General features: G+C 39.0%; 1 protein-coding gene across 1 annotated transcript; it reads right to left on the bottom strand.

The window, feature by feature from the left end:
* Window positions 1–18,732: 18,732 nt before the first annotated feature.
* On the bottom strand, window positions 18,733–57,727 carry LOC124277633 (T-box transcription factor TBX1-like). The gene is made up of 7 exons (XM_046713354.1): window positions 57,463–57,727; window positions 48,661–48,949; window positions 30,817–31,090; window positions 23,698–23,850; window positions 21,445–21,512; window positions 20,436–20,554; window positions 18,733–19,723 (listed from the first exon to the last, which is right to left on the bottom strand). The coding sequence occupies exons 1-7, from the start codon at window positions 57,650–57,652 to the stop codon at window positions 19,449–19,451; spliced, it is 1,368 nt and encodes a 455-aa protein (XP_046569310.1). The 5' UTR covers window positions 57,653–57,727; the 3' UTR covers window positions 18,733–19,448.
* Between the last annotated feature and the right edge of the window lie 14,362 nt (window positions 57,728–72,089).

The following is a 72,089-nucleotide window of genomic DNA, read 5'->3' on the forward strand; positions in this document are numbered from 1 at the left end:
AGTGACAACAAACGTGTCAACCAAGCCAACCAAAGGTGCCTGACCAACCAATCCTGTCAGTCGTCTCTTACAAGCACGGGGGCGGGTAGCCTAGTGGTCAAAGCCTTCGCTCGTCACGCCGAAGACCCGGGCTCGATTCCCCACATGGGCACATTGTGTGAAGCCCATTTCTTGTGTCCCCACCGTGATATTGTTGGAATATTGCTAAAGCGGCTTAAAACCATACTCACTCACTACAAGCTCTGGTCGTTGAAGACCAACTCTAACCGCGATCTTCACGGGTCTAGTGTTTTGTAGTCCAATCTAATTTATGAATAAATACACAAATAGGGAATAAAGAATGCAAAAAGCAATCATGAGTTACGTGAACATGTCAGAATTTTTACATTTTACGAACCTGACATTTGCCTTTTCATCGACCAACACTATCTTCCTATGTTTTCTTTGCTGTAAGTAGTATGGTATAAACACATATATGACAGCATGGGCAACTGTACAATTCAGTGTAACAAACAAATCAATAAGAACAATATCAACAGATAAATACAGAAGTATGAAGACATTTTATAGATATTTTGATATGTTGCCTTCATCAAGTTAAAGCAATCACACGGTCGAGAATGCAAGAATGGATAAGTGTGCGGGTGTATGTGCGTGTGTGTGTATGTGCGTGTGTGTGCGTGTGCGTGTGCGTGTGTTTGTATATGTGTAATCATGATAATCGACCCAAGCAGTTGGGGACAATGGCATGCGTTAACCAAACTCTCCAAGACTGAGCGTCAGATCCTTTCACAACAAATATATGTTACTTCGGATCTATGTTCCCTGAACAGCATTATTTCCTCTTCTGTCCAGTCCTTTCAGCAATGCTAATGTTCTTAATGAAGAAAGCCTATATTCCCTCAGGTTCAGGTTCTGAATCAGTATGTCTCACAGTCCCTGAACCACATTATTTTCCCTACTGCCTAGCCCTCTCTGCAATGCTTAAGCCCTAAATGAACCAAGTCTAGATTCCCTCAGGTTCAGGTTCTGAAGTTTCCATCTGGACTCCTTTTCAAATTAAAGGGTTTATTTGTCACTATCAAAATTATATAGAGACTGAGAGTTAGTCTATTACCCTGCTGGTGAAGGGGTGCGTAGACCTGCTTACACGTAGTGGCTCAGAAAGGTTTCAATGTATTTGTCTGTAAAATTAAAGAAATGCAATAACAAATGACTGAATGAATCAATGATTCTTCGTATTGTATATTCATCACTATGAAAGAACAGGATACGGCATGGGTACCCATAGGACTGATTGACTGACTGAGTTTGGTTTTACGCCGCTTTTAGCAATATTCCAGCAACATCACGGCGGGGGACACAAGAAATGGGCTTCACACATTGTACCAATGTGGGGATTCGAACCCGGGTCTTCGGCGTGACGAGCCAACGGTACCCATAGGAACCAAAAGTGACTAAATATTGTTTTACGCCTCTATTAAAAATGTATCAGTTTCACTTTGTATTTCAGAATGTATTGACCAACTACCGTATTACGTTGCACCAGTGGTACTCGAAACCGGCTTACGGTGGGATGAGCGGACCCTTTAACCACTAGGCCAACCAACCATCCCATATAAATGATGAATGCCTTGAACATATGTTTATCACTTGAGCATCACGATAGTCCGTGATAAACTACTTAATGGTGATGCACCAGGATATAGGATCAATAAAAAAATCGTTCACTGAGTTTGGTTTTATGCCGCCTTAAGCAATATTACAATACTAGGACCGTGCGGATACTGGCAATGAGCTTCACTTCTTGTACCCATGTGGGGGATGGAATCTCGGCTTCCGACGTGCCATGCTGAAGCTATAACCACGGGTCTACCCCACCGCTTATATTCTGTAACTATTCCATATCTACATATATCCACTCGGTGACGTCATCTCATCACTTGTGGTTGGTATTAGATTTCATCACTCACACTGAGTACAGTTGTAAAGTCACAATAGGTGTCCATACTAAACCACGACGGATGACAGATAGGGTCAAGGTTACTGCGAACGCCGTGAGGTCAAGGCCGCTTTGTCGGCATGCCGTTGCATGAAGCCAAGATAAAACCGAGTGAAGCTTAGTGTACAGTATGACAGTTCGTCCAAATGATGGTGAATGAGTGAGTTTAGTTCCACACTCAGGACTATTCCAGCTATATGGCGGTGGTCTGTAAATAATCGAGTCTGGACCAGACAATCTCGTGATCAACAGCATGCGCATCGATCTACGCAGTTGGGATACGATGTACGATGACACGTGTGAACCAAGTCAGCGAACCTTCGACATGATGGATACATTTATGTTTTCATATATTATTTGTGTAGACGCCGTCGTCCTGTCGCGGTGACGTTGTTGCGCCGACGCTGCCAGCTCGACACAATTTCTGATCAGCATTAAATCCCAACTATGCATACCATTGTGTAAACATAAACACATTAATATGTTTTTGTCATCGAGCGGTTATTTTTAGCGGTGATGTAAGTCATTTAACAATGTCTAAAGCGCAGGCCAACAGCAAAAATACTGTTTACATAACAAAATATTTCGTCGGTCCATTTCCATGTCCTCGGTCGCTACCACTTGGTCGCTAATGCAAAAAGAGACTTATTTTTGTGAAAGGAGGCGAACATTGTAGATTCGAAAAACCTAAGACAAAGTTATTTGAGGGAATTTCTGGAACAATGTCTCTGGTTTTCCAAGATATATTCAAGGCTTTGCCAGTTTATTATTTTTAGACTTCAATAATACCTAATGTATGAAATTATATAATTATATTATTGTAAAAGTAGTCGCTGAAAATGTACATATCTAGTACCAGAAATATAGAATTGAGGTTTCTTTAAAAATGAATATAAAATAATATATTTATCATTCCAGATTGATGTAATAAACAAAATATAAATTAGGGGTAAGTGGATACCAATTTAAATAACTCATTTTCACCAAAATATCTTCTTGAAACATCGTTTAGATTTGTTAGGGAAACAGTATTAAATGGAAATGATCCACTGCGGTGTGGGAAGGCGACCATTTCCCACGTTGATAAAAAGTATCCCTTTCCCCGTATCAGCTTCGTAATGCATGAGTGGAGTTTTTAAATGTTACTCGTCATTTATTTTTTCTGACCGCACCATAATTCAACGTTTTTCCTCTTTTCATATTACTTAGTATCCACAACCCGAGTGATAAAATGGACCTTGCAACAGAATTTATCCTTGGGAATATCGCTACAGGATATAAACAGAATTTAGCACAACTGTCATTTATTGTGCTGCGATACGGATGAGCAGTTATAACAGTAAGACAAGGATATGGTTTACAAGCACGTGTATTTTAAGCGAAGAACACACAAACGGTCTTCGAGCAATCATAGCCGTATCGTTTTATACGAGTGGTTTTAGATATGGTTGGTGGGATACCGACTCGGCTGTTTGTTATTCAGCCTGTTTGAAGTCAACTAACGCTGATAGAGAAGAGATTGCAGTTTCATGGTCGAACGAAAATTCACTTTCTTCAGCAAGGGTGGCCATCTCAAACAGGTGCCTTGTCTGAAACCGCCCCCCTTCTGTTGATATGATGTTTTGAAAAGTCATTTCAATCGTTTGATTTCAACGTATGAGCCAAAATGATCTGATTATTAATCAGCTGCACAGATGTCAGAAACGTGTAGTCACAAAATGTTCATATACTTTCCTTATGGTTCAGACTTATATATGGAAAATGATTGATGATGACGGAAGCCATAGATGACTTAAAATGTGATTGTTATTGCAAAGTACATCCCACATTTAATGCATATTGCCTGACTTATTACTCTACACAGCCACAAGCAATAATAAACAAGAACAAATGAAACTAATATTGAAAGGTGGTGTACGGTTGATATGGTCCCATTTCTAATGTGATGGGCCCGTGAAGATCCGGGTTAGAATTGATCTTCAGTAACCCATGCTTGTCGTAAGAGGCGACTAACGGGATTGGGTATTGTCAGGCTCGCTGACTTAGTTGACACACGTCATCGTATCCCAATTGCGTAGATCGATGCTTTTCATGTAGATCACTGGATTGTCTGGTCCAGTCTAGATTATTTACAGGCCGTCTCCATATAGCTGAAATATTGCTGAGTGCGGCGTTAAACAACAAACAAAACATGTGATGGATTACACATTACATAATGCAATATTAAATACACAGGAATAGATAACTTGGATAACGCTGCTTGGAATTATATTCGATAAAAAGAAAAGTAAATTTACATCATTTACTTATTTTTGTCAGCGTCTTGAATCCTTGTTCTGGAAAAGCTATGTCATAAGAGGCGACTAACGGGATCGGGTGGTCAGACTCGCTGACTGGTTTGACGACATGTCATTGTATCCCAATTGCGTAGATCGATGCTCATGCTGTTGATCCCTGGATTGTCTGGTCCAGACTCGATTATTTACAGACCGCCGCCATATAGCTGGAATATTGCTGACAGCGGCATAAAACTCAACTCACTCACTCACTCACTCAATTGTTCTGGAAAAGCAAAATGTCTTGCAAAAAACCTCTGACCAATCTTTTGGACAACGCGTTGACGACGCGTTATTCTTCATGTTTGTGCGACTTTTCACATTGCATTTCATCAAAGTCCGTATGCCATCACTCAGCTTATCGTCATGATGTATCTTTGATAATAATATGTAATATCCCCATGCATTATGTTCATAAATATTTACCGTTACCAAAGGTAGCTGCTTGCCCTGTGAGGGGGCTCTGTAGGATAAAAATACTTTATTCTTAATCCTTGAGAATTGGGCATGTTTTTGAAAGGATCGTAATCAGTATTGTTAGTTTTGTAAATAATTAATTTCTTGCAATGTAAATATAATTTATTGTTTTTATCATCAATAGTCAATAGGTCCACGTCTATAGTGAAACTATACATATATATTATATTTGAAACGGGCATGACGTTAATGTTAAAATTTCGGAAGTCCTTGAATGCAGCGAGGAATGGTAAATAAAGTTTGCTTGGTATCATGTGTATGAAGAAGACCGCTGTGAACTGATTCAGGGGAAAATGTCACGTTACTCGTGTGTATGCCATGGCTTTGCTAAACGTATCAAAATCTTTCGGAGTGTTTTTAGCGAAATGGTTATGTGATGAAATATAAGGTAAAAAGCTTTCATCCATCCAAAGCGATTTTCCAAAATATCATACATGAAACTAAGAATTACTGACCCCATTTGAAATTTATTTAAAAAGTGAAATATTTAGGTTAGAATCCAATGCACCTGCTAAGCACTCGTGCCAGTTTTAGAAACGTGTGAAATTCGCCAGTAAATTCACCCAGCATTCTGTGCGAGACATAGCTTGTGGACATAGGTGGATATTTATGATATCAATATATCACAGAAATCCGGGAAGAATGAAGAGCGAACATCGTGAACATACTTGAAGATTCCCAGCAATGTTAAAATCCCTCCAGGGATGCACTTGTCGGGCTGGGAGCGCCCATTAAGCTCTAAAACATATTGAAGTAACGAGGCGAAACAATAAACTTGTGGCAAGGCTATTAGGAAGAGCTAAACCGTGAAATATGTGATTTTACATGCCCTGCGTGGTCCGCAAGGGTTCGAGACACGGCTACCAAGGCATTTACAGTCGGGTTCTGTCAGAAGGCGGCGCGCGCAGGTATCACGTGTCCGATTTACGGGATTCGTCACTCAGCGTCAGGTCTGTTGGAACAGTCTCCTCCTTCCCCACCCCCTCCCCGCCCCCCAAACGCCATCATCACGTGCTGGGGATAGGGTGCATGCTCATTTACCTCGTAGGAAGAAATAGACATCATTTCTGTTAAATCTATTTGGCTCTCTTTACACAGAGAGTCAAACCAATGCGATGGCGTAGAAGGAAGGTTTTACTGCTGAAGTAGATAATAATTTGCAAGTTTTATCATCATATGAAGTTGTAACGGGAATACTGTATGAGAACTCACGGGATATCGTGTTTGTAAAAGAGTTGTCAAAGAAGTAGTAAAAGGGACTTAGACGATTCAGTCGGCGAGGATATGTCCGATAACGATTTATTGCAGCTATCGCAAATTTTATGGATATAAAGATGTTTTTGTAAAAGACTCCAGAAATGAACATATGTTTGCTATTCCGATAAAACAGCGTCGCCGTTGACCTTTACCGCAAGCCATGTTACACCTTCAAATATGTGATAAAGGGAAGCTAATATTCGGTTCACTGGATGAATCCGTGTCTATGATACTCGAGGGAACGCAAATTGGTAAAGTGCCTACAATTTGTAGACCTCTGCAAAAATCCGTACAGCAGACTTTTAAAAAAATAGATCCGTTTCAGAGAAAATACGTTTGTAAAAACACGGTTTTTGATATATAATGTGGTAATTTGTCAGGTAAATATTCCCATAAAAGCAAAATAGAAAACTATATTTACTTTCAGGAATAACACATCTTCACTTGCTAAGCGCAGGTCCTACAAATCATTGATATAGGGAAATACTTTTATCTGCTAATTTATCCCTACGGATGCGTTGATATGTTGAAAAACAAATTTTAGGATGAGTTAAGTAGAAGGTGACCACATAAAGTTACTTCTTGCTTTTTTAAAATGTTTTTTATTTCTGCCTCAACAACACACGAACAGTATAGCACTAACGCTTTCATGTACTGTTATTTACATCTTCACAAAGGAGCCGCTCTCACTATTGTACGTTTTAAACGTTAGTTATGTCACCAGATCACTCTACAAAAGTGTTTTATATATATATAAATACATATATAAAAATGTAAACAGAATGATTTCGCTTGCAGTAACGTTTAATAAATATATTCTCAATTAGTAAGAATGTTGTTTCTTTCGAATAATTTCGTTTAATTATATTTTTGAATAAAGGAACATTTTTAATTTATTAAATTCAGATTTTAAATGTTTTCAGATTAAATTCTTTCACAGTAATAAATATATTTGGCCCCAGTATTTATTCCCATTTGGTGAATATTTTCTAACAAGAAAAAAATGATGCACTAACTGATTTAAAATTACTGTTCTTTTTTAGTTATATTTAAAAGGGTATGTTTCATTACCAAGCATAGGTTGAAGGATCAGATTTTCGAATTATAAATTTTAACGTATTTTGTTTTGTAAATATATCATGAATCTGTTAATACAATTACGACGCTACTCGAATATTTAAGTATGTGTTCATACATAATTTACAGTGTTCATATAATATAATAGATGTTATATAACTTTGTATGGTAAATCACAACAAAGTAAAATAATTAATGTTCAAGTATGGCATGACACTGGAATCTATTCATGAAACAAAACCAATCTATGTTATTAAATAAAACGAGTAAGTTCTCATCAACATCGGTTAAATTAATTTCCAGAAAAGAAAAACTATTGCAAAATGGAATATTTCATAGGCTACGTTAATTCATGTTGGACACAATTACGGTGAAAATCGCCAGAAACGGTCTTCACAAATTGCGTCAATGTATATTATATTTTGTAGATCTTCTAACCGGGATCTCTCCTTCGGCCCTGCTGTAAAGAGTACTTGTTTCTCGCGTTATTTGTAAAGTTGACGAGTGAATGAATTTCCGTCACATCGTCAATATTACAAGTATGTAATGAGCAATATTTTTTATTCGTCCTAAAATTGTTATATTTTTAAAAAAAATAATAAGTGTATTTTTTAAAAGTAAAAACCACGCTTTCATAATTGATAGCGTGGTGGTTATACACAATCCAATGGGGGCACTTACATTGTTTGTCCAACACATAGTGTATGTAATATATACATGGGCACGTTTCACCACTGACACTCCATTCAACGTTTTACATTATGGTGAATAAAAACAAATGATTGTTATTTTAGTCGTACGTTTGTCAATCCGGTTTACAAGAGATGATGGTTTACCAAGAATTTAATGAGGGTGGTACCTTTTACATAGATTTTGCCAAACTGAAACGTAGGATATTCAAAGATTTGAATGACGTCTTCGACTTGCAATGACTGAAAGACTACTGTAGGTAGTCAAGCAGCTTAAGGCGAAAGAGCTCCTTCCATAACAAGACATCTTTGGTAAAACACTGCCAGTGTTATGTGACATTCACAAAATGCTTTCCACCTGATTGGTAGTTGATTGCAGTGTATATTTATTTCATATGGAATTTTAGTGGTATTTAGTAGTAGCTGATCATGAAAGTGCGGACACATATTGTTAAAATGAGAATATATCCTGTAATTCATATAAAAACGTTGAATTCTGTATTCCTCTGCAAAATGGTAGCTGGTTTAAAACACGTGAATGTTTAGGTACAGACGTATATAATATGTGATATACTGTTGCCATCAACTGAGCCAACGAAACTGAATGATTGACTCCACATTCAACATCACGTATGCTGGATGTAAAATATTTTTGAGAATATATATTTTTTGCCTTTTAGGCCGTATCTTATTTATTGAATAGTGGCATGCTTAGATACTCCAGTGCTAATATTTGATTAAAATGTCTATAAAAAGTTATGTCGTCAAATTAATCGTTAAAAGTTACAATCTTCGGGTTGAAAACTTTCCAGGAAGAAAATGAAAACACTGACAGAAACGTTATATTTGTTTTATTCAAAGATACAAGATATTTATTACGCAAACGTTTCATGTAGAAAGTGACGCTATTCCTACATAAACGAGATATATTATAAGTCTGAGTAACAATACATATACTAATACAAATGTTTATAATGACCAAGGACAATCTAGAGATCTAGATTTATTTGAAGTTGTATATATGGTAGCTGTAAACCGTCATCTTTCACACCTTTCGCTCAAGGATATAATTTTGATCAGTCTGCACGTGTATATGAGAACTGAATTCAGAAAGTGAACATCGTTGAAATTGTTTTCAGGGTACCGTTGATGACAGATTCCTACAAAATTGCTGGTGTAAATATTCTGAGCATTGTTTTCGTCTCATCTGGTATTTTGCAAGTCTGGCCAGTTGGTCAGTGCTGGCAACTGTCCGCTAGTTTGACATCCAGTTAATTCAATAAACATGTGCCACTGCAGTATCTCCCAAGCCTGTCTTGGTGGGTATGGATTGCTTGCCATTCGTGAGGAAGCTTGACACTACATGAATTGCTAGACATTCCAGATGTGATGGTGGAACCCTGCGCTACAGCACAAATAGTGATGTGTTCTCATTGATGTTTGGACTACGTACTTCTTTCATAATAACACCACAGAAGAAAACGTCCTGAATACTATCGTCTTTTGGACGATCATCACGTTTCACATAACGGCACAATAAATTAGTTGTGAAAAGTTCATTAGTTTGCTAAAATGTCAAACGATAGGCATTTTGTTTGTTGTGTCGTAAATGGATTAAACAAACTGTCGTGGACACAGTTTGTTGGTGGATGTGATTTAAACATGTATTTCTCATGCAAACACGCATAAGTACGGAATCCTATAGAAGGGACATTGTCGCCTTGTCGCACTTTGGTAGAAAACAAAATAATTTTCAAAGCGAGACAATGCAAGAAATGACCAACATATCGCGCATTGTCGCACTTTGGTCAATTTTGACACTATTTGCTTGTTTGCGTAAATTAAAAAAAGTCTTTTCAGGCAGGATTTTGTCAAACTTGTGCATTTGCGGTTAAGAACTTTGGCACACGTCGAACAATTCCAAACATTTCTGGATATGGTTCAAGCTGAGCAGTGCCCCAGAGCCATTCAAGATGGCTCAGTATGTAAATATTCCAAGTTTGGTGTTTTTAATCCAAAGTGCCTTAATCCAATTTTTGCCTTAACCGCTCCACTAAAGGGCGGGGGCGGTGGGGTAGCCTAGTGGTTAAAGCGTTCGCTCATCACGCCGAAGGCTCGGGTTCGACTCCCCACGTGGGTACAATGTGTGAAGCTCATCTCAGGTGTCCGACGCCGTGATATTGCTGGAATATTGCTAAAAGCGGCGTAAAACCATACTCCCTCACTCACTCGCCCACTGAAGGGCAACAATGCGACAAAGCGGTAATGTCTCTTCATGGATTCCATATATTATATATAATAATTAGATATAATTATCTGTTTGTATTGTGTGTTTTGTTGTGTACCGATCGGGAACAACATTTTAACAAAATCCCAATCATTGACAATCTTTAAAAGCTGCATAAAGATTCATCTCTTCCAAAAGTTCTATACAGATTGATATACCAATGAAAATATAGCACCTCTACTGCAGTGTATTTTAAAATACATGTAACGAACTACGCTCAAAAATGAAAAGTAAACCTAGCGGTCACTTTGAGTTCGCTAGAACCAAAGTGTACTGTGTTAATACTTATAATAATACAGTAGATTTGCTATGCGCCAAAACTCAAGGCACTTGGTGTCTGCTCATGGCGCTTCACAAAATTCACTTAAACCTACAGCAAGTGACCCATACCAAAACAATGTTGGTTACATTCGTCAGTTTGTTGTAAACGTGTGTGTGTCATAATGAAAGTTTACTGTATACGGTAAGGTAACAACAATTCCGATTTAACTTGTCGACTATTTGCTGTGACTGAGTGAGAGGTATTCGATTTCAGGCTAACATAGTTTTAACATAAATACAAACAGCAGTTGTGTGTTGCATTATACCCTATAATAGGTAGATATCTAAGCAGGAAAACAAAGAACGGATAAAACCGATATCTATCGGGGTGAATTACTGATAATAATTACTGATAAGTAAATGCAATACTGAAAGCTGAGTTACATTCTAGTTTTACTGTGCACAAACAAGTATGTCATCGTCCGAGAATCGAGTTAGAACTCATTAACGACTCGGTGACATTATGGAAATTATAGTCTATCATACCGAATATCTGTGTCTAAAAGGGATGTCGGTATCTTTACATCAAGAAAATGTAGCGAGGCCGATCTGGGTATCCTTTTCCTGTGTTGCTGTCGTTTCCAAATAAAAAACTGCTGGATTTGGTCGAAAATGTTTACATTCGTTCATTTTGTCAACTGTCATTTGTATTCCCGTCAGGAAACGTCATGGCGGGTGTACAATCCCAATATGTAAAATCAAGACAAAATGTAAAAGCTAACGTAATATGTAAAACCTTAACGCAAAACGTAAAAAAACCGCAATATGTAAAAATTAACGCAATATGTAAAAGATGTCTTTAACGCAAAAAGTACAACACCTAACGCAAAATGTAAAAAAATTTTGTCTTAATATGTAAAAAAAATAACGCAATATGTAAAATCCAGTTTTAGGTTTGAATATTAGTGGTGGCAATCGAAATCTATTTTTTTCACAAATTTGGCAATATTTGATTTTATTTGAAAAAACTAAGATATCACTTTCTGTCTCGCTGTCCCTCTGCTCTGGACAGCTTTCTCTCTGCCCTGTACAAATTTCTGTCTCACTTTCCCTCTGCTCTCGACAACTTTCTCTCTCACTGTCCCTCTGCTCTTGACAACTTTCTGTCTCACTTTCCCTCTGCTCTGGACAACTGCTCTCTCTCTCACTGTCCCTCTGCTCTGGACAACTTTCTGTCTCACTTTCCCTCTGCTCTGGACAACTTTCTGTCTCACCGTCCCTCTGCTCTGGACAACTTTCTGTCTCACTGTCCCATTGTTCGGGACCACTTTCTGTCTCACTGTCCCATTGTTCGGGACCACTTTCTCTCTCACTGTCCCATTGTTCGGGACCACTTCTTTGTCACTGTCCAATTGTTCGGGACCACTTTCTCTCTCACTGTCCCATTGTTCGGGACCACTTTCTGTCTCACTGTCCCATTGTTCGGGACCACTTTCTCTGTCACTGTCCCATTGTTCGGGACCACTTTCTCTGTCACTGTCCCATTGTTCGGGACCACTTTCTCTCTCACTGTCCCATTGTTCGGGACCACTTTCTCTGTCACTGTCCCATTGTTCGGGACCACTTCTCTCTCACTGTCCCATTGCTCTGGACCACTTTCTGTCTAACAATCGACCTGAACTGTGCTACCTCTCTCTTTGCCCATTCTACCTGTTCTACTCTTAATTTGATCAGGTGGATTTGGACTCATGTAGTGTTTCCCTTCATTTTCAGGAAAGTAGCCACGATATATCACTGGACTCTGTACGGGTAGAATCTCTTTGGGGAGAACTTGTGTCACTGTTCCGTTTACATCAAAGATTCTGACCTCTAATCATAAGATTCTTGATGTAACCGCGAGAATCAGGTGATCATCATGTGCCCAGTGAGTGAGTGAGTGAGTACGTGAGTGAGTGAGTGAATGAGTTAATAAGGTTAAACACCATTCAGCAATTTTTCAGATATTGAAGACGTTAATTGTATTTAGATAAACAATAGAATAACTGGTTCCACTTGTACTAATGTTTGATACAGTGTCATTTTTGATGGATTCAGTTTTTTGAAACCTTGAACAACAAGTTCTGCTACCCATTTACATCAATATTCCATATTACTTAAATTGTATCACTGACTGACTGGCTGCGTTTGCTTTTACGCCGCTTTTAGCAATATTCCAGCAACATCACGGCGGGGGACACCAGAAATGGGCTTCACACATTGTGCCCATGTGGGGATTCGAACCCGGGTCTTCGGCGTGACGAGCCATATATTGTATCAAATACAATAACTTTATTACATTAAATTTGACCGATCAACATCGGGATCCAATCTCAAATGTCTCTGGTATTACTCGATTTCATTGGCAGCAATATCAGCTGTGATTTGATTGAAGGAAATCAGATATGATCGGAATGGAAATACCCGAATCACTGCTATGCATCTTGCATGTCCATTATACCTAAAACTGCAAGATGGATTTTCCATTTGTAAATCAAAGACATTTGTGTCCAGCGACACATTTATACTTAAACAGTAATTTTCACGTTTTGGAGTAATATATTATATGTAAATACATCATGATAAATATGATATTTTCTCTACAATTCATTCAAAGTGTTTCTGAAACACCTTTGCGCTACATGCGCGTTGTGGGCTAAAAAAGGCCAAAAGGTAAAACCTCCTTGAATAGGACATAATGAATACAACCCATATGACCATTTATGTAAAAATACTATGAAGAATAAAATGATTTCCTTGGATACTGTCTAATATAGATTATGATATCAAGCATCGCTATACATGTAGATTACACAATTATCGGCTTTCCTTTGAATTTTTTAAATGACCCAAAATATCAGATATTAATTAAGTTAGAAATGAGGTTAATTTTGACAGAAATATTGCAATAACTTAGTTATTTTGAAAAACAATAAAGTAAAGTTTCGAAAAAAAATGAATTTCAGTCGTCAAGACTTATAAACAACAATAAAGCTGCATTTTACACATCCGTTAATCCTTTAGAAATTGCGTTAAAAGTGTTTTTACATTTTGCGTTAGGTGTTTACATATTGCGTTAAAGACATGTTTTACATTTGGCGTTAATTTTTTACATATTGCGTTATTATTTACGTTTTGCGTTAAGTTCTTACATGTTGCGTTAGTTTTTACATATTGTCTGGATTTTACATATTGGGGTTGTACATGGCCAGAGGTTCTAGAGGCTCTAGGTTCTACTACACCAACTCAGAACGAGCCTTCAGTGCAGATGGAATCTAGCAGCTGTGATTGAATGATTTTGTGTAAGAGTTTCGTGTGTTTCTCATGCACATCAATCCAGTAATTAAACCTGTTTTACAATATTCAGTGCTGTCTTTCTTAACCTGATGACTTACGCTGAATGTCACCAAAGGTATAATCAAGCAGATGATCTTTAGTGAACTAGGGTTGGTCTGTTTAGGTTCCTGTACACTGACACCCGTGAAGGTCCGGGTTAAAATTGGTCTTCAGTAACCCATGCTTGTCGTAAGAGGCGACTAACGGGATCGGATGGTCAGGCTCGCTGACCTGGTTGATGTTAATCACTGGATTGTCTGGTCCAGACTCGATTATTTACAGACCGCCGCCATATAGCTGGAATATTGCTGAATGCGGTGTAAAACTAAACTCACTCACTCACTCCTGTACACTGAATAGGAACTGATTGATTGATTGTTGTTTAACGCCGCATGCAGCAATATTCCAGCTATAAGGCGGCGGTCTATAAATAATCCAGTCTGGACCAGACAATCAACAGTATGAGCATCGTTCTACGCAATTGAGATACGATGACATGTGTCAACCAAGTCAGCGAACCTGACCACCTGATCCCGTTAGTAGCCTCTCACGACAAGCATGGGTTACCGGAAGACCAACTCTAACCCGGATCATCACGGGTCCGAATAGGAACTGGTTATGCCAGTAGTTAGTTATGCTAGGCAAGTGGTTTTGTTTCTATTGCTGCTTCAGGTCCACACTGCGCCACATGTATATATAACTGTTGAGGTTATAGTTAATTTGTATTAAATATAGCGTTTATTACAAAAGTCAATCGGAAATTGTCTTGGTATTTGGTAGGTAGGTAGGTAGATAAGGTTGCAGGGCGACCTTGGGCCGTAAAAGGTCTATATGCGCCCAACACTTCACAAACTGTTTCTTGGTATTTGTTCATTTACTAGAGTTGCTTCCTTGAAAGAGCAATAACTCGACCGACAGATTTCTGCGAAAAGCATTCACTTACAAAGCTGAATTGTATCTGAAGGTAGTTGTCGTCTTGCCTAATTCATAGTTGCGCCACTGGCTGACAAACGTTTTGGCGCACAAACTAATATATCTATTTTAACATGTTGGAGACGTTTTCAATGGGTTTATTGATCAGGTTGGTATATATGGCCATAAATGGTCGAAACCGTGTTTAAGGTTGTAAGTGTTGGATCGGCAACATCACTTGTATACTATGGGATTGTGATACCAAGTTTTATCAGATTGGTTTATCGCATCGATAACATTATCCCTTTTATGATATTATTACTTTGTTTTAGACTTATACCTGTCATAATGAGGAATCAGTAGAATTGACAATTTCCTGATAACAAAATGTTCAAAGCAGCGGTCAACTCACTCAATGACCCTCTCAGACATGTGCTCCCGTGCACTAGGTCAAAATACGTCAGTCGACAAAGGCGCTGTGCAGAATTGCGTCCCTCAGTTCGTTATTTTGTTCGCATCCTGAGTGATCGCCTGAGTGACCTGCTTAATAATATTTCGAGCCTAGTTATCGAATACAATATGAAATGATTGACTAGAATGTTTCAAAAATCCAGGATTAGAATTGGCCTTCAATAACCCATGCTTGTAAGAGGCAACTAATGGGATCGGGTGGTCAGGCTCGCTAACTTGGTTGACACATGTCAATCCCAATTGCGCAGAACGATGCTCATGTTGTTGATCACTGGATTATCTGGTCCAGACTCGATTATTTACAGACCGCCGCCTTATAACTGGAATATGTCTGAGTGCGGCGTTAAATAACAAACAGAAAACTGGTTTTAAAAGTAGAATTAAGGAAATGGTATTGAAAATAACCAATTGCATTTATCGCACCTTTATAAATAACGATGGCGATCAAACTGCTTATATTTGAGTAAACGCTGCAAGTTTGTATGCAGAGCGAGATACCTTAAGTTAGCGTTATAATGTGCTTTGATATATAGCTTTTGATGGACTAGCTCACATAAAATAAATGATCATGGATATTACCTCACCAGCAGTTTCCCATTGCCCCCAAGTAACATTTTACTTTGAAAACAGGTGCTCGTGTAAATGATAGCCTATTAAAATAATTTAAAATATTTTTTTTACTGATGTACTTTTCATCGAGCAAAAACATCAAAAGAATCGACTTGAGATTAACCTTCTCTGTATCACAAGATCTTTAGTGTATTGACATTAAGATACATAATGGCAATGACCAAGAGCATTAGGGAAGCAGCCTGAGCTATTGATATATTTGAATTCTACACGCGATGAACGATTATGAAAGTGTGACGAAGCCTTCTAAAGGAGGCGGTTTGTAGCTGAGTGGTTAAAGCGTTCGCTGTCACGTCGGGTTCGCTTCTTCACATTGATATACTGTGTGAAGACCAATTCCGGGTTCTCCCATCGTGATATTACTGCAATAAACACTCGATCGACTGCAGGAATTTAACTGACACTAAAAGAACAACTGAATTATTTTAGCATAAAATTGAAACATATAGAATATTTCTTTCCCAACAGGTGGACCGTGGTCTCGCAGAAACGTAATGCTATTTTATCATCTTGGGTGTGGGTAGCATGGTAAATAAAAGTGACAAAATCTTTATAAAGAAATCACTTCAGATTCTGGAAGCTCAGACGACTGAGAGAAACAAATAAACTCATTTAAATTGAAAAAGAGCCCCAGTGAGTTGGGAGATTCAGAACCTGAGGAAATCGGGACTTGCTTCATTTAGAGCTTTAGCATTGCAGGGGGGAGATAACAGGGACTGGGAGACAGACTACACCCTTGAGTACAGCGTTGGTTCAGATCAGAATAGGATTACTGACATAGGCACATTCTTGATGGCCTACGTCTGAAGCTCATTGCTCTGTTAAACGCCGAAAACCTGATCATCACTAATTTCCAATTATCCATTCACATAATTTTCACAGCTATGATTCCCTCTACACCAAACGGAATTAGTTCCTAAGTGTAGTCAAAACTGGACACTATTTGCCCAACGTTCTATATTTAATACAACTTGGTCGATTTTCTGCTGTTGGACTGAAGTAACGGGAGATCCATCATAAGCTCCGTACAATCTAAGTATGCCGAGTCAACTGTTCGGTCCGAGACATTAAAACTGACACCCAGTGTGTAGTTATACAAAACTATTTCCCAAACGTGTTTCTTTACATATAGTACCTCTGTACTTCTACACAGTTGTCGTAATTCCAAATTTATCTAACTGGATTTTCCGGCTCATCCTCACTGTGGTTGTGTGGTTCGTTTTTAGGCAGCGACGCTGTCCGGAGTACTTCAATGCAACGTAGGCAAACAATTCATCTATTTGTATGCATATTTTGTGAATGGCGGGTGCTACCGGTAGGGCATGGCATGCTTACCCTTTTCGCGAACACCTGGTGTCAATACTGAGTTTCATTCTTAGTTTCACAGTTATTTTGTGCATTTACACCAAATGGGACTTGTTTCTGAGGATAGTCGAGAATGGGTTTTCTTTTGAGTGAGTGAGTGAGTGAGTGAGTATGGTTTTACGCCGCTTTTAGCAATATTCCAGCAATATCACGGCGGGGGACACCAGAAATGGGCTTCACAATCGAACCCGGGTCTTCAGCAGGTCGAGCGGACGCTTTAACCATTAGGCTACCCCACCGCCCCTCATCTTATTTGAACTCGAGATAACCGGTGAACAATAGGGAATCCCAAGACTTACACCATGGATGATGTGCAGGTGTTATTGAGTAATCGAAACAAAGAATCTTTTTAATCGATGATGTAAACCTGTGATTTCAAAATTTTAAATTTCCGGGTATCGAATCTGCAAAACTAATTATTATGAGCATTCGGTGAGATTTTTCTATTTCTGGGACATTGAATACTCCTTAGCAGCCTCAAATCTCAAAACCATAACGTTTATCTAAATTGTAACTGCGGAAGGTTTTCGATAATTTTCCCTTGCACTCTTTTGACTTTGGAGTAAACATTTGTGTCTCCTCCCCGGTGCAGAGAGAACTTGACATTGCACTATTTCGACACGGTTATTGTATACCACGTGATCGGACGTTTCTCTTGTTTGTAAATATTCGTGTTTATCCTGAAATCAGAGCTGACGGGCCCATGGAGGCTTTCGAGGAGTATTGCAGATTGTTTAGTCGAGTTAATACAGATATGCGGCAGCGAGGAACATCACTATATATCTTTACATATAAATTGGTCCTACATATGCTCTCAATTGGGCGTCGAAGTTTCCACACGGGGCGGCGACAACACTGTTGACCAAAGGATAATTATGCCAGTGGAAGTTGTATATTATCTCAATGAAAGTTAATAATTTCACGTTAAATGTTTATCTGGGATTACTTTTAAAAGGACGAACTGATGATTTTTTAACCATACATGTTGGAATAGGTGTTCATCTAACGCAATAAAAGGATACAGTATTTCTGATCGACGCTGTTGCATTGAGTGAGTTGTGTTTTATGCCGCTTTAAATAAGACTATTCCAGGCATGTCACGGTAGGGTTTCATATACTGTTCCTAAGTGTGTATCGAAGCCAGATCTTTAGCAACCCTGCTAGTGGTAAGAGGCGACTAACGGGATTGGGCTGACATATGCCATCGTATCCCAATTGCGGAGATCGATGCTCAGGATTTGATCACTGGATTGTCTGGTCCAGACTCGAATTTTCACAGGCCGCCGCAATATGGCTGGAGTATTGCCGAGTGTGGCGTTAAACAAACAAACAAACAAACAAACAAATCAAACCCAGACCTTCGAAGTGACAATCAAATGCTTTAACCTCTGGCCAACTCATTGCCACAATTGTAAAGAAGGAGAACTTAAGAGACACAAGAACGTAAATTGTATTCATCCACTTTCTCTGATGACGTGATTTAATAACGTCGCAAATATTATTGAATCTAACACTTATTTTCGACTTGATGATCTGGAAAGTTTCACGCACTCACTTACTTTTACACCGGAAAAGACAAAACATTACAGAGAGATGTCAGAAGCAATATTTTTATTGTAAAATGCATAATAAATATGACATAATAACCTTTCATCATAAACACGTTTACTATAATCACACAAGCAAACCTCTTCAACTGTTGTATGTTCAGTGTCTATACATATGGGCGATATGACAGACTAACAGTTGCTGGAGGAGGTAGAGGCCTTTCACCATCTATAGCTGTCCATGAGATATATATAACAGTTTGATGCAGTACGCTTGTAACCACCGCACCAGGCATATGTCTGGTCGAGATCCACTTCGTGTAATCACAGGGCAAGATAGCAGCACTTCTTCATTTCATTATGACGTAATGTTCTGTTCAGGAACAAGAAATAAGAAATAAATCACAGATTTGTGTCTAGTTGTGTAACAAAAGTGATGTAATTTCAAACATCATCCTTGGGACATATTTTTCAGAAGCAACAAATATCAGTATACACTGGATGTTCGTGAAGAAGCTGAGGTGCGCCATTGGTCTTGGATTGCAATCAATCATTTCACCGATCCTTCAATCAACTGTATCAACTGTTCTTAATATGTGATGATGCAGGGACAGCTCTGTGATATTCTGTCAGCTATATCACACAACTTACATGTACACCTGAATGTGATCCCCAAGATTTCTCCAGGTAGAACAGATTTGACAAGAAGCTATCAGCTTCAGTCCCTCACTTTTCACAGACAAGTCAAGAAACACATTAACGTCATCACCGGTTCTCAAAGCCATAGCTCAAGTTGTTCGGGCCTGTGTAGATACCCTTGACCCTGGGGGCATATGCTGGTGATGAATAGTCCATGTTTCGTGAATAGGGGCTTGAACGGGCCTTGTTTGAGGCCATGTATGGGTCTGTGCTATAAGGGGCATAAGCAAAACAGTCTGTGTACATTTGTGTCGGTCTGCCGTACTGAAGGCCTGTGTGGAGGCTGGGGTTGATTCCTGGAGGGGCAACCAATGAACCTATGTCTTCTCCAGCACAGTCTCCTGAAATCATAAGAACATATGTCAATTAGTGGACGATTCTACCATCTGGTTACAGGTATGTTTACGGACAATGTACCATTTTGTTATACGCTGGTATCTTTACGCCAGACCTTGGCACTTTTTTGCTAAACCTTAGTACCTTTTTCCTATACCTTGGTACCTTTTCGTTATACCTTGCTACCAATTCGCTTTACATTGGTACATTTTCGCCATACCTTGGCACCTTTTCTCTCTATATTTGTACCCTTACGCTACACCTTGGTACCTTACGCTAAGGTATCATCACTATTTGAAAGTTGTCTAAAACTCATATTCGTGATTTAGTCAGAATTGTGTAATGGTCTTTATTAAATGAAATATATAAGATATTGTAAATAAAATCAGTTTAGTTGATTTTGAGAATAAAATCTAAATTAAAATTTAAAATTTAAGCGACAAAACAAATTGAAGGCAGCCCTAGTCGGTTGGGGAAAATGTAGACTCAGTTTATCGACAGTGAGACAGACAAGTATGATGTGCTCAAGGCAACATTCCGACATGAAAATCCTGCAATTTATTTTCCATTTATATCAACTGCAAGTGCATCATAATTCGCATAAACAATTTAACCACCTCCCAGTAGGAATTCCTGGATCGCTTCCCAATAACAGACTTTTAAAAATTTGGAATGTGAGCTAACGCAGAAAGCTTTCATTTTTTTCCTTCAAAATACCTTTGTCATCTGGCCCTCTCTTTCTGCCGACTCCCCCGAGGACAGTCAGAGGGTTCTGTCTGTGGGTAGTCCTTGTCCTGGAGGAGCAAGGGTTCAGATGAGACAGGACTTCAACCATACTGCAACAGAACAGGGTGATTAGCTTATCTGTGATTTACACCCTCACTCACTGATATGGCTGGACCGGACAAGTCAATGGTTGATATAATGAACACATAATCAAATATCTGAATATTATCATATGATGTGTATGATGTTCACAGATCCCGAAAGACGAAAACATGATACTTGTGTATAATGATAATAATCAAGATCATGAGCATCGATTTACGCAACTGGGATACGATGTCATGTGTCAACCAATTCAGCGAGCCTGACCACTCGATCCGTGAGTCGTTTCGTATGACAAGCATGGGTTATTGCGACCTATTCAGATCAGAAAACGTGATGAACCACATGGGTGGCATTGTCACACTGTTTGTTTGTTGTTTAACGCCGCACTCAGCACTGTTGCCACAATCCAGTGATTGATATAGTGAATGACGTTCGATGGCCTGGCACACAATCAACGGACCCTTCCAGTTGATATCATAGTTTGCCCTGACCATTTCTAATCAATTGTCCGTACACACTTAACTGGAAGCATCGCAGTATTCATGTATTGTCATTTGACCCTAAATACATGTTACCTACATTAAATTAATGTTGAGGGGTGGTGGGGGGTTCGCTTGTCACGCCGAAGTCACGGTTTCGATTCCCCAAATGCTAAAAAGGTAGAGGCTAAAATATTGTACTATTTTTCAACCCAGGCCATATACGCAAAGGTGATATCAACTACCCCATATACAGAAAGGTGATATCAACTCTACGTATGGATGACAATGACCCTATATGCATACCGGAGGAGTGTAACGCCTTGGTATCATAGTACGGATAAAAAATGTCAAATACTTTTTTATATTTTCCTCACAAACAGACGTAGGTTAATGCACACTTCTGGCAAACTCACCAGTCATTAGGATCACAGTCTCTGAACCCTTTGGCAAATGGATTACTGGCAATCTTCAGCTGCGTGATCTGCAGAACAAATAACACATATAAGTGACAATACAAACAGAGGGGAACAAAAATAGTAGCTGGCTATATAGAGAACCAACACAGAAACTGAATACGTTGACATCAGCACATGCCGAATGCAGTGAGTGAAATAAGACTCGGCAGTTGACTTACGTTCCCAACACTCATGCAACGAATCTGCCAGTGTCCCTTTCAGATGATTTCACAAATTTGATGATAGATTCTTTGTCGTACGATCTCCTATTTTTGTTTATAATTATGTTGATGTTTCTTCGCCCTATGGGAATTCCGGGGTAGAAACGACCCCTAGAAATGGTAGCCTAGTGGTAAAAGCGTTCGTCGTCACGCCAAAGACTCGGGTTCGATTCCCACATGGGTACGATGTGTGAAACCCATTTCTGGTGTCCCCCGCCCTGATATTGCTTGAATCTTGCTAAAAGCGGCGTAAACCTAAACTCAGTTACTCATCCCAGAAACGAAAATCTGTTTCTGCTGACGCCATCGAGGACTGTCAGAGGGTTTTGCCTGTGGGCCGCCCCCAGAAAGGAACTTATCAGTTGCGAATAATTGGATCTCTGACCTGGCTCAGTGACTTGATTAAATACGTGTCATCCCCGACGCCCGGTGTTCATTATATCAACCATTAGTCTGTTTTCGATTGTTACAGGTCGCCTGTATACAGTCTGAATATCACTGAGCATACAGACATGCACTGTTATTTAGGTCAAGCAATGTCCTCAGGAAGGGTTATCATGAAGCTGGTCTAGAAGTCTTGTGTAACGTTTCACCACTCTTGTAAAACCGTAGCTATTCAGGAATCCATTATCAATACTGATAATTTCTCGTGTTGTACAAACGCCCTTCAGAGTTTACATTATTGATAACAGAAATCTGCAGCGATTCAGGGCCTATATACAAATCCTACAACAAACTAGCATGGTGTCGAGGAGGTTCTGAATGCTGGGTACAATATACAAGTATTTCTGCTGAAGCAGGTGTTAGTTTTCATTGTGTATTGTGACACGGCCGCCAGACATCACCCAGGCACATACAGGTCTCGTATCCATGACTGACAGAGAGAGGCTGTACACTGTTACAAAATATACAAAAGTCTACATGTGATGAAATCTTCCATTAGACCTCTCTTTCAGACTTAGACCCTACTTGATTGATTCGGGAGTGCTTGCATTGATGGAAAGGTAATAATGTGTTCGGCACACTTAGATGTATTAATTATCTATTATATGAAAGTGAGGGAGTGAGTATTGTTTTACACCGCTTCAGCTATATTCCAGTAATATCACGGCGGGGGACACCAGAAATAGGCTTCAGAACATTGTACCCATGTTTGGAAACCACTAGGCTACCCCACCGCCCCTATTACATGAAAACGTGAACACATATACTCATGCCAATAATGGTTGTCAGCCCCTTCAATTGTTTTAATTGGAGAGGGAGGTGGGGTGGGGGTGAGGTGTGTGTGTGGGGGTTGGGGTGGGGAGGGAGTGACAACCATTATTGGCATGAGTATATATTATGTATATACATACATACATTGTATACTCTGAACATCGAGTCTGTACCAGACTATCCATGATTGACCAGACTATCCATGATTTAGAGACATTACTTCTCCATTATAATAATAACAATAATAATAGTGAATTTATATAGTGCATTAATCCATGCGCAATGCATGCTCTAAGCGCACATATATGTGGGTATTAAGAGTCATTCTAGAAAGGCACTATTAAATAAGTAGGTCTTTAGCTCAGATTGAAAGGAGGCAAGAGATGAAGACTGTCTGAGATTGACTGGGAGGTCGTTCCATTCCTTTGCTGCATCCAGACTGTGAAGATCCGATAACCCGATCCCATTAGTCGCCTCTTATGACAAACACGGGTTGTTGAAGACCGATTCTAACCCGGATATCGTCCATTAAGGTAATACTATGTAGTGTAACATTCCATAATGCTTCAAAAGGATCTCAGAATATTTGGTTTGACTTGAATTTCTTAGACGAGTAACATATTTTAGTTTACATAAACTCATATTTGATATACAATTTGTCTGATTTCAAATTCTAACATGAATAAAATAATGCACATTCCCTGCTTGAGCTACCACTAAGACACAGTGTGAGAATCTAGATGACTAAAGGCAAGCAAAACGTTAAACCGCATACCCTGTGGTTTTGATAAGCAGTGACGGCCATGAACTTGGTTTCCTGGAAGATGAACGTCTTGAAGTTCTCCGTGGCTGAAGACTCCTCTGTCTTCGGACTGACGTACACCACGTGGAAGCGAGGCTGGTATTTGTGCATCGAGTTCAGAATTATCTGAAATAAATAACATGTCTGGTAAAGTTCACGAATACCTCAAGTTTAAGACGTCGTATGTAAGTTTTAGAAGCTGGGGTGAAGTGTTGTTATGTTGTGTTAAATCTGGTAGCGTTCAAGAATACCTCAAATATATGAAGTCGTATGGGATGTTTTAGAAGCTAGGGTGATGTGATGGTGTGGTGTTTTGAATCTAGTAATTCGGGGATGGAGTACATCAACAACGTTTGAAAGTGTCCAGTACGATGCTCACTGGCATATAATGGCGAGGTAAGCCGTCAGCCTGGTATTGTATGGTATCTCAAGTCCACAAGTTTTCCAAGAAGATTTTCTTGCAGAATAACACAAAATGCAGAATGAGTTGGAGAGACGATTGACATACAATATATAGTTGGTAAGAGGTTGAGTTAGGTTAACCTTCCTTAAACAGTATTTCAGCTACATCACAGCGTGTCATTATAATGTTATTGAGTGAGTGAGTATAGTTTTACGTTGCTTGTATCAATATTCCAGCAATATCGCAGCAGGGGACGCCAGAAATGGGCTTCACACGTTGCACGCATGTGGGGAATCGAACCCGGGTCTTCAGCGTGTCCGGGTCTTTAACCACTGGACTACCCCCTCATAATGTTACACGAAAATCTGATGTGATGTAGGTCTCACACGTTTACCCATATGACGCTGGCAAACCTAGAAAAATATTCGAGCAAACTAGGATTCGAACCAAGGACTCTGCACCATTGGCGAGCACATTACATCACCATATATGCACTTGCGCAAAGTGATCTAAGCATTTACATAATCGTAATATCCAGATTATAGCATAGACCAAAGACAGTATTAGCGTAGTCTGTCATGCAGACCCTGAAACAAATATACCCAACACAGTCCATGCAAGTCAAGAACATGTGACAAGTCTGGATTACAGTCTCTGAAACTGAGTGAGTGAGTGAGTTTAGTTTTACGCCGCGCTCAGCAATGTTCCAGCTATATGGCGGCGGTCTGTAAATAATCGAGTCTGGACCAGACAATTCAATGATCAACAGCATGAGCATCGATCTGCGCAATTGGGAACCGACTCTGAAAATGAAAAAATTCTCTGGGCTCCATTTCATTATGTATTATCATTATAGTTTATGGTTTTTTTCAGTACAATATGTTCATTTTAGAGACTTGATGTCAGTCTAGTATTAGCAATAAGATCACTTCGTGCAAGTGGGCCCAGACCTTAATTATTTACAGGCGCCATTGCTCGGCCGATATATTGTAAAACAACAATCAGTGACGGTAACGTTGATGGTTTCCGTCGCCTTGGACACAGGCCGCATCAGGCTGAGATGTTGATACTACTAAATCAGGAGCGGTCCTACATATAACATGGAGACGATCCACATCCAGATGTGTAAACAGGCTGTGTGTGAGTGGTCTACATAGTGATGTCGACAAGGAGATTACACTTTAGTCGGTGTACGCTCTCCGTCAAGTAGCCCGATGCGGAAATAACACCACGGTGTGTTGATACTACATTAATTAACACTTCTTGAAGTTTGTAATTAGATGTAGCAATTCGTACACTGGCTGTAGTGAGGTCATGTGGGTGGTTGTCATGGAGATTGATTTTGACTGAACACACATTCCTTGCTGGGAAATAGATCAGATTGAATGATGTCCATTTTCCTTGATCGCTACTGATTCTTTGACGATGATTCTGGTCTATACCAGATCCTATAATATCATCAGGATTAATTTACTTGGTTGTTGTGTCCAGCTTTATCAACCGCAATGCCAGTAGTTTGGAGTGCTTCGTTTTTGTTTAACGCCTCTGTACAGCTGTATGACGTCAACCCGTAAAGATCCGGGTTGGAATTGGTCTTCCGCATCTCGGGCTTGTCGTCAAAGGCGACTAACGGGATCGGATGGTCATGCTCGATGACGCATGTCATTGTATCCTAACAGGCCCCGTAAGTAGGTCACAGAACTTCGCGAGACTTTAGTACTTCCGGTGACAAACTTTTCGAATGGTCTAGATCTCATGGTTGTCAGCCAATCATGGTTGTACACTTGCATAGTAAAGTCATATTTGGCGGTCAAGAACCAGAACGGGTTCTTGAAAATACGCTTGTCACCTGGAAATCTGGTACCGGAAGTATGCTGGACCCCGTCTCGCATATCGCAAGTTGGCGCGCGCAAAGGGAGCCGGGAACCAGCTTAGTACTGGAAGTAGCCCCTCGCGCGACTTACAGACCCTATTGCGTAGAACAGTACTCATGCTGTTGATCACTGGTTAGCTGGAATAATAAACAACACACAAAACAAACTGTATGACTGTATTCTGTAAATATCGAGTGTGGACCAAACAATCCAGAATTGGCATCAAGAGCAGCTGAGATACAATGGTATTCTTTAGCTATGTCAGCAAGCATGGCCTACCGACCCTGTGAGTCGCCTCATACGACAAGCCTGGGCTGCCGAGGAGTGAGTAGATGAGTGGATTTGACATTCAGTATCACGAGTAAATAATGGATGCAGAACCACATCAACCGTCATGGCCATCTGGGTCCGGTTTCAACAAACGATCTTAGTGTTAAGCCTATGTTTAAGAATCAGCTTTGCCCTAAGATAGCTTTGCGCAACAGGTGCCAGTTATATCACAGCTCACAAGGATATGTTCACAAGGATATGTTCCAGGGAATCTACTCAAGCGGCAGCTGGGACCACCTTGGATACCTTATAACTAATTTATCTATCTCTTTTTACTTATTCTACTATCTTGTCCACTATCTGTCATCTTTAATTGCGGAAATCTAAATTACCTATGTACATACCAAGGAGAGGGTATTCTAAGTTGGAGAACTTGTTCCTAATCCTTTTCTCAGTGACTAAACTATGTTGAAAGGAAACTAATTTATACCTCGTTATATTTATTGACCTATGGCACGGTTACTGGTCAAAATTTGGAAGACGGTATATTTTGAAAGACAAGATGGCAACCCAGAGGAATCCACTTCGAGGTTCCGCTTTCTATCACTGATCATTGAAAGTATGTGGTTAGGGTAGAGATGGATGCAAAGACTACAGGGGAGCTCATTGGAAGACTAACGCATAGTCTCTGAATATATTATACCCATTTAAAACCCATTTTAATTGAAAAGGAGCCTCAGGGAGACCAGAGATTCAGAACCTGGGGAAATCTAGAATGGCTGCATTTGGGGCTTTAGCATTGCAGGGAGGGCTAGGCTTTAGAGAATGTAATATGGTTCAGGGACTGTGAGACAGACAATGATCATTGGCAACAGTTAACAGATCGTCCTGTAGACACTGATACATGAGGGAGAACATCAGATGAACCATGGTTGATTGAGGGCATTAGCTAACCACTTATAGCATCACATGTCTCTTTCATCGTAGGGTATGCGATGTATTTCTTGATATATTTAAAGAAAGGAAAAGTATAGTCCATAGAGATGTTCGACTGCTCAAAATATCAGTGACCTCGCTTACCGTAGCTTGTCATAAGAATCTACATTTTTACATGGACACTTTTGACCTTGTTCCGAATTGAAACATGATCAACATGTATGTAGAAGAGTAAAACCGATAACCTAAACGCAACACATCCTCCATGGCAGGGGAAGTATAAATATACCATACGCCTATCGACATTCACAGCTTTCAAACGGATTGTCATAGTTCTATGAGGAAGAGTAAATTCTTGAGATTGTTCCGAATTGAAACATGATCAACAGGTACGTAGAGGAGTAAAACCCATAGCCAAAACGCAACAAATCCTTCCGGACAGATGCAGTATACATATATCATAGGAGTATCCCCATTCATGGAACATAACAGGATTGTCATAGTTCATATTTACTTTGATCTACAAGCTAGAACAATGCCCTGGTTGCCCTTTGCGGGTCTACCAATCAGCTCGGTGCAATCTATATCCCAAAGGACGTCTCTGATGATGGATGCGGGTACAGCATGATATTGGGAAACTTCGGTGTTTGGAGTTTGTGCAAGTTAAGCGTTGTACGTAGTGTATCTGTGTCAGTTAAACGGCAGTGGTCACGTCCAAGCGTAAGATCTGAGACGAGTTTTGTTTACCTACAGGCGTGGAATAACAAAGGCTGGTATCACATACTGCAGGGTTGTGTCAGATTTTCCCTGAGTAATTAGCACTGGGTCGGGGGTTCTACACCACGTGCGACACAAGGGAATGTTTCATGCATGCGATAAGCGAGCGTGCGGAGAGTCAGCCGGCTCTCGCTTACTTCCTCTCACAAATTAACGAGCTGTATAAACAACTAAACGAAATCTAAACATTCCAAGTTGAATAAAAGTAGCGACCTGGCACTCAGCTATCTAACAAACGGCTACGGCTGACCTCGCGAGACCTTTCGAGATTCTACGAGACTTGGCAAATGGAGGACCACTCTCCTGGAGAAGAAGATAAGAAAGTGATCGTTGATCATCTCGCCTACGTGGCCGCGTGTCATCAAACCGAGTAGTAGAAACAGTCGAGCAGATTTATAAGGCAGTATTCAAGAGGGGCCTGTCACCACCGTACCTTCATCTATCAGTACATGGCTAACAATTACCACCTTTCTGCCTCCCAGCTGGAACTAACCTACATGCTGCAATCAGTTACCATGTCTGCCTGTCTAGCGTCAGCTAAATTAACTCACGATAGATTAGGTTTAAACAAATAAATTAGCGCAATGCCTTACACCGGCAGAATCAGTTCGTCTACGGGTACCGTTGAGAATGGAATGTTACATCCTCGATTCAGGATGTCTTTGATGACTTAAATTGTTTGGTAAACACTAACAGGAAAGGTGTTTTAATTACCTGGATATATTTCTGGTCGGGGAAAGGTGAGAAATGTGGCAGTAAATTAAATGGAGAATCATCAGAATGCTCCTTAATTCGAATTCTTAAAAGGATGCTACACTGTCACTTTACTTACAAATGTATAGATCAATATATGAATCATGGTAACATTATATTCCATATAAAACTAAATATAGACAATTAACAAATATTTTAAAAAATTCGTCAGTTTATGTCTTTTTAAAGTCCCCAGCTCTCTACCCAGATAGCTAGTTAGCTAGCTAGATTTCAGCACTGGTTCCCCAATACCCGACACTACGAATACCTCTATATCAGCACTGGTTCTCCAATACCCGACACTACGAATACCTTTATATCAACACTGGTTCTCCAAATACCCGACACTACGAATACCTCTATATCAACACTGGTTCTCCAATACCCGACACTACGAATACCTCTATATCAACACTGGTTCTCCAATACCCGACACTACGAATACCTCTATATCAACACTGGTTCTCCAATACCCGACACTACGAATACCTCTATATCAGCAATGGTTCTCCAATACCCGACACTACGAATACCTCTATATCAGCAATGGTTCTCCAATACCCGACACTACGAATACCTCTATATCAGCAATGGTTCTCCAATACCCGACACTACGAATACCTCTATATCAGCAATGGTTCTCCAATACCCGACACTACGAATACCTCTATATCAGCAATGGTTCTCCAATACCCGACACTACGAATACCTCTATATCAGCAATGGTTCTCCAATACCCGACACTACGAATACCTCTATATCAGCAATGGTTCTCTATACTACGAATACCTCTATATCAGCAATTCTCCAATACCCGACACTACGAATACCTCTATATCAGCAATGGTTCTCCAATACCCGACACTACGAATACCTCTATATCAGCAATGGTTCTCCAATACCCGACACTACGAATACCTCTATATCAGCAATGGTTCTCCAATACCCGACACTACGAATATCTCTATATCAGCAATGGTTCTCCAATACCCGACACTACGAATACCTCTATATCAGCAATGGGTCTCCAATACCCGACACTACGAATACCTCTCTATCAACACTGGTTCTCCAGTACTGCCATGACCTCTTCATCATCACTAGTTCAATAACTCATTTGATCTCTTAACCAGCATTGGGACTCTAACACCTGACATGGTCTCAACCATCACTGGTTCTCCAACTTCTATGATCTCAACACTTATCATACACGCGGGCTCTTCATGGCACCTTTATTCACTTCATCAGTATTTGTTCTTCCGGGACCTAACAGCTGAAATATACCATATCTACCGATAATAGTTAGATTGCTGTTTGATCTTTGATTACTTGGAAGCTACATCCAGTTAAAGCTGGGGAGGGCTTTAGCTTGGGAGGTGTGGGTTCCTCTGTAAGTTACAATACATATAATATATATCCTTAACGTAAGCTTGGCGTTGTGATGTGCCCTAATGTATATACTCACACCCACATCATGATGTATGACAGGTGGACCTGACTGAGAATCACACTTGGTTGTTGTATGTGATATGATCATGTGCTCCTTTCATCCGTACTTCCGTAATGTCCAAAAGCACATTTTCTTGGGATGCTTATTCCCAACAAACGTTTCGCTCTCAGCGCACATTTGAAACTTTATAGCCTTTTAATATTTCCTTTTCGATTTCCACCCATCTCCGCCAAACAGCCAAAGATAGTATTGTATTAATTGTATCCAATCACCTTCAAACGACCGAAATCAAAATGTGTTCCAGTCATTGTACATGTACAATTTATATATTTAAATAGAAATTCAATGCTTTCTGTCTTATAATATTTAACAGTATGGACGATTGAATATGTGACTTATCGAGACCTACAATAACCATCCCACTATAATGACTGTCCGATACTTTCGCGAACATCCGGTGTGTTAGTGATCCATGTATATATAATTTCCATGACTATTTGGCCACTGCCAGTTGAATCAGTTAGGATATAATGAAGACCGATATTTTTCCAGCATTGAGGTTAATTTCACCAGCATGCTCCTCATCAACAGCTGCACCCATCGCGTATTTCAGTCTCATCAATACTTACATGTCCGTTGTCATCCAGGAGATTGTTCGTCAGCTTCAGTTTGTCAAATGACACGATCTGCTTCATCCACTGGGAACCTTTGGCTGGAGAGTCAGGGTGGACGTGGATCCGCCCCGGCATGTGGGGGTCAGCCTTGCCGGCCACCACCCAGCTGGAACTGTGGAAGGAGTACCTGTACCTCTTGTCGTCCACGGGGACGAAGTCCATCATCACCATGAAATCCGACATGGGGTCAAGGCCGAACAGACGGACTTGGAATGTGGGGAACATCCGTCTGGAACAGAACAAGAGGTCAACCTATTAATGGCGTCGGGAATGACTTGCGGTATTTGTACTTTTGTGAGTTGCAGTCTGGGAGGAAATAGATTAGCCATAGTTTTGGGTAGCTGACCCACTTTCTGAATATATTTTGTCCGAAATTTCCATGAAGCAGATTAATATGGCTTTTGTCAAAAAAGACAACAGAGAGAAGGATCAAGTTTTTGTTAGTTTAATGCTGCAATTAGCTAATATTTGGCATTAGCACGACACTCTATCAATAATTGAGTCTTGGTCGGGGATACCTGTTGTTCATTGCTTGATCAACCTCACACAACGGAGAGTCTGTCCACTCTTTACCAATTTAGTGTGATTACACTCCTTGCAATAATGTAATGTAATCTGTTGTAGTTCCGACTCTCCGGCACAGACACAATTCTGAACACGAACAGCAACTGTCCTCGAAGTCAGTTCGAGACAACCGTCCTTGACAACTGGCTTAAGAGATGTGTCGATCACCTCTGATTCATGTATAACTTAATGCGAATGATCGACATATCGTTCTCCATGACATGCATCAACAAAATTAGCAAGAAGGACTACATGATCTTTTCAGATCCTTTCTTACAAGTATGTTTACCTGAAGGCTCCACGCCCTACAAGGAGTCTCTGTATTTAATAAGAAAGATATTCCAAGATGTACCTTAGAAGTAAACAATCTGTATTTTTAACGTTCCATCAGAAACACATTTACGTATATTTTCAGTTATTACTTTACGGTACATCAGTGAGCGAGTTTTAAGCAGCTTTTAGAAATATTTCAGCAATATCGCGACGGGGGAACCCGGGAATGGGTGTAACACATTGTACTCACGTGGGGAATCGAACCCAGGACTTCGGCGTGACAAACGGACACCTTAACCACTACTCTACCCAACCGCCCCTTGCGGTACATTATGGATGAGGAGATAACACGCACATGGAAGCTTGTATAATGTCGGCTCTTGATGAAATAATACTCCATGTTTAATCTTAACCGGAGAAATTATATATGGCCTCATGTTCGCTTTAGCACACTACGTAACATTTGCAAGGCATACTGACGTGTTATTCTGTAACGGCACTCGCGAGAAAACATGTGAGCGCAATGTAAAATTTCTGAAACCATTAAATAATGGTCACAAGATAAAGTCATCGCCACCACAACATGGAATACCATTCCCATTACAGCTCACCTTGATACTTAAGGTATTCCTACCGAAAGTTGAGTAGTATGAAACAGTGTACATTCCCATGCACAGCTACCGATAGTTTACGCGCCTTCAGTTGCACAACCGCTCGTCCAAACATCCCATTATGGTGATGAAGTGATTAACGCTGCTTCGGTTTGACGGGACAACATTAGCCTTGGTCCAGGGCTTTACTAAATGCTAAGACCATGGAGGTATAGTAATTGTATCCTTCAAAGAGTCAAGTCTAGACAAACGGACAGTACTAGGATGCCAGTCTGCTATATGGACAACTTGTTCTTGCCACTGATACTTTCTTGAAATTTAAACTAATAATTATTGCCTTAGAGATTTGTGCAAGGCTAGTATAACTTGCTTGCTCCCGTTTTGGGACGCTCTTTACAGGTTCTGAAACAAAGAAACCCCATCAATCCGGACAGATCCGTTCACCCATATTTCGTCCGAATAAACAGATTTCCCTGTACACAAAGTTATCACTGCGCTCCGATGATTGAAAGCTGACGGTAAGGTATAGCAGTTACGATCACCTTTGTGCTAAGATGGCTTTGTGATAGGGGATACTGATCAATGAATCAATGACATGGAATAATGTAGCCAATTTTTTCGCGAACATCATTACTATTTGATAGTGGTCCATTAGCACCTGTTCATGATATAGCCGCAATCGGACAACGGATTCTGATTTTAGCAGATTGCTATAATAAATTAATCATATTAATTTTGGTTTAAGTATTCAACGTAAAAGTTGATATGACCATAAATATGAAATAAATAAGGCAACAGGGCCCGGTCTCATTAAAATAAACACTGACAACAAAATTAATTGCCATTTGCAATTGAATCTAACCCTCATATATTCCCACCCACACCGATAACGCCAACCCCGACCCCCTCAATTCCCAACCGTTCACCCCCGGGTTGCACAATGACACCGTAAGCACGTGATGGATTGTCTGAGATTATCACCCTTGGTTCACACGCACGTGCACACAGGTGGCGCTGTGATGGAAGGCAGCCTTGTAGCAGGCGATAACTGCCTTGTCTTCAAGGCTTAATTAGGACTGAGAGGCGAGATAGCTCGAGACAAGACTGATCATTGACCAAGGCACGGCCACATGTAAGGAATTAATTACTGACCAGGATCATTGGTGTGTGATAAAGTAGTAACGTTACGTAGCGGCGGTGGTCTACAGCAGTAAAACGTGACTTTTACAATGATACTGTTGCAATAAAGTTAGGATCCCTTACATGTTTCGTGGTGACATTTCTACATAAAGACCAACTGCAAGAGCACGGCTGCAACACGACTCCACGAGGGGAAATCTAAATGGTTGACTATCTGGCTAAGATTTAACGGTTCCAGGCTAATTCATTGTTCAAAGAGGAAAGACCATGAAAATGGATTTTTTATCACAAATATACGACATACTTAGTTTGGCGCTGCCTCTGAGATATTGTTTTTTGTCAAGACTTGGAATCAGACTGATAAGAAAGAAGTACATTGTTTCAGTAATAAACACAGAAAGAACATTGGAAGAACGGGGTTAATGATGATTTTTATATCTAGGTAAAATTGTAACCAAGGAAACTTATATTTCTTCATGTTAATGTATATCGACATGGCAATGTCTATTGTTTTGGTAACAACTCCTATATACATACACATCCTTTTGAGGCTACGTCTTGCCCGTTTTGGGGGCAGTGGGTAACCTAGCGGTTAAAGCGTTCGCTCGTCACGCTGAAGACCCGGGTTCGATTCCCCACATGGGTACAATGTGTGAAACCCATTTCTAGTGTCTCCCGCCGTGATATATCTGAAATATTGCTAAAAGCGGCGTAAAACCATACACTTTCACTTTCACTCACTCATACTCAGGCTTTATCAAGTGAACGACAGGGCGGAGCATGATAGATGAAGCCAGTAGCATTTAGATACATTTCAATGAATGAGCGAGTGTGTTTAGTTTTACGCCGCACTCATCAATATTTCCGCTATATGGCGGCGGTCTGTAAATAATCGAGACTGGGCCAGACAATCCAGTATTTAACGTTCAAGCATCACCACATGAAACCCATGTCAATAAGCGTTATGCTCCTCTACACAACCCGCCCCAACACTCGAGATAATGTGGGAACCACGCTGAGCTTATTAACAAATAAATGTTTTCTAAAAGTGAATTTGCTAACGTGCACATAAAAACCATATAAAGTTGTCATGTAATATACAGCAACTGATAATGTCTGCAAAAGCCGTGGAATAGCTCAATGGTGGTTGCGTTTTCTTGCCTTCCCGAACACAAGGTGACGGTTCCCAGATTTGTATAATAAACGTGAATGTTTGCTAAAACCATATTCTCAGTTTAAACTATTATTACTGCTTGTCAAATGAATTTAAATCTATAACCTAATCTTTGCTCAGCCTATTTCCGGCTCGATAACATGGTTGATAATGTCCTCATAGTCCAATCGTGAAAATGGATGGTTTATGGGTCAAATCATTGGATTGTCTGGTACGGATTCGATTATTTACCGCCTTCAGCGATATAAAACAAACAAACACACATCAAAATTGAGAGAGGGCAAAAAACGTGCCGTGAAATATCTAATGGCAAGTAATCGCAAACATGGCTTTGTCAATATGTAACTGTTTACATATGTGGACAAACTAAGTCCGAACTACAATATGCAAACCAGAAAGGTGGGTTTGTACAATCTGTGACAAAACGAAACTGAAACGAAATCAATGTAATGGCGATAGCCCTTTTGTACTAAAATTATTCAAGGGTTTCTACAAAATTGAAATTCTGTGAAAATACGAAAACAGAACGAAATCAATTTAATGGCGGTGATCATTATACTAAAATTATTCGCCCACCAGAGCGAACCAAGTTCTCGACATTGCTCCTTCGTCCCATTTGTCTCGGTCGTCATAATACCAGAGGTCCTGGCTAGTTAGACATAGTTTATAGAGTGAGACGTCAGGACGTAAACTCCTGGCAGGGTTTGATACAACACCCATCAATCTGAGCGGCTCATCAATCTTATGCTGTAACCTGCCGTGACGCGCTCAGCTTTCAAGTGTACGGAGCTGGAACAGAGCGGAACTGTCGCTGTCAGGAGCTGTGACGAACGGCTGATATTAGCGGGGTGATAAAGACACAAGTGCTGTGGAGGAGTTCTTGATCTGGCGCTTGGGAGGGTGATGATAACGCGTGAGATGTCGTTACTGTTGATGAACAGTAGTCAAGTACTGTGTAGACGCTAATGTGCATGCTGGTTCTCTTCACAATAATCTGGTACGAGCACCGACTACTGTACAATGTAACATTGCAATTCTCTAAATTCTCATGGGAAATATTTTAATACTACACTTAGGACCTTTGTGATTTTCTCAAGTAACGAGGACCGGTGGTTGGTCAAAGCGTTCGCTCGTCACGCTGGAGACCCGTGTTCGATTCTCAACACGGGTACAATGTGTGGAGCCCATTTCTGGTGTCCCCCGCCGTGATATTGCTGGAATATTGCTGAAAGCGGCGTATAACAAAAGTCTCCCACTCAGGGGCGGTGGGGTAGCCTAGTGGTTAAAGCGTTGGCTCGTCACGCCAAAGACCCGGGTTCGAATCCCCACATGGGTACAATGTGTGAAGCCCATTTCTGGTGTCCCCCGCCGTGATGTTGCTGGAATATTGCTAAAAGCGGCGTAAAACCAAAACTCAGTCAGTCAGTCAGTCAGTCCCACTCATTTATAGTGTTACCCGCCGTGATGTTGCAGAAATAATGCTAAAAGCGGTGTAAAACTAAACACACTCACTCACTCATTTATAGTATAATATTTTCCAGCTCGGCGTTAAACAAGAAACAAAGCAAAACTTCTGAAGTCGTCATTATAAGTTTTTATGAGCAACTGTTTGCATGGCGAGGGCTGAAGCTCCAAATTGCAAAAGTGTTCCGGGTATGTAGGAGATTCAGAAGTCAGTCAAATCACAGTGGGCCATTGGACAACGAGCATCTTCATCTAAATTAATCGTAGAATGTGTGATTTTAATTTATGGCTATATTTGTCTCCGATCACCAGGGGCTGAAGGGATGGTGTAAATCCAGCTTGGGTCCATGCAGGTTGCAAAAGAACTGTAAGTCCCCATGGTCCCCGTTTTTTTATATTGTCCTAGAACTTTGTTAAACTCTACAGTTACATGCTAGTTTTAATTCTCTATCTGTAATAATCTAGTTATTTTACTGTCCTTCGTCGACGGGTTTTATATTTTAATTGCGTGTATTATGAATTTATATCATTTTTAAGTCATGATACGGCTGAAATATTGCCGATGTGACTATAAATCTTAACTCACTCACTCATCACTCTCTTCATCCTAAAGTGGGGCGGTGGGGTAACCTTATGATTGAAGCGTTCGCTCGTCACGCCGAAGACCCGGGTTCGATTCTCCACACGAGTACAATATGTGGGGAGCCCATATCTGGTGTCCCCCGCCGTGATAAAGCTAGAATATTGCTAACAGCGGCATAAAACCATACTCATTCACTCACTCACTCATCCTCAAGTAGGCAGTGATCATGTACTTTACAGGTTCATCTGGTGTATACCAGTAAGACATCTATCACTGTCGCTCTCATTGACAGAACAGATGCTGCTATCGGCACTACAGGCTTAAACTTCTGGATTATCGCAAACCCTCCCCAATACCTGATACCAACCCTGCACAGAGCTTTATCTTGTAACACAATACCCAGAGTTGCAGCGCGCGTTGTGATAAGATTAATAGAGAAATTAAACTGACAAAAGTCAAAACGGAAACACTAGGGAAATACTGATACAGAGCCGCTCGGAGATAGGGATGACAAAAAATGACGACAGATGGTTTTTGTATATTTGGGTTAAAATGAAAAAGATTATATTCTGGGGAGGCCTCGATAAGACTGTTGAGCATGGAATGTATCAATCTCTTGCAAACTTGATATGGTCGGTCGTTTTTGTGAACAACCTGATATGGAGTCTCACTTTAAGCTTAGACAGGTTTCTAAATTACATAATTAATGATATCTTAGAGCTGTCAGAGCCTTGTACCGCTGAGAAGTAGCATGGTACGTTCGAGTGATTTAATACCATTTGATACCATTGATATAGCGGGAGGCTTGGAGTGGTTTGTAAATATCATAATTAATGATATCGCAGATCTGTCACAGCATCTTACTTGTTAATGGTAGAGTGATGAGTGTGTTCTTCAGCATATAAACAAATGACAACACCGTGGTTAATACAAAAAAATCACAATGAGTTGCGGTTGAATATGAAATGTTAACACCACAGACTAGCGAGTGAGTTAATATCGGCATGATTCAAGTCACATCGGCAATATTCAAGCCATATCGTGACTCCACAGAATAACTAGTCTCAGTTGTCCACTGACACAGTTCCTAAAAGTATGTGAATGGATCACTGAAAACCAGTGAAGACACCAGGTGTTCAGGAAGAGGTAAGCATATCTTGCCCCACCTGTATCGCCCCCACTCACCTCTTTGGTGTTTTTTTGATAATGTCGCCGCGTTTCAGCTGCATGTGGAAGAGAACCCGATGGTCAAAAGGTTTTACTTTATCGAAACGTACCGAAACACGGATCATTATACAAACTTGATGACAGTAGGATTCGAACCCATAATTATCTTATTCTGGCACAGTTAAGAATCCCAAATCCGCAGAGCTAATTGCAGCACCTTACGTTCTTGGTCACCTTGCCACTTTTCGAAGAAAGAATGCTATATACTATTCCACCTTTGCTATCGGGGTGGTGGGGTAGATTGGTGGTTAAAGCGTCCCTTCGTCACGCTGAACACCCGGGTTCGATTACCCACAAGGGTGTCATGTATTAAGACCATTTCTGGTGTTCCCTACCATGATATTGCTGGAATATTGCTTTAAAAACCGGCGTTAAACTAAACTCACTCATTGTTTCTGTGGGATATTTTTCTTCTGTACATAACACATAAAGCGGATAATATGTATGTATTATTAAATAGAATGACACTATCTGATTATCCCTGTCAAAAGTGAAATAGTGTAGATATATATTCTATTAACAAGAACAACCGAATGCAACACTCGTTATGATGCATGTAACCGGAAGCACACAAGCGATTACATTATCATTTCAATCTTACACTGTTTTCGAGCAAAATAGAGTACGTCAACGCCAGACAATACCCAGTCTCGATTATCTGCTGATACAGATTCTACTGGGCGTAAAATGTCAAATAATCGGGAACATTATATAAATGGACACAAGGTGTTGGAGACAAGTGTAAGCATGTCCTAACTAACAGATAAACCCGCCACTCACACGAACTTCATCTGTCTCCCAGACCATAGAGAATGAATGTTGAGAGGAGTGAGTGAGTTTAGTTTTACGCCGCTTTTAGCATTATTTCAACAATAACACGGATGGAGACACCAGTGGGCTTCATACATTGTACCCATGCGTGGAATCGAACAAAGGTCTTCGGCGTAACCAGTGAACGCTTTCACAACTAAGCCATCCACCGCCTCGAATTTTGAAAGGAGTCGACTGACTGACTGAGTTTGGTTTTACGCCGCTTTTAGCAATATTCCAGCAATATCACGACGGAGGACACCAGAAATGGGCTTCACTCATTGTACCCATGTGGGGATTCGAACCTGGGTCTTCGGCGTGACGAGCCAACGCTTTAACCACTAGACTACCCCACCGCCCCGAAAGGAGTCGAAAGCTTGACTGATAGGGTAAGGCTAGATTGTCTAACTCTGAAAGTATGCATTCTGGGCCCTTTGGGGCTTTTAGTATATATATTTTCAATTAAATAAGATACTATTTTTGTGGTAACTAAATGGAAGCCAAACACAATTTGTATGAAAAAGTAAGAACACGTTTCTGGACTAACGCCACACAGCAGAACCCCGCCATACAAAGACGGCAAGTAAAGAATAGAGGTTGGACCGGACAATCCAGTTACACGCTAACGCATTTACAGATTGTTATCGCCATTTATAATGGAGGTTATCCTTGATCTACCAAGCTGATGTATGCCCGTATCATCATGTATGGCATCGTATAGCAAACGTTATACCTGCTATACTTGTATTTCACCTGAAGGCATGTTTAAGTGTTTTGAAGCCCTATTTCTTGGTATTTCAAAGCGATTACTTTGCTGGAAAAATCGAAGCGGAAGGAGACTCGAATCCTGGTCTGTTGGGTGACGAGAGCGTTCACAGTGTTATGCTTAACATTATGACAATGAAGCAAGTATATTGTGTTAGAAGACAGGGTGCAGTAATGCCTCAAGAAGACCCCTCGTCACTGGGACAATGAAATGATAACAATTTCCCCTCAGAGCGGATATTAAAGGATGTGTTTAGATTCTCAAGGGTCCTCAGTGGCGTTCGGTGCCATCAACCCTTATGGTTCTAAACAATGGACCTTAAACTCATTATCTCCTTTCCGCTGGAAGACATTCGCCGCTGCCAGTGCTTTCATTTTGGTTAAAAAGACTCTAATTACGACTTCAAACAGGCACCTTTCGAGAAATGGTAATTGAAGAACAGATAATCGTCCACTGGAACGTGACTAATGTCACCTGTAGATGAATTCAAAATTAGGAAAATCATGTTCGAACCTGGTTTGTCTGATCCAGGTTCGAGTACCCACAGATCGCCGTGCCCTAGTTGGAATGATGCCTGAGTGCGGCGTTCAATAACGATCAAGCAATCAATTATATCTTTAGCAATAATGCGTTTTGATCATGTGGCAGTTAACCCTTTTGGACCACTCGGGCAGCTCCGAATGTATACTCCCCAGGAAGCGGAAAATAGAATTCAACTGCGCACTGAGCCATTGACCAGGGTATAAAACTTTGAGCATGCCCATTTTTGGTGTGGAAAGAAGTGGGCTCAGGTTTCCCCATTTTAATTCAAGAAACCCATTTGTCAGAAACTAACCCAAACGGTTTTGTATTTTCATTTGTAAATATCCATAAAAGTCCATGTTGAACCTTTGCGCGAGACAGCCACAACGGTTACTTTGAGTAAGTTGGTTTCCAGCATTAAAACGGCAAATGCTATTATTATTTGCCGCCTATATTCTCGTCATAATAAGAGGCGGGGTAGTCTAGTGGTTAAAGCGTTCGCTCGGGGTTCGATTCTCCACGTGGATTCTATGTGTGTGTGGGGCGGTGGGGTAGGCTAGTGTTTAAATCATTCGCCCTTCACGCTGAAGGCCCAGGTTCGATTCCCCACATGGGTACCACGTGTGGAGCCCATTTCTGGTGTCCCCGCTGTGATATTGCTGAAATATTGCTAAAAAGGAAACCTACTCATTCACTATGTGTGACGCTTATTTCCCTTCCCTGATACTAGTAGAGTACTACTAAAAACAGCGTAAACCCATACTCATTCGTTGCAAGAAGCTACTTAATAAATAGGCTAAATTTGTTGATTGTGTTTAATCGTATCCTGACACAGAAAACGGGATAGGACGTTGATACGATGTACCATGGTTGTACGGTCCTTGCTAAGTTATGTACAAACAGTCATGTTTAGCAGCAATTCATCTGACTGCGTCGTAAAACAATATTAACTCAGTCAGATGACGTTGCTAGGCTCATACATCTACGGCAGTGACAAAAGGGAAATATCTACACAGCATCACCAACAGTTCCCCCCTCTTCATCAATCCCTGCCTCTAATAACGCTCCCCAGACCCCGCGCCATCGCTGTCGACAGAACTCTCGCCGAACCCATGTCGGTACACGCAAAGGCGGCGAAGCACTTGTAAACACGGTATCCCGTGATGCACCTGTTCTCCCAACACTTGAATAGTTTCAATTTCCACAGAAGTTTTTCCAATTACCGGAGTCCTGAGTTTCTTCTCGCGAAGCCTGCCTGCACTTTGTTTTCCTTGCTTTGTTTAGCCTGAGCTTCCTGCCTCCCGCACTAAATACACGCGAACGTTGAAATCCAGCTCGTTTCAGCGCCATATTTTGACGGCACGGGAATCAAGTGTTTACTTGCGATACATAATGGCCCAGCAGGCCACTAAACTCATTCTCACTGCTATAAACTTCTCTTGACACGGAAACTGTGTAAATTACAGAGCGCTAAGGTTCCCTCACCGTTACATACCGATGTCGAATTCAATCTCACCGATTCTAAACTACCGGTACACGGGTTCTATGAAATTTTCATCAGCGTCTATGAAAATGCTCTATCTGTTATATGACGTTGACACGTGGGATTATGTTATTCTTAGGTTACAATTTAAAAATGTTTGAATGTGTTATTCATAGAACCGCTACTGTGAAAACCATGCCCACACAGGAGTGAGTGAGTGAGTTGGGTTTTACGCCACTTTTAGCAATATTCCAACAATATCACGGTGGGGGACACCAGAATTGGGCTTCACACGTTGTACCCATGTGGGGAATCGAACCCGACTCTTCGGCGTGTAGAGCCACTAGGCCACCCCTCTGCACGCAGGAGCAAACGGGTGTGTAAAACTAAAAGTTATGATTGACTGAGTAAGGTTTTACGCCACCTTTAGCAATATTCCAATATTTGCTTCGCCGACGACATACATTTTGCCTCAGTTTGATGACACTTATGGAGGAGAAAATATTTATATATATAATTAGCAAAGTAATATTTGAATCTGCGATACGACGACAAAAACATTATCAGGAGAAACCTCTATTAAACGCAGGCTCAATTGTATGTTTCTGACTATAAAATGAGCATGTGTTTATAAATCACCATTAAACTTCATAGTAATAGACATATCCTGCCTCTCTAGTGACCTCGGTCATAAACACATGCAGAGGAAAGACAAACGTTCCACTGACCATCACGGGTACAAACCAAAGGAATTGCACTAGACAGAATTTCGTCACTAATTTGGGCATTTGGAAATGTCTTCTTCGCGTCTTTTGTAAAAGCATTAGTTAGATTGTGAATACATAGGTAACAAACACATGCACGTCAAGAAGATTCTATCACGATGTCATTCACAATATAGTGGCTCAGATAGCCCTCATGCTTAAACATGTATTGTTACAGAATACAGGAATACAGATTCTTGCGATCTGTAATAGAATGCTGTCATTTTTTCTCAGGTTTTCACATACATATATGAGTAAGGTTCCATGAGGGCTAGCAAAGTTAAGTTGAGTGAATAATTGATGTGCCTTTGCGTGTGTTTTGAAGGGTGCCACCGTTGCCACCGAACACGCTCACCTTTTCACATACACTTTGCACCCTCACTATCTGAGAGCAATTTATCAACGCTTATTTATTAAAAAGTAGAAAGGATTTAGATTTCATATAATTATAGAAATGTTTCTGTTGCCTTTAAGATATCAATATGCTAATATGGTGTAGATTATTATTATCATATTATGATGAAATTGCACGTACTGCAAGATTCAGCTGCTAAGGTGGTTCTTTACATTTATGGATGTCTTTCCTACCATAAAGCCAAAAATATAGAAATGAAAAAGTACATAACATATTTCGCAAACAACTTGTGTCATTATTGCTTTTCAGTGACCCATTCATATAATTTTTACAGCTATTTCCCTTTACACCAAACGGAACCTGTCTCTGAGGATAGTCAAGACTGGTAATTATTTTGCACTGACGTTCTATATTAACCCAAACGAATGCATACACAGACAAACAGCCCAGACAAATGTCATTAACCCTTAGCCACGTTCCAGTTTTCAACAATTTGCAGTGTTTTGCCTTTTTAAAACAGAAGCCGCCCAAACACATATATAACTATCTACATTTTGCTTAATTGTAATACTTTCAGCAGAATACCCTCATGTTTCCGTTTGTCACCAAAGAAAATAACAGTTGCATTTCTCAGTGACTTACATTTCACCATGGCCATAAAATGCTTTTTCGTCTCATACAGTAACATAAAAACTGCACATCGATTCGGCAGGATTCCAAAGAGTATTTTTACCAAAGAATATCCCCAAGTAGTGGAGTAATCGAAAATACTTGAAAAGAGCTTCTTTCTTTGTGTATAACCGCGTTCCAAATATGTTAGAGCGAACATGGGTAGAAGTTTTTCTCGTCAGTCTCTTGCTATGAAAGATCTCTCAATCTATAACCTTAGACAAATAAAGAATTCTTGCCATCGGTGCAGGAAATGGCAGTGTAAAATTATTTATGTTGTTGTCTTGTTGAAAACAGATCCGTTATCCTTTCTTGTACGAAATCGTTTTTCACAATATCCGTTGTGGCACAAACTAGTGCCCCCCTCAGTTATATACAGATGAACTCGGAATATCACTTAGTCTCTGAAAGTATAATTTTCTTTGAAACAAATGACACCATTTTTATTGAAAATTTGCCCCAGCGAGATGGACTTGAACCCGAGGAACAATCAATACATACTTTATCCAAGGCCTTTAAATTACGGAAATATAAAAAATATGGTTCAAGGACTGTCAAACAGACTAATATGGACGAAATGTTGGAGATGAATACTTCATAACGATATACCATTTGTGTATTTCATATGTAATCCTTCATGATAAATACCCTGGACCTGTTAACGAAAATAACTTAATTTCGTCTCCATCTTATAACACTAACTTTGCACGAAATATGTCTCGCTCGTGGGAGCAATTTGATTGGCTGTTTTCATTGGAATCAGGATAAAGGTTAAACTTTGTAAATGAATAGGTAAGGATATTCTTGATCGTCACATTCTGGATTAAAGGCGTGATACCTTGGATCCTGAAAGAAGTTACTAAGTTACTTAGACAAGAATGATTGAATTTAAAGAAATGTCATTTTTATGTGTTGTATGTTAATTTACTTATTGCTTATTGCCAAATTAGGGAACACACAGAACCGATAGCTAATTATGGATAACGTCATATTTTTCGGACAAGGACGAACTTTATGGATGAACCACTTCTTTATTCGTTGTTCATCTATAAAATGTATCCGTATGTGACTCGCCAACTTCTAAAATGCCACTCAAAGAAGTTTTATTTTTCTTCTAAAATGCATTCGTCCCTGATATTTTATATGTCACCATTGTTCACCTATCATGGAATGACAGAGTAACTATAGCTATATAAAGATCGGGTTCCTTTTTGAGTACTATACTAGTATATGCTATCACTTTATCAAGTACTTCAGTTCTTTAGAATACAACCAATCATTGTGAGCTCTTCTTTTGGTATTTCGTTATATTTCAGTAACAAAAACCAGACGTGATAGTATGGAAGGATTCTTCTTTAGACTATTTTCGAACAGCGTGATTCATGAAGTAAATATCCCTGCTACTAGCCCGCTATACATCACGTATCTTCCAGCTGCCGCTACAGACAGTGTGCAGGATTTATGTTCATGATCCCATATTAACACATATGTTATCCCATACAGTGTTTTCCTGTATTATATTATAATTGCGACCATAAACCAACAATGACGGTTCTAATTATTTTATAGCCAGGATCCAGTTGCACAACGTTTTGTTTGTTGTTATTTTCTGTAGTGAAGGTGTTCAATATCATATGGGGGACACCAGAAATGGGCTTCACACATTGTAATACATTTGGGGAATCGAACCTGCGTCTTGGGCATGACGTGCGAACGCTTCAACCACGGGACTACCTCGCCACCCCAACAAGGTGACCTAATGAAACTGCTATTGTGTTAGAATATTGGCGATACAAGAGATCTAACTGTTGCTAAAGAACATCTATCTCCAGCAGAGAGTCTTGGAACCTAAAGTATACCTAAAGCTAATAAAAATATAAATAAAAAGATAACAAAATCGACAGAAAACCAGCATTACTAGAATGGTTAAATACTATGTCTGAACCGTCAACGTGTGAGACTGCGAGTGTGTGAGTGAGTTTAGTTTTACGCCGCTTACATCAATATTCCAGCATATATCTGCGGGGGACGCCAAATATGGGCTTCACGTTATGTACCCATGTGGGGAATCGAACCCGGGCCTTGGGCGTGACGAGCGAACACTTTAACTACAAGGCTACCCCACCGCCCCGAAAACGATGACGACATCGAGTGTTCTCGAAAATCATGTTTCGTAACAAATTCTCTGAGCGTATTTCTGGGGTATATTAAAAAAAACAAAAAACATATTCAGCACAGAGAAGAATATTGATCTATAGTCAGTGTACATTTTCGCACGATCCCCGAAGCACATTATTTATTTCTCTTTCGCATTGTCCTTACTATAATACTATAGCTCTAAATGAAGTAAGTCTAGATTTGCCATAGGCTCAGATTTCCCATCCCAATGGGTTTCTTTTCGTAATTTACATGGAACTGTTTGATTCTATCAGAATTATATATTTTAGGAGACTACGAGTTAGCCTCCTGAACGGAAACGTTAAAACATTAGTGTGTATGCATTTCTTCATATAGATGCCATAACGAGAATAGAGCGATGTTATATTATTGAGAGTTGAATGGCTGTAAGTCCAGAAGACATGGTTCCGCTGATAGTTCAAGTCATCCAAAAATAAGCACAAGCAAATATATATTAACAAGAAACTGGTATTGCCATTAGATATGAAGCCTTATCTCAAAGCATTTTCAATCCTTAAGATCAAACAGCCTTTTTACGTGATGAGGAAGTTATAAAAGGAATAGCCAAACATTTAAGAATACAACTTATTTACTTCTAAAGTCTTTATAACTGTAATATCGTGGAGGTCGAATATTTGCAATAAATGAAACGTTTCGAATGTTTTCTACTTTAAAGAAGGTGGGGAGCGCCCTATGAGGAAAGATAGTATATCGTGGCTAGAGAACCACAATAAACACAGAGTAAACATAGAACAAGTGAAAACACCACCTACAGAGGCCGTCAAACTGTGTTTACATACAAAGCACGGGCCGCCATAAATTTCCGCAAATGACAAATGAAACTTAAATTAACATTCCAGAGCAGGTCGAATCGAAAAATGAAACATAGATAAATGTTTTTCTGTTCAACTTGACTTGATTTACTAGGGAAGATTGTAAGATAAAATATATCCATTCTGCTCTTCTAACTTCGGATGCTCTCTGGTCGAAGTCCTTCTCGACGCACCCATGTGCTTCTTTGAAATCGTGGTCCCCCGGGTTTTAGAAGGCAGATCGCGTTTGTTTCCCGAGGTTTTAGTTGCAATGTGAAATTGATTGATATTGGAACCACATGTGTTAACCAAATGTTCCGCCTCATTTTAAGATTTGGCCGATTCTAAACAGATCATTTCGAGAAATCGACGACAATTAGCGCCCAGCATGTGCATCAACACCCCAGAGAATTTCGTGGACCAAGGGTCGGAGTCCGGGAAGGCGGGGGTGGCTCTTGGCGGCGCCTCGGGGGAAAGTATGTGCTGGTGTACACGTATCAGCTAACAGAATCCACGAAGCTTTAGGAAGCTTGACGGATCGTATGTGATGTAATTATATTAAACACACAGTAAAGTGATGTCATGTCTTATTTAGATCAGGTTGTACTGTTTTCCTTGTCAGAAATATGGAAATGGATAGACTTGGAACAATAGGATATCCTCGTGAAGTGTGTTGTTATGTCATTTGTATAAACCGTTAACGGGACGTTGTCCAGGGTTTTAAAAAGAACATATATTTATTTAGTAATGGATATGAGGAATTCCAGTAGATACATGTAACTTCCAAATCCCCGTGACATTCAACAGATAATAGCAATTGTCAATGCCTTTATGTACAGTTCCTTGGTCTATATTTGCAGCTATTTTAATAATGTGAATGTGTACAGGAAACTTCGGTAATTAGGACTTCAAAGGGACCGCTAATAATTAAGTTCGTTAAGATCATAGTTTGTAATACGCATTTCCACAAAAAGTAGAGGCGGGGGACTAAAAGCAGTTCGTTATATCTCTCATGTTGTTGTAAGCGTGGTCGTTAAAACGTAGTACAGATAACTACGGTTATCACGAACTGAGAGGAGTCCCAGTAGAAATGCTTATTGGTTGACAAGACGTATATTTTATTAATTAATATTCATAACCTCACGCAACTGACATAAATAACAGTTTTGAAGCTATGAACAGCAGCAACTGTTGAAGATTTTGAGATACTCGGGCACAAGTTATACATGGAACTTGTTTGTATTTCAGTTTGACGTACACACTGACATGAGGCCAAAACACTGACACAAGTCAAGCAGAGCTGTACAGAAACTCCTTATTGCTCAATCAATTCCTGTGTCATCACCATCAGCATGTGTGAAATCGTAACATTGTATCACATGCCAGACCCCCGGGATGGCGCAGGGATGGGGCAGGGTTCCATCCTCCCACCATGCTCATTCTCAGTTTCCAGAATCCTGGCACGTGGCCCCCGGGGGGTAATTAACGCAAAGAGTAATTACAGGTGCAGACACGTCATAAACGAACTGGAGCTCCCGTGCAGGGTGCAGCCGGGTTATTATCTGTTTGATTACGTGACTTATATGTAATGACTTGAGCGAAAAGAAAACAATATCATGACCTGTTGCGATTGAAACAATACCAGCACCGTTATCCAGACACTTGGAGAGATTATTGAGGTACAGTACTGTTATTGTTAAGCATCGAGCCAAGTATGTGCCCGAATGGTGCCAAAATTCATGATGGATGGTAAAGCAATGTCGGGTCAGGAGGTGTGAGTGGATGAATTGTTTTATTTTCGTCAAATTATGCAAGAATTTGGACTGAAGAAAACAATTCCAGGACAAGCTGTTGTTTTTGCAAGGTTAACATATCACACAGTAAAGGCGAGTATTTCAGCATATTTATATGTTGGATATTAGTAAAGATGAAGCCATCAAACACAAGTACTCAAATTCAACCCGATAATTTGAGTTCATTGTCAATTTTTTTGGAACAAATCATAAAAAATGAACATATAGCCAGAGAATCCCATTTCCCGTTTAACATTTTTATTCCAATCTTGTAGATAAGACTTGCCCTGTTAAAGGTATTAAGCCTACAAATATTAGAAATAGTAAATGCATTTAAGTTAGTGTGGTTTTGAAGTGTAGGAGTATGCTTTTCGCCGACATAACAAATATTCCAGCACAATCACGCCAGTTGTTACCAGATATGGATTTCATACATTGTACTAAATATTCATACAAACGTACAGTTTGTTTCAAGCATGTAAACCACAATGGCACAATAATAAAGAAAATGTCTTCCTCGAAACAGCATTAAAAAAACCGTGCAATTGCGTCTATCAACTAACCATGCACGCGTAGCTTAGCAACGTTGTGGTCATTACGACAGCACCTACCGCCCTGCCTTGGTGACGATCATCTCGGTGCCGAGTTCATCAAATTCGTCCCATAAAGCCTTCATCTCCAGCTGTACGGAAACATTGGCTAACTTGGGGTGTAGAGGTTTCTTAGGGGATTCGGACTTGAAGGATGTTGGGCTGCCAGCTTTGTCCGAGTTCGAATCCAGTTCAGGTTTGTTAAGGTCTGTATCTTGAGAAGAAAGACGACAGCCTGGATGTTCTTGCTGCGAGTCGTATCTGGCGACGTCGTATAACGCTCTGCCGGCGTTTGTGTTGAGGAGACATGCTGAAATGTATGGGTTGGGTCAAAATTCAGGAATATGTATCATGCGGATGTACAAACAAGACTACTGCAAATAGTGTAAGGAACTTCACAGTCAGTCGTACACAATCTGCTGTTTAGCGCTCTGTCTCTTTGACATATGCAACACATGCAGTACTCATGGGTATTAAAGAACATGACCATCCTTCAGTCCCCGAACGATATTATTTATCCTTCCTCTCAGCCTTTACTGCCATGCTATAACTCGAAGTCCAGATATTCGGCAGAGCGTCACAATATTCACTTTTCGAATTTTACTGGAATTGTTCGTTTATGAAAACAAATACATTTCAAGAGACTGAAGGTTAGTCTACCAAAGTATAAGGAAGGGTAGCAATATTTGCATGAACAACTTCCTTATTGCAGTGAGATGGGCGTTACGGTGTAGGTTCAAACACCCTTATGAAACAATTGAAGAACATAATTTGTTCATCCATATATTGCCATTCCTTTCTTACTGCTCCAACGTCTAAATGCCTCTCAAAGAAGTTACCAAAACATTACTAGTCTTTTCCCCAACCTTCCCCGACCCCACCGCACACACACACACATTTGTGGAGCTAACTGACATAAAATGTATTGTTTTGCCACAAAATCTAAGTACATATCCTGTTGTACATTGTAATTTCAGAATGTGATTTGGTTCATTAACAACTGCTAAGTAGGTTTCGTTGGAACTGTATTTTTCCAGAACTGATTATCTAAGCAGACAATGCACTATACTGCATCGTCGGTACTTTACACTGTCACTGCCTGAGTGATGAATGTGCATGTACACACCAACAGGAATGCTACTATACATACTCACCCCTTTCGCTGACACCTGGTGTCATAATTACAATGATACATGACCATTTTTTTACCATTATGTCATTTTTCTTGCCACTGTTTCTTAACTTATCGGTGATACATGAATATTGAAATACAGGTTCATGTTTTTATATCACATGCCTGTCATAACTTTTATAATAGTAAAGACATATTTGCTGCAATTAATTGTATATACATGTTGTTACAATGGTAAACGTTTCATTTCCATTTTGTTCATGTGGTAACCTTATGGCAATGTAGGCCTACAGCAGTTAATAATGTAACTTAACAATATCTGATTTGAACAAGCTTTTTGAGATTTTTGAATATGTAATTTTGAAGAATGAGGACGGATTCACAATAAACTATGCACTAATCACAGGCAACATATATCAAACCTAGGAACCAAAATGCCTTTCAGATTCATTCTCCACTGTGAAAACTTCTTCAGGAAGCTAACCACAGAATGTTGATGACACTCGCGCATGGTACGAAAATTGTGATATAAATAGCCTTACATATGCAGATCAAATTTGCGTTTTGGATGGACAAGCATTTTCAATTTTGAACAGTCAGTGGTGTATGAATTGTTTGATTAGAGCACGAGATTGTATTTTAGAATATAACAAATATTGTCACTTACATCGTAACACACAACATAATAAGCAGTGAAATCATTTGTGGTAAACATTACTGAAACTGATAGCTCTTTCTTTGGGTTTGGAAGGTATTGTTTGTTTGTTTGTTTAACGCAGCAGTAAGCATTATTCCAGCTTCCAATTCTTTACCAGACAAACGGGCCACGATGTGATGCAGTCAATGAAGTCATGGAACCCCCCTTCCCCGTCCTCTTTCCCCCTAGCGTTATCGGTGTCTTCGTGCAAGGAATGATATGATGCTGGGTCCTTGTCAGATCCTGGATTTCACAAGGTGGTTCATAGTAATTTTAATTATTGATCCATCTTGGTTTGATAATCCTATACTCCCTATGGAGCAGAATTACAGCGTGAACGGCGCTCATCCTCTGATCAGGTTATATTAGCGCTCTAAGCATGCTTCAACAGATTGATGAAAACGAATGACAATTACCATTTAGTATTATCATAATTGTTATTCATTTTCTATTGCGAACTGCTACTTAACAATGAAATACTTAAATATTTGATATCCGATATAAACCCATTCTTTGTGCTGAATTAGCTATTCTGAGGACATCTATGTCATCTAACAACAAACAAACTGTTCCCAAATATATTTCCTTTCACCTTGGTCTGTTTAACCGCAGATGTTAAGCATAAATAAACCTTGGAGTGCACAATATGGCGTTGAAAGACACACATTAAAATTAATACGTTGTGTCACGGCGACTATTTACTTAACATTGACATCACCGCCAGTATAGGCCAATTTGGGTCGCCATTACCGGCTGTGGGCCAATTTGTTTCATAAATGTGTTCCGTAAGTGTTCGTTCTGTTAACGCCAACAGAAACACAGTATATATCACCAATATATGCACGTTAGAGCAAAATCTGTGTTATCCCTGTGGTTTTACAAGGTCAATCATTTACAGTTATATACTTGACATTGTTACATTAGTACAATGGTGGACAATACGGAAATATCGGTTTCGAGGTGTGTTTCTGTATATAAGAAGAACACATCATATATATCACCTAATACAAGCATTTTTAAACGGAATCTGTGTTATATCTGTGCTTTTACAAAGTCAAACATTTACTGTTATATATATAACCTTGTTACATTAATACAATGGTGAACAACACGGAAATACAGGGTTCAACGTAATGTTTCTGTAAACAAATTTAAAGCATTTTTCCAGTATGGTGCATAAATATTCTGCTGTATCTGTGTATCATTGTAACTGCGTGGAATGGTTGTTTGTGTAGCTTAAAAACTACATGTCCACAGCATGTTCTCTCTCTGTCCCCCACCTTCTTTCTTGTCCTTTTTCATACCTGGCCTCACCTGTCTTGCAATATATAAATCGCATAATGCAAATCTCAGAATATGCCGACCTACTGATTATCAACAGCCACATTGCAACATACTTCTGTGGATGGAATGCCCTTTTCGTAAAAAGTTCTGAACAGGAGTTTAGTGAATGAATTCGTCACATACTACTCAATAGAAAATTAAAAACTATTCAATTCTTTTATTCAACTATAATTAATCCAAAATCGCATAACAATTTAAGAATATTAATATGAATGAAAGAACTGTCTTGTGGTTAATGTTTTTGTTATGACGATGTAAAAATAATAATATGAAAGAATCGTGTGGTTCATGTTTTGGTACGACAGTTTAACCATAGTTACGTGAAAGAATCTAAGGTCGTTCTTGTTTTTGGTATGACGAATTAACAAATGTATTAAATAAGAATTTGATAGCCATTGTGATTTTCAGTAGCATATGTGCTGTAGATAAAAGATAACGTAACGTATCATTTCAGTATGTCACTCCTTTTTGCTGGTACTTTCTAAGTACTCAGAACTTCCACCAATTTCAACACAGAAATACAAGAAAATCCCCTTCAGTTACACAATGTGTGTTATCGGTCAATGAACCAGCTTCAAATTCATTCTCTGCACAACTAACATCCTTCCACGTACGATATTGCAAGAAAACAATAGCATTCAATCAAAACGTGACTGCATTCACATATTCTAGACCGAGGATGTCAAACCGCAGCATCAGTAGCTGGACGTCTATCGTCACTCGTTAAAACATGGCCTGTTAATCGCTATCTGCATCGTCTTTGTTCAATCTGTTCTCGCTTTAAAGTGATAAGCCTGAAAAAATATATTCTTATCTGAGCAGGTCAAAGCCAGGAGACTCTAAGTGTGTATGCCTATTCTGAATGGCCTCACGCCTTGTCCTAAGAAATTTACACGGAACTGTTTTTTGAGTGCATGATTTCATCATTTGATGAATGAAACATTTATCTGGAAGGTTGTTTGTAATATCATTTACAGTAATATATAAAAGCCCAGTTGAATTTTTAAATTTAGAGTTTGTAGGTAAACGGATTTGAGCGCATGTTACAGTATGTTTACATTCCAGCCGTAGACAATATAAGTATATTGAGTTTAGCGATCCATTAATTAAGTTCGTACCAACAAATATATTATAAGGAACAATGTAGTGCGTTTCAGTTTTCATTAATGAGATTGACACATGCTTATATTGATGCAACGTATTTGGTATTTGTTGTCTATGATTTTGTTAGATGTTTGAGCTCGATAATATTTTCAATTTCGTATTTCAGTTGATATTCTTATAATATTATGCTAAAAGTAAATCTTTAGGCTGTCGTGAATAGTTAGTTGTTAGTGCTGTAAAAATAAATGATCAGTTTCATTACGAAACGCTAAGTATACTGTTCAGATTCATGCGTGCACAGACAGTGATATTTATAGTGCGATAGACCTGATTTACAAATGAAACCATACAGGTTCTAAATATATTCTAGTTATTATCAATACTCGTGCATAGATATACTGACAATTAGACTTAAAGACGTATCTGAAATAATGCTAGCCATATTTGTTGTTATTCTTTAAAATAGATACAATTTCACAGAAAAAAACCCATATGTATTCAGTCAAATGGAAACATTTACTTCTTTAGCGTATTAAATAAACAGATGTTTTGATTTGCAGCAGATTGGAGTCAGGGCATTCCTTAGAAGCAAATGTAGGCTTGCGAACATAAATATCCACGTATCAGGATACTGTCACCCCCACTTACTGTCACTGTCCGAGATTGTGATTATTCCGCTGGCCTGGGGAACAGAGTGCAAGACACATGTACTGACTGATTAGCACCTTGTACTTCAGACCACTACGAGAAGCATTGAGAGAATCTTCTGTTGGGAAATGGTGTTCTTTGTCACCAGCATAATACAGACTGAATTTTATATTTGCGTTCATTTACGAACTAGTTACTTTTCTCAATTCTCAATACTCATTTAAATGAAATGAAGGTTATTGTTTTCTCAGGATATTTTCTGCCAAATGACTCAAATGTACAGTTCAGAATGAAATATCTCATTCAACACCTCCATTATCTGTTGAAACAGATTCCATCGGGCCCAAAATGCAAAGAACATGTACACAGAGGGATTACTGTGAAAGGGTTTGCATGTACTGCCCTACCGTTACAACCCGCTACTCATAAATGAATGTTTGTTGTTTAACGCCGCACTCGGCTTTATTCCAGCTATATGGCAGCAGATATAATTCCAGCTATATGGCAGCAGATATAAAGGAGCAAACTCGCTCAATAATTGTGATCTGCACTGAAACAATTACATCAAATGCATTATTCATTGCTGCCCAAATAGACATGGCACCGATGACTAGTCCTTATTGGAAGTAAACGGTCCTTATTGTTGATAAAAATGTCGGAAATATAACCCGCAATGCGCAATATATTGTAATCGACAATTTTTGTTGACAAATTATACCAAAAGATAAAATCTGATCCAAGAAATGTTCACAAGATTCTGTTGACTTGCAGTTATTACTTAGCTGTAAATGTTTATTTCATGTAGATTTCTGAAAGTAATGGAATATATGTGACATTGTACGCATTTTAATAGCAGATACTTTATACTGTAACAGTTTCACAGTGATTTGACCCATCATTACGCACAGAGTTTGATATTGGTGGAAACGTGTAAATCCTTCCTGATATCATGTCAGTGAAGCATACATGTCTTGTGAAAACATTACCGTTGTCCACTGATGATATGGTAACAATGTTCTTAACAGTCCAGAAAATGTAAGGGTAGGAATATGATTAAAAACTTAATATTTTATTATATCCACTAGAATACAAAAAATAATAATAAAAAATCAAAGTATATTTACTAAATGGACTTCATATATCCATATATTTCAAATATAATTTCTTTGAAGAAACTACTAGTATATCAACAATTTCCCGCGTGCTTGGGAGCGCCATGTCATTTTCTACACATATCTAAGGAAACTATACAAGTATCAGGCAGTGACAGCAATGTTAAATACAATAACAAAACTGGGCCCTGTTTCTCAAAGCTCTTGTTAGCCTAAGATCTCGTAGCTTTTCTCGTAGCATTCGTACCTCCTATGTTACAGTATAGGAGATTCGAATGCTACGAGAAAAGTTACGAGATCTTAGGCTTACGAGAGCTTTGTGAAACGGGGCCCTGTATTGTAAACCGGAAATGTCCATGTGTATGGCAGATAAAGTTTCAACAAATATGGAAACGATAATTTAACACTTAACAAAAATAGCAGCGGACTTTATCTTAGACATATATGGCACTATTATAATATTACATTTATTTTGATCCCCGAGGATACAATGTAACATTCAAGTTGGAATTTGAGAAGACACGCTTCAGATAATAAGACGCAATTGTACAGGTATTACAGCTGTCAAATAAATTTCACTACTGTTTCTCTTTTTACTGTTTCCCAGAACAGTCGAGACTGCTTCATCTCCGAGGTTGACTTCTACTGACTTATTGATTATATATAATAATTATATATAATAAATTGTGTAAGAAATATAATATGTAAACATCAGAAACCTCTTTCGGTGATGTATAATCTCTACTTCATTTACATAATATTGAAATTTACAAACTGACGTAAATACAACAGGTAAATTGTACAGTTTTCTAATAAGTATATGAAATGCACATTTGTTTTGAGTATACCCAAAAGAACATTTCACTGAAACAAATAACACGTACCGTAATTTCGATGTAGTTATTTGGTTACAACGGATTATACCTTTAAGAAAAGTTGATGATGAAAAGTTAAAGAAACTAAATTTTGCGGGGAGTAATCCTCAAAACAGTAATATTGATGTAAATTGTAGCGTCCAGCAAAATGTCATGACAATGTGTCCATTTCAGCTGTTGACGTTCATATATTTAGCAAAATAATGAATAATCGTCATTATTATCAACACTTTTGAAAAAGCAAATACTGCTATAAGAGACATAACATAGGTGTTTTCAACAATCAGTATTATGAGGAAGAGGTATTTTTCTAATCAGAAAATGACTGATTAATGGCACAAATACAGATGTTATAATATGGTTCCTTGTATTTACACTATATCACCATTATTCCCCTATAGATCTTCTGAAATGATCTTCTTCACGTTTACCGTTTACAATACCATCCAGAAACAATATAAAACATGTCATATGTTATATTGAGAACAGAGCTCAAATATATAATATTATGTACTATTAGGTTCCTTCATATTTAAAATGTATCACAACTATGTATGTGTACATCATCTGTAGTAATCTTCTGTTCTGGTCTTTACTAATGTGTCAACTCATCATTTTACTCATAACATCTTTCACTCTATCATATCTAAAGAAGCGTGTGCATACCACTTTCATAATTTGCTCCGTTATGTTAAAATATATCACCTTTACGCATGTGTACCTTGTGTGAAGTAATCTTAAAATCTGTCCTTTACTAGAGTGTCTACAAAATTTGAAACGAAATTGTTTTTACTTTCAACAATTTTTATTCGAACATAACTAAACAAGACCATAAAACAATTCCCATAATATCTTCCATTATATTTCGAACATATTAGCATTATAAATGTGTACATCATCTGAAGAACTGATACATTCCGACTCTTATTAAAAGCAGCTACAATAACTTTGAAGCGTTTAAAATAATTCCAAAGCAGGTTGTTTTTCCATGTTAACATATCTAAATCTTGAAATATTTGTCGTTTCCAGAAAGCTTCTGGTTTTCCCCGAAGCAGATGTCGCGGATCGCTACCCTTATATTCCTAAACATTTATGTTCTGTTACGTTACACGCTCAATTAGAAACAGCGCTTTTAAATTGGATCTCCTTCTGCCCGTAAAGGGTTACATGCGAAGGTTCGCTGGTTTGCAGATAGTTTTTAGTTCTCAGGGGAGATGGGATTCTTATTTGAAGTGATGAATGGTTTGTGTGTTTTGCAGATGAATAAATGTGGAGACTAGTCCATTACACATTACAAGAAAAATATTTCAAGGTGACAAATTGAGCGACATATATGTGACATAGACTTGCTTGGACACTTTTCCCTTCGCGAACACGTTGTATCATCAGTATTCGATAATGAGTAATACACACCAGTATATGATATAGTCGGAATCGTACGATGGACTCTAATTTAAGTGGAATTATTATAATTTAGGGAAATATTTTGTGGTGTTATATAATTATGAAACATAAGGATATTCTTTTCATGAAAACATGTAGCCTTAGCCTTACAAGGGAATTTGATATTAGAATCTTCAGACATTATTCAATACAGGCGACAAAATACACGTAAAGTGACTAATTATACGTAATTAATTATAATCAATAATAATCTATACAGCTGATCAAAATGTCAACCTTTACAGGTGATAGTACTAAATACTGACATCAACTACGTCTGTGGCTAAAATAATGTTGGTAGATATCCCTTAATCTGACAAGTTTGTAAATGCATATAGTAAACTGCACATCATTAATAAACTGCTGAAAAATGACGTCAAAGCATTTACAAACACCCCACAAAAGCATTAGTGTAATCGACACATCCTTTGAGCCGGGATGACGCGGTTCTGTCCACACAATACCCACCTTCCATTGTCTTGACAGTCGGGTATGTTCCTCCTTGGCTCCAGTCAAAGTAACAGTCTGTACTCCTCTGTGGTGGGACAAGAGGGGGTATTCCCATGAACATTGCTTCCGCACCGGGTCCTGACATGAGCGAAGCGATGGAGAACGCGTTAGCTCTTGGAGACAGCGGGTTCGTCACGTCCATTAGCATGGGGACAAGCAAGGAGAAGACTTCACTCTGCCAGATAAATGTTCCTAGGGTACCGTCTTTGGCTATACCGGCCAATTGAAGCGATAAAGAGGCAATAAAGTTGACAAATGAGAGATTTAAACTCCTTTCTGCTTCCTGGGTTTGCCCAAGCTCCACCTGGGTGCTGATTGGTCGGGATGGGATTCTGGCTGACAGTTCTGGGAGGAGCGGAGTTCAGAGAGGGTTGTGCCAGGGTTGTCTACTAACCCCCCAGCTCTCATCACATGGAAGCGATGTCGAGTGATTCTATCCACCACCCTCGGCCTACCGTTGACTGGTGACATAAGATTTCTTCTGATTAAGTCCCCCTCCCCCTCCATTGGAAAAGAATTACCTATCTACATGCTAGATTCTCCTTGTCCCCCTGCAGGGTAAGGCATCTTTACAAGTGGATATGGCACGGCTCCTGGGGTCGGGGAATACCTGCCACAGTGCAAGGTGCATACCGGTGTCAGAGAGAGCTGGTAGATGGATCATCATGCATACTTTATGCAGGGGGATACTTAAGGGGGCAGACAAAGGATGCACGGGTTCGGGATATTGATATGTTGCAGGCCACAGATCTCTTTTTTATTGATCATTCCCATGTTTATTTTTTATCAAACCTTAAACACATTATTTTCAGAGTAAGACGGATAAATCACTTCGGTTGAAGAAGTTTTCTCATGGACAGTAGAATGGGATTCAATAGATTAACATATGGTTCCCAAAATGAAGTTACGGTTTCAAATAATAATATAACATATAGGAGCCCTGGAGTATATGGGAATCCACGTGTCTCCCTCGAGCTGAAAAGGGATTACAATACATTGCTCGGGCTCGGGGGGAGCAAATGGGATGGAGGTGATGGTTGTAAACGTATATAGGTCTGTACAATAGACTATGGTGTCCCTCTAACTGTTGGTAGAATACACAGACGCAGGCAACTGATTATTTACTTGGGGGTAGATAAGGAACATGACTTGCATAACTGAGAACTCTGGAATGGTTAGCAGATCATTAGGGGGGTCAATCGGTCTTTTGAGTATTATCTTCCAATACATCATTTCTGGAACATATTCTGTTTGTAGACAGAAATGATGAGGTTAAAATATCCAATGCTATAACATTCACGCACTGTGGTAGAGTTACAGACGAACTTAAACATCATACTGACAGATGACGATTTCATTAGCAATTCATACCGTTTGTTTGTTAAGCAGAGATAACAAAAGTTGAGGTTCATAAATGTGACAATGAGACCTGAATTTCCAGGCATTTGTATGGACGATGATCAATAGATATGGCAGACTTCCATATTTACAACATCTATTGGTGCGGTTAAAATATTTTGACACTTTCCTTTCTTTGTTGCGATGCCTTCTCCAAAAGAAAGACACTGATATAAGCTACTGGTTAAAAGAAAGTATGCACTTGAAAATTGCGTTTTACGGTCCAGTGTGCGAAATAGCCACTGGCCCGATAGCCCGTGGCTAGTAAAAATCCAGTCGGGCCAGTAAATCCCCATAGTCCCCATGGCCCGACTGGCTAGTTAATTTTCAGTTTTGAAAATATATCACTCTCGCCGACTTGTTAAGTAATAATACACTTTTAAATCATGCAATATTACGGCTTGATAAATGATGGTATTTTACTTTTTTGTAACTTTTTGCTTAGTTTCGGGGTAGTGAATGATTTTGTGGGCTAGTAACTTTCAGGCATAGCTAGCCCGATTGGTGAGCAAGATTTGGAAACTATTTCGCACACTGGTTTTACCAAACAGTTAAACCATTTTATCAAACGTTACTAGACAATATACAGTCACCGAAACGCTGAACGCATCAGGACCAAAGCACACATATGATACCCATATAAAATACATTACCGTGAAATAACCATTCCGTGATTATTTCATCCTTCGCCACCATCCAAAACAGGTGTAAACCTTTCCCCTGTCATTACAATTACAAAAGATATTTCATGATTTCACAATATTATTTTATTCAGTGTGGTACTATAAACAGTCTCCACAACGCAATTTGACATCACAGATGACAGATATTTTTATATTCCGTAAAAAGACCTCAGGCCCATAAATACAGGCAATGTTTGTTTGTATGAATTACGATATTATTTCAACGTAATCTAGTATTGTTAACTACGGTCATCTATCCCCTGCAAAACCGATCACGATAGTAAATATACCACGGGGCAAGAAGAACAAATAATTAGTCAGCATCCCCGCCGAGGTTGTTAATTAGAATCATGCAACAGGTATACTCCTCCTGATCTTCCTCAGGGGGAGCCCCCTCCTCCCAGTCCTCATCAATCACCGTCACGGGGTGTCAGTAATGACAGCTAGCGATGACCATATTGCTGCTGCCGGTGTTTGTGTATGTCTGTATCCTCGCCAACAGTGTAGCAGGGAATTGCTGACATTCCCCATGTGCAAGAAGTTGCTATACATTGGTAGATGGTCCAGCCTAATGAGGTATCAGGTAACCCATACCGTCATATCATAAACAGAGACCATTGTCCACTGTCTGGCACTGACACTGATGTTGTCAGGAATATACGACACTGGAACTGTTTAACTGACAAAAATGTTGTGGATGTATATTTCTTCTGGATATTAGATTTACGGGTAAATCAATACAATGTATTTAATGTGTTTGCCTTTGAAAACCGGTTGAAACTGGTAAATGTTATTTTGGTGTTTGCTTGTTTTGGGATTTATCTAAAGTAATTATTTTCAAAATAACCCACAAAATGTGAGAAATGACGGACCATGTTCTCCTAATAAATTGTTTTAATCATTTTAACGCAGTCTGTCGACAGTCTGTCGAGACGGTTATTTTTTATATACAGAAGCTTTGCATAAACATGCACTACCTAAACAGAGTAGTGGCAATACAATATCATTATTACTGATATATATCAATTATATTCTTTCTGATATAATTACAGAAATATGAATATCCACTTAGTCACGTAAAGTCGTATGTAGCGTCATGAGCGATGGACAACGACATTGTTAAGTATATCGTTAAAATATATCACGTTGGTGCTAGAAACACAAACAAACAAAGAGTTTCACAATCCCTCTGAAGGACACATAAGTTGCTTATGTTTACTTGACATAATTTCATTTATATCCCTTTCACTAACCCTATATGTTGATGAGGCCATTGCAGTTCGTGTACCGACTTCATAATCCACAATATATGAACAAGAATCTGTTAGAAATATGAGCAATATTTACAAAAATATTTCAGTGTGGCGTCAGATATTGGAAAAGGAATGCTAGCAGTTTGCTGTAACGTATTTTCGTTTTTGTTTTTGCGCTATATTTGTTCTTCTATATTTTGTTATATTCTTCGCTATGACATTGAAACCCCCGATCCGGTTAGAATTAGTCTTCTGGAACACACGCTTGTCGTAAGAGGCGGCCAACTGGATCGGATGGTGTTGACGTGTTCATAGACTAACAACTAGTCTCTGAAATGAACATATTTTACTGAAAAAAACGTTCATAGTAAAAAAAATTATATATAATGAAAAGGAGCCCTGAGACTTTCTTCATTTTCTTTGAAGCTGAGGAAATCTAGACTTGCCACATTTTCTAGACTTGCGTGGGCTTTCTTGGATATATTTGCTTCAGGGTCTGTACGAGAGACTAACGTGTTCAATGCATGTGGTCGTATTCCAATTCCAAATATCGACGTTCTTCACTTTTGACAATGTTCTACTATATTTTTTTTCCAAAGATGGAATCGAAATAATTCCATTTTTTTTGATGGTCTTAAATTTGTACGCGACACTTAAAATATCGGGATACCATAACAGAAATAACATTTCAGAACTCTTCCTTGTGGAGACAGCTACAAAATAGAACTGAAGGAGCCTTAGAGTAGGGTTTGTCTTTATCTTATCAAACAAAATATTTAGAAATCTTCCTATTTCAACGGCTTTCATCACCATAAGAACATTTGCTTGATGTAATTATTTAGATTACATAAAGGGAGATAATCTATGTTCAAAATCTGTGTATACATTTGCTAGATATATTTGATAATATTCATTGACTACACCAAAAGGGATAAAGTCCTTTTTGGGACCCCAGAGTGTACATAATTTAAGAAATTAGCAAACGTTTAGAAAGTAATCAGATGTTTTCATGTGGTCATGAATGACACTGATGAATTTTGTCAATTTCAACACTTATCGCGCTTAATGTATAAATAAGGCGAAAATGTGTTGAAAGGGTTGATCTTAGAAAATTCCTTGAAGAGTTTTCTAATAGTCGAATGCAAGCAAATCTTTGACATAAGTAGAACTTCTAAGGGTTGAGATATTGACAGACATTATATACTTGTAAAAACATAAACAAACAAACAAAAATCTTTCTCATAGTTAATTATATTTTCTTAACATTTACACTGAGTTTTGCAGTTCATATGTGCATGGTTATTTCATTTGTGTGTCCGAAATACACGTAAGAAAGTAACGCGCACACAGCCAGTTGACAGAAATTCGTTTCCATATTACCATACTGAAAGTCTTCCATATAATATATGTCGAATTTGAGATTTCCAGTGTGCTTATAAGGGTCATTACACTTACTTTCAACATTAACACATTACTTGTGTCATACACAGACCAGTGGGTCGATTCAAACACCCATGCTTATGGGATAGAAGGAATGCTTATGGGAATTTTTTTATCGCTTTTATTGTCATTAAAATCATTATTATTGTTTGTTTTTTATTATTAAAGGCTCTGACCCCCTTCACCACTATCACACAGTGACAATATACAGACACTGGTTTGTTTGCGAGACAATCACAAAGGAGACCCTGTGTGTCAATCTGATATCAATGCATTGTTTGCTGACTGCACCACGGGTCTTACTGAAAGCAACAAAAGAATACAGAGGGATACACTGTACGTACCACCCAAAACAGGAACACCGAAACTTATCACCTGCATCTCATACACCCACTATTTTCAAGCAGTGAGCCATATTGTTAAATAGTGACATTAATTACTACACGAGAAAATGAACACTGTGTAAATCGAGTCGGAGAGGTGTGTAACGTTCTGCTCCTATGTATTTTCTCTTGTTAGGTTGGAATGATGTATAAACATTTAAATACTTTGCACCTTCATTTTATCATTGTAGCTTTACCTTTAAGATATGCTAATCAATACGATAGTTAAACATAACAGTAATTTAATCTGGATTAAAACGAAAATTGATAGGAAAGTGTTGTTCCACATGGAAGCGTATAATCGCGCACGCAAACACACACATACATTTACAACTACATTTATTGCAAACAAAACATATACGGAGCACAATCCAGTAAACGCTGCATGCACATTGGTTTTTAACAAAAAAAGTAAAGTAAAAATTAAAAGCTGAAAACGAGGACGATAACTAATATAAAACTGTTTACGAGATTATTATTTCTTCGGCTAAAACATATAATAATGTTGAATAGCTACGATATTATATGGTTACTTCACAGAAACATGCGGCTGGGAAGAGTCCAATATTATGTAACATAACGACAATGGATTGATGCTGAATATGACATTTAGAAAGGCGGTTTCTCACAACGATATGTGAAAAGTTCACATGTGATATTTTCAAGAATCATTCATATTTAGTTCTTGAAGAAATCTCCAATTTGAATAACGACCTATATAAAATGGTTCCCATGAGAGCCAAACGTTCGGGACCTGCCAGGGACACCCGATCCCAACTCCCCATCCTTAGTTCCTGATAGAACACACGTACACGACTGTTGAGGAAAATTCGGGGGGAAGGGACCAGTAAACACATCACCGCAGGAAAAGCTAAACTCACATGAAAATATTAACCTCATCAGACTATAATGGCATATTGTTTTACAAACCCTAAAAGCACACATAGACTTGAAGTATGACAACAAAAGAGGGCAATGAAGTTTGACGTGAAGTAATATGCCAAAACCTATAAATAGACTTTTGTGTCGCGAACAGGTCTGTTATACATTCTAGGATAAATATAACACTAACAATGATTATAAAATGAGGTGATAGTACGATCAGACGGTAAGCATTTACGATTCTAATATTGTCGTTGTCACTTAGTAAAAGAGATATGGATTATTGTCGATTTCATTCTCGGATAAATATACATCACCCTTACAATGATCATAAAAATGAGTAAAAATGATTCTAATATCGTCCTTATCACTTATTGTGAAATATGGATTATTGTCAACATTATTCGAGGATAAATATATATCACCCATATCATGATCATAAAAGCAGAGTGGATAGTAAAATTCAGACTTAAAGCATCTAATATTGCCGTTAATCCTTATTGTAAAAACTCAAACGTGGATTAGTGTCAATGTTACACGATGTATGGAATCTGGACGCATCTCGACTGATAATATAACACTCTAAACACAAAATCATTTTCGCGTGATGAAATAAGTAAGGACGGATGTTTATTTAGTCAGTCAATGTTTGTAAGTGACAGCCGCCTTTTTAAGCAATATACTACAAGTGAAGTATAACAATATTTGCATTCATAATGAGGAGAGTTTCCTTTAGACATGAACATTAAAAAGAGCTAAGGTATTTTGGCTTTCTGATACCTTCTGATTTAATGAAAGATGGTCGATAATGCATTATTGCAACGCAATGCATTTTATCCAGATGGTCAGAGGAAATAAAGAACGACATATTTATCTTAGAAAGATTGCTATACAAAGGATGAAGATATAGAACAGAAAAATATGTGTCATTTCCATGTATACAGGAAGAACCGAGGATAATATAATGATTTTCTTTCCTATTCATATCATTGTTGAATGTATATCTTTCTTCAAATAGTGAAATATATCTTAATATTTTATGTTTGTTTACAAAACGAGTGATTGTGGCTCACAGATTGTAAAACATGCATATAAAGTTAGAAAACAACGTGATTATGTTCAGTTATTTTAGGAATGTTTCTTTGCGTTTATTTTGATCTCAGGGAACAGTATTCATCTTTCGCACCATTTGAAAGTGGTTATTTGAAACAAAGAGCCTTACTTTCTGTATACACTGATTGTCCATATTTTAAAATGTTCTTCTTTTCCCTTGTGGAGGACGTACATCATCGTGGCACAATCATAGACTTACAACTCTGCATTGAATGTTGAGTTTTATCCGTACAACGAGACTACAAAACGTTTGTATTTTTTACGCAAGCAGGTTGATGATGAAAATATGACTAGTAATAGTATAGCACATATATAGCGCATTCAATGCCTTAAAACTGAGCGCTGAATATAATGTGAAGAAGAAGTTTGTTGTGTATGAATACCCACAGGGATATATAGTTAATATGTTATGTAACATAGTTATAGCTATATTGTGTGATGAATAATAAAAATATGTACAGGTAACCAGTCCGTACATTTGGATTACAAATATGCAGGAATATATACATGAGCAAGCGTATTAGTTTTCCTGTACATAGAAGCGACAGAACCCTTTATTATCTATTTATTTTGCACGAAAGCTAAGTCGATAAAGTCATTCCTACTGTGTCATGAGCATGTGTACATGAATCGCTCCATCAATACCTGGTGTTTGCATGGCATATTGTACATGAAAGTTAATTTCATTTACGAACAATTGTGTGGATATGAATTTGGAAAATCGTGAATTTTGAAATATATTTGTTTTTATAGACGTATTCTGATAGTGAATCATGCATTATTGGTGTGGTAGAAGCGCATTGCGTTTGTAAAGAAGAAACTAAGACAGGAATATAAGATACTTTGAGAGCAATGCCATGGAGCTTAATTTAGGTGGTAAGTTTCCAAGTGACATTTTCCTGATTAACACAGTTTTGAACGAACTCTTTATATTCTGTTTAGAATAACTTCACTTAGAAACCTATTTGTAACAATTACCTTAAATATTGGACTTACTATAACCGAGAGCAACAAGCACAGATTTTGAGACAGGCGACGGTATACTATCAGAACATCAAGAAAACAGAATATGTAGTCCGTTTAATTTAACAAGTAATCAATTTCACTTCTCTGTAATATGTCCATCATTATTAAATCAGTGAAACGTCTTCACCAAGATATTTTTGTATCAATCTCACAGTTGAAAAATGTGTACATCAAATGCAAAACGATTATATCCCTCTGTTAGTTAAAGACTCAAACAATGTTAAAACTGTCTGTGTTTGTTTTGACTTGAATATATTGTATTATATATATTTGATGAAATGACACATCTTCTCTGTGTAACTACATGTGATTCATATAACACATTTCTCGTTGGTTCTCCTGAAGGATTAACGGGAATTTATTGCATCGTTATTGAAAGTTGTTTTGTTTTGGTTTCGAATAAACAGTGCTCAGTAAAATACTTTCATATGTTCGTCGAAATCGGAAGAGCGCTTATGCAATGGTTCACTGAACCTATTTTGGGTAACATTCATGTAGCAGCATATATTAAATATTTTGAGTCATGTTGTTTCCATGTCAACACATGTCCTCATAACATATGCCTCTCGCTAGAGTCACCTCATCCAGCTTTGGTGATTCTGTCTATTGTGCGTCAATGTACCCTGATATTGCCCATGCTGTATATCACCAGATTGTCTGGTCCAGACTACATTATCTACAAGACGCCACAATATAGCTTAGTGTTGCCTTGAACAAGAAACACTGGACACACGCGGTCTATAAACGTATTTATGAACGCGGTTTAAAATCATGATAACGTACTGTAAACATTCACACTGGTCAGACAAAGGATGCACCAGTTTGTTTTGCAATAACACGGCAATGTTTTATAGAAATGCAAATTGTTTTGAAATAAGAGCTCTATTTGTTCCGTGTAATGCAGTTTAAGAAAGAAAGTGAACCATTCCCCTTGTAACTACTGCGATTTTTCTCCGTCGTCAATGACTGAGCAGTGATACAAATCGGTTTCTCCAAAGCTGCTGGAGGTGTTGTATCTCTTCCCGAATTCGATGTGTAGTTGATGATCACTCAGTCCCAGATGGATGAAATGAATACGACGATTTTATACAGGGCAATCAAAGACACATGGTTCAAGGTTGATATCATAAATTGTTCAAGTTCAACGTTTTGTCTTACGAGTTGTGTAGAATCGGAATGCCTTGAAGGGTGATATGTAAGCTGTACAAAGGAAAATGTCATTTGGAATCTTGCCTAATCGTTCCATCATATTTTCAAAAGACTACAATGGTTTGATAAGGTTAAACATGAAAATATTAATTTTACAAACAGAAACATTATGTTTCATGTTGAAAAGCCACAAACGTTGGTGGAAGACTGTATTGTGTTTTAAACTCCTCTCAAGCAAAGCTATTGTGTAAGCCCTGAGATTCAGCTACTGTTGCTGATGACTTTGCCATACGCGTTGCCCGCACCGGGGGGTAGGAGGCTGAGCTCTATCAAAATACGATTTGATCCGGGCCATGGGGAGTGTTTACATTGCCGGAGGGTGTCAGTAGCACCCAAGTGTAACAATATTTCTGTAAAGGCAACGGGGCGTGTTGCCCCCATCACCTACGGCACCATCGTCCTCATGCTCGGGTATTGGTGCCATTGACTGGAAGTTAAATGATGTCCATTTAAGATCTAAACGATTAGTTCGATACTGCCTGGTCTGTGACTGAATCCGGAATGGAAAAAAAATAACCGAAAATTCACTCGATTTATTCCTCAGATTAAATTATGGAATGTTAACTGGTTAACGAGAAATTAGAATATGTTAGTCTTAAAAATGACCGTTTATGGCCAAAACGTAAGAGAAAATATGCTTGTTTAATCAGAGTTCAACACACATTTTGAAGTTTTGCGTTTTGTGAGGATTTCATCGAAAACAAGATACGAAACAAAAAATTTCAAACATAACCTGAAAACAAATTCGTGCTTCGTATTTTGAATACCTGTAATTTCGGATGGTTTTTTTCGTAGTAGTGAGTGAAACGGGGCGTATGTCAACAATATCTCGGTCATAACACGACTGTGGACAAAATAAGTTACTGATAAATTAAGTAAGTTGGATATAAAACCGAAATTTACAATATTTCAGGTAAAGCAGGTATCAGATGTTTACCATTTTCGTGAAATCTTCTAGCACAGGTAAGGTGCTGACAAAAGGGGATGTATGTATGAGAGTGCATGTATGTATGATATTCACATTAGGCATGCTTGAAATGTTAAACACTATATTGTACATATATGTTTTGTATAGTGAAACATTAATCACATTTCATAAAAACATAATCAGTACACTTATTGTATATTATACCGTGTATGCTCTTTTTTCATTTGTATGGTAAGTCTGGTTGGGCTGGATGTACAAACCTTCCTTATAATATATGATATGATGCTCGAAGGAAAACGACCCCTCTCGCACACAATGTTTCCCTCTCTTTCGCTGTTTCTTGTCTCGCCAGACCAGTACACTGTTTGCTCCACATCTCCCAACCTTCGCCTCCTCCACAAGAATATCAAAAAGTGTATCCCTTAATTGGCAGGTTAGTTGTTTATTACATAGGCACGTAGTTGAGTAGGAATAGGCTTTGGCGCTTTGTGAACAGGCAGATTAGGAGAAGGCATATTGGGAAGCCACGCCGAATTTCCTAAAAGAGGAAAAAAATATATTTGCCTCGGGAGACGAACATGAGTTTTGCCAGGAGTTCCGCACATTCAGTAGGCTGCACATACATGTAAAAGGGTTCGTTATTTATCCATGTGACTTTAATGGTTCGAAACTTGTCAAACGTTTAGTGTGTTCCGCTCCATAAGAAGAAGCATTTATTCACGCATGAATACCCTGGAGCAAGGTATGTAGCCGTCCCAGAGATGCCGGTTATTGACACACGGATGAACTGAACTTTCTCATGTATAATTTGTTTTTGTTCCTTGGAATACAATTAAATTACTATTATAATTGTTTAAGGGGGCTTTTATGAATACGCGTCTCAAACGAGGCAAGTGTAAAACAAAATAGTTCCAGGAGTTCACAATAACTGTGACAGGGAAGGTGAAAAAGACAGGCACAGAAGTCTTAGGAAGCGAGGGATGGAAGAGGGAATGAAACACAAGACCAAGGGAGAGAGTACAAGAGGTGTGCATGTCTAGAAGTGCAGTCAGTAATAATTGTTTCAGTTGTTTCATTTTGGATGAATAGGATGAAACATGGGTTTTTTTGACGATCATATAATGTTAGTCATCCATAAAGCGGTATTCTTCATTTTTGACTCACCAACTTCTAGAATGCCGATCAAACAATTAGATCATATTAACATCTTCATAGAGGAGATGATGACTGATATAGAAAAGAACTATCCCATTCGTGCATTATCCATTGCTTAAATTATTTAACATATGCAGGATATTTTTGTTTGCTAGTATATCAACTTTCCCTTATGCAAAGTCTTTGTGCAAATTTTGTTTATATTCTTCGAACAGATGTGCTCACGCATACAAACACAGGTCAATATTCTTGTGATATCTCTTTGTAAGGGGAATCCTTTGTTTCTACGCCAGCAGGCAAAGTTCATCAATTTTCTGTGTGACTTTCTTTCCCGTTTGAAATGAAGAATATGAAGGTTTTAGGGGGGAAACATTTAGAATACTGTTGTTAGCATCATTGTATTTATCTGTGCAGGGCTGTCATGAATCACTGTAACTGCCAGGGATCTCTAACTTATTGGAGAGGCATGTAGAAGTCTGACTACCAATTAAGACATGTTGTAAGGATGACCAACTTCTTTACACTTCAAAACGCAGTTTTTTTTGTCGGTTCAAACACTGCTACGAAACAAGTTATGCTATGTGTGGATGAGAAACACTTGTGAACTATCAATGCGTGTTGACTAAACCTATTACAATTTTCACACATAATAGCCGGGTTTAACATGTCGCCAATACAGGACAAAACATACCATCAAAATAAATTAGCAAAATATCCATTTTACCATAGCGTGCAACAAAACATATACACAATGACACTACGTACTATTTTTTAAATCGATGCTCATGCTGTTGATCACTGGATTGTCTGGTCCAGACTCGATTATTTACAGACCGCCGCCATATAGCTGGAATATTGCTGGGTGCGGCGTAAAACTAAACTCACTCACTATTTTTTAAACTATAGATTGTTCAGAATAATAGAAAACGACATCGCCTTAAACAATTCAAAAACACATTTTTCATCTCGCAATTTCTGTCAGGGACTTGCAGATATACAGGGACAGAATATTTGATGCTGATGGCAAAAATTCATGTACGCTGTTAAATAATCACGACTTTACGAAACAAACTACTTATTCATTATGACAGACAGTCGTCGATGCAATTAAGGCCAATTATTGCCCCTTTCGGCGTCGACAGAGATGAATCTGACATGCAGCTTTCTGGAAACCAGTCAGAGAATCATCAGTTTGGATTATCTACTGAAACTGATTCAATATGACGTGAAAAAGAATTTAGCGGTGAAACTTCTGAAATAGAGCAGTGAAATCCAGTGGTCATACGCGAAATGAGTAATCATGGCCTACTCTAAGGTAATACCGGCCACTTACACAATCTGCGCAGAAAGGTAAGTGTTCATTTGACAGGTATTGTTAATTATACATACACTTAAGTGAAGTATTGTTTAACCAGACGAAAGAGTTCCCAGTACAATCGTCGGGATAATGAAATGTCGGGGTTGACAAGTCGCTTTATATCGGTATCGTTGTCCTGGAAACGGGCATTCAAACGGTCATCGCCAAATTCACAAATTTTCGAGTGCGGATAACATTTAAACAAAACCTGTTAACGCCACAGAAATAATCGAGAAACAAGTTTCGTAAATGCCGTTGAACATTCTACGCTCAGACGCTGAAAATCAGTGATGACACGCGAAAGACTATAAGCATGTCCTGCCCTCACGGAAGCAACCGCCACTCACACAATCTGGACATGTATTTGTGTGACGGGAATCATTAACTATGCATGACTGCAATATGAGTAAGTGAGTATGGTTTTACGCCGCTTTTAGCAATATTCCAGCAATATCACGGGAAATGGGATTCACACATTATACCCATGTGGGGAATCGAACCCGGGTCTTCAGCGTGACGAGCAGGCTTTGACCACTGGCCCAAAATACCCTTTACTACAGGAAACCGCGTTTATCCAGACAGTCCAGTCTTAATTGTCCAGGAGGCAGGTTTTCCGGGTTAACAAGGGTTTCTCTTCTTATATAATCTACTCTTAGTGGCTCGTATGATACTGTGGGGAGGTGGGGTAGCCTCGTGGCTCAAGCTTTCGCTCCTCACGCCAATGGTCTGGGTTTGATTCCCCACATGGGTACACTATGTCAAGCCGTTTTCTGGTGTCCCCGCCGTGATATTGCTGGAATACTGCTAAAAGCGGCGTCCTGTAAACGATCTTTCTCTTTCGAGGTGATCTATGATTGATTGTATCACAATTTCACCAGCCTTTTAACAGCGTTGATAGTGGAGTTTATTGCACGTTTATCAGACGTGTTTGTTGTTGCGACGATGAACACGTACGACTTGGTGTTTAGAAGATCTATAAAATGTTACAGTAATGTTTATGTCCCAGTCAAGAATAAAAGAAAAGGGAAATCATTACAATCTTGCTGTACATCAACTAGAAAATACATATCAGTTTGTCTGATGTTCTTTTGCTTCTTAAACACATGCTATTATGTAGGGTTAGACCAATGAAAACTGCGTAGGAACCATTTGTATATAACACAGAGACACTTGGAATGAAAACTGTGTAGCCAGACACGCGTTGTTGCTATGTCAACTTAGAATTCATTAAGCAAAGGGAATGGGATAATGAATGCAATGATATGAACTGTTAACACTTTCATAAGAACGAAAACCTCATAATGCTTTGTTGTGACTTTTTCTCACCTCAAAAAGGGGAAGGCGGTGTTTTTTGCTTTGTTTGCGACCACACATGCTGGCTTATTATGACTTTCATTCTAGTATGCCGTCCACAGTTATTCAAGCAAACAGTGTGATGATAGTGGTATTCTTTGTTTTGGTGAAAACAGGATAGAGTTGGGAGAATGACAGCTTGTGAAGAATACTTAGTATTACGTTTGTAACTCCCAGTTGTTTCTTCGAGACAGATGCGTCACAATACTTCACTATAACAGCAAAGATGCACGTTTCAAATAGGACATAAATATTATTTGCAGTTCTTATTGAGTATTTGATGCCTGAAGTTTCATCGAGCAGTGAGGTAGCCTAGTGGTTAAAGCGTTAGCTCGCTACGCCGAAGACCCAGGTTCGGTATTCCACATGGGTACAATGTGTGAAGCCCATTTCTGGTTTCCACTC

Source organism: Haliotis rubra, unplaced genomic scaffold (assembly GCF_003918875.1).
Source record: "Haliotis rubra isolate DU_JTF1 unplaced genomic scaffold, ASM391887v1 Scf225, whole genome shotgun sequence".
In the NCBI taxonomy this organism is placed as follows: Eukaryota; Metazoa; Mollusca; class Gastropoda; order Lepetellida; family Haliotidae; genus Haliotis; species Haliotis rubra.

Coding starts and splice junctions, on each gene's coding strand:
- LOC124277633 (XM_046713354.1), bottom strand. CDS start 57,652: ATGCTAATGGACGTGACGAACCCGCTGTCTCCAAGAGCTAACGCGTTC. Junction 48,950..57,462: donor GACTGTCAAGACAATGGAAG/GTGGGTATTGTG, acceptor CATACATTTCAG/CATGTCTCCTCAACACAAAC. Junction 23,851..30,816: donor TCCTGGATGACAACGGACAT/GTAAGTATTGAT, acceptor TATTTATTTCAG/ATAATTCTGAACTCGATGCA.